The sequence below is a fragment of the Vicugna pacos genome, chromosome X, assembly GCF_048564905.1.
Source record: "Vicugna pacos chromosome X, VicPac4, whole genome shotgun sequence".
Classification (NCBI taxonomy): Eukaryota; Metazoa; Chordata; class Mammalia; order Artiodactyla; family Camelidae; genus Vicugna; species Vicugna pacos.
Genome location: NC_133023.1, coordinates 96,102,318 through 96,174,406, shown reverse-complemented (window position 1 = coordinate 96,174,406; position 72,089 = coordinate 96,102,318). Strand labels below are relative to the sequence as shown.

Genomic DNA, 72,089 nt, shown 5'->3' with positions numbered 1-72,089 from the left:
TCTAGGATTAATTTCATTCCAGTTATCTTAGCTCACCCTTCTTAGACAATGTTTAACCAGTGAATTCATCAAGAAATATTGATGGAAGGTCTACTCTGTGATCAGTGCTGCCCATGATCAATGTGGGGGCAAAATAACCTTGAAAAAGTAAATCAGAGCTTTTCTAATGACCATTTTACTAACTAGCATTTCTATTGGCAATATGCAACTTGAAAAAACAAGTCACTCTGCAGTTACAAGTGATATTCTGGATCAAGTAACATAGTTCTTGATGAGAAAAAAATCTTTTAAAAATAATATATAAATTAGACAAAAACTTCAGTAGATGTAAAACAAAGTTAGATGTGGGGCTGAACATCAGGAATCAGGGAAAAGGTGAAATAACATGTAAAATAAACAAGGTATAGTTATGTTTCAAGCACTAAATTAAGAGTCAGTTACAGTCCTGATCCTGCCGTAATTTCACTTTTTGGCCTTAAGCAGAAGCCTCTTTGTTTTCTGGACCATAGTTTCTCCAATGACAAGATGAGGGGGTTGGATTAAATGATCTCTTAAGATTTTGTTTGACTCCAACACTGTGAGTCTAGATTAGAAAAAGTCTAACTGGGAGTTTCAAGGCTACTGGTTAGGTTACTATATAACAAGCTTTTCCTAAGACAATAAGGAGATGAAATACGCTAAACATAAAATGATTTCTCAAAATTATATATTGTCAAGGCACAAAAGAGTTAGAAACATGGAAATTAAAAGTTGTAGAGTCAACATGTAATCCAGAAAAAAGAAATGTCTAGCAGAAGAGAATAAAAATTTCTCAGTGTTTCTACACCTTAATCAGAGTTGTCTGTTCTAGGCAGCAATTTTAGTTGTTTAGGCAGAAATGTACCAAGAATGAAGAACATGGAGTCTTTAGGACCCCAGAGCTTGATGGAAACATCCTAGAAACCCAATTTTGCTTTCCTTGTACTGTGATTCTCTGCCTTGGAAAGTTCTGAGTGGTGAATGACTTTACTAAGTGGGGTGCCTCTCAGACAACTGGTCTCATTTATCAGCCTAGGGGCCACTCTCATAGTAAACTAATTAACCAACTCTCTGATTTACATTTAGTCCCTTGTGAGTTTTTCTTTTAAGAGTGAATTCATTCACTGGAACCAGAACACCCCTTGGTAAAAAGGATGAAATGTGTTTCTGCGCCCACAAGGATGAAAACCAGTTCCTAGAACCAAAGTGGTCTCAAAAGTATGGGAACCATAAAGCCCCAAAGGGGAAGTAAATGCACCGCATGTGTCTGCGTTGTTATCTTCTGGTTGAATGCTGCGTGTTATGGTGTTGATTGCTCTTGTAGCTACATATGCTGACCCACTTTGGTTTCTCCAGTTTCCAGGTGCTCAGGAACAGCAAACCAAGATCTGACGAAGGCTGGTCTCAGCCTGTTTTTTTCTCCCCACTTTAGTCTACACATTCCTATGGCACTGAGTTTCCATAACCCTTCAAATTGTGAGAAAAGCACAGTATATAATAGTAAAAGTCAACAGGCAATCTTATCCTCTAACTGGAAGAAGCACTTGGCAGACATCATTAATTCATCCTCACCACATTCCTACGAGGTGAGCATCATCGTCATTTTCTAGATGATAAACCAGAGCTTGTCTTACAAGAGTAGGAAAGTCTTAATGCATTAAATTGATCTCAAATAGAGCCTTCTTTCTTACTTAAATATCACACCTCTTATTAGAAAGCACCTAAACTCTCAGAAGTCTTTCCACATTTACAAGTAGTTTCCATGTTGTAAAGTGATTTCCCCCATTTGTCATATATGCAGAGTGATCATTAAACGATGCAAATAGGAGGAGCACTTTGGTGTGCAGCCTCCGTAAGTTAAAAATTCTAAAAATATTTGGAATGCAACATTGGGAATTATTCTATATTATCAATAACCTGACTGTGAAAATATTAGAAAGGGAATTCAGGAATATAGCTTCAGTATGTCTTTTGGTGAGGGGCTTCAAACTTACATCTTAACACAATGTTTTATTATCAGCAAGGAGTTAGTTCAGTCACAGCAAAAAGTGACAAAAAGAAAACCAATTAAATAATGTGGGGGAGGGGCTGTCTGGAAACATCTTGTTTAAATTGTGCAGTAAACATGTGGTTTCTAATTCTCTTGGTTACTGTGTTTCCTCTAAAAGGATGGAGAAGCCCTTGTTCTCCAGTTCCCTTGTCCTGTACACGGTTTTTGTTCCATTGCTGGAGTCAGCTGGAGCCTGGATTCCTTTACAGAAAGAAAAAAATAGAAACAAAGAAATGTCAAATTCTTTAGATTGGTTTGCTTTTCCTTTTTTAAAAGTTGAATGCAGAAAATTACACACAAAGGAAAATAAACTATATGATAACTTGATGTCTGAGCTCTGGGACCAAGAGTTTTAAATTGGGTAAGCTTGCCTGAAAGTCCACGAGCTAATGAAAGGTGGCCAATCCCAGCAAAAGCCAAGCCAGAAGTTGAGCCCTGGGGAGTCATTAAACTGGGAAAAGACTGAAACTACTTCTCCTAGAAAGAAACAGAAACACAAAAGTATAATCTCTCGCCAAACAGACTGATCAATACTCTTGACTAGTGACTGCCCTGCATGATAATTCAGTTTCTCAATCTTTGCACTTTTCCTCAGTTCATTTTAAAGGAAAAGTTCAAAGTCTACATTCTGTTGCTGTCAGACATACTTTTCACACCTTGAAGGAAGGGAATTCAAAATTGGTTTTGAAGTGTCTTGCAGACCAAGGCCTTTTTTTTTTTTAACCATTTTAGTCCATTCCTTTTAACAATTAGCTACTTATTTAGGAGTGTGTTGGGGAAAGGAGAACAGTACCCCCACAGAAAATAAAATTGTGTTTTCACTTTTCAGGCTTTTACGCTACATTGGACTCTACTTCAAAACGCATGTCAAAAGACCTATTTGAAAGAATAGATTTTCTGTGTCCCAGGCCAAATCCATAACAAAATACAATTGATGCGTCTTCAGGAACTGTTCTAAATCTACTAAAAGAAAAGCCTACAGCTACTCTAGCAATTAAATAAACTCTGGATTGTAAATACATAATTATAAATACATGTAAAATTATCAGATTATATAGTTCTTAATGATTTCCTACAAAGAATCAGTTTCATCAAAATGTGTTTCCAGACAATGAAATAAAGGAGACAAGGTAGAATAGTTTCAGACTTAGGCATTAGCCTCAGAATTTCAGTAGAACCCTGGAAGTCGTCACACAAACAGAACGGCTTTGTGTGTCTGGTAGGTGTCTCTTCCGCCTCCACCTTCACACTTCTCCATTTACACTAACTGAAGCAATGATGTCTGTGCCTTATGAGTGTCCCAGATCACATGATACATGTGTGCAGAAAGACACTAAAGGCAGAATGGATTCTTAAATATCTAGACATACCTAGGGAAAGCCTGATTGAAAATACACACTTCATTCTGAAATGTTTTTTTTTTTAAACATTTCCATTTCCTTAAACCAAGAGTCTCTTGAATTTAACCCTTAGAGGGGCGACTGTCAAGTTAAGAATTGTAAAAGTTTCAAACATTCGTCTTTAATTCCTTCAACACTTGCTCTTAGAGAAAAAATAAAATGTCATAATCCTTCTCTTTAGTCATCACAAAATTACCTAGCTAATTAAAAACTCACTGATGGTTCCCCAAATCATGAATGGAGAAACAAACTTCGGTATATCCACAAAAGGGAATACTACTTACCAATAAAAGGAAAGCAATATAGATGAGCCTCACTCAAAGCATTATGCTAAGTGAAAGAATTCAGATTCAAATGGCAAAGCAATACTTCAGGGTGAAAAACAGATCAGTAGTCGCCTGGGGTTGGTGAAGACCAAATGCCTGACTATATAGGTATATCGGGCAGATCTGGGGCGGGAGGTGATGAAAGTGGTTTGTATCTTGATTTGAAAGGTAATTAGGCATTTGTCAAAACTCTTAGAACTATACACTAAATAGGGTGAGTTTTACAGTATACAGATTGTGTCAATAAACCTGATCTTAAAAAAAACTTACTTTTTTCCCTTCCTCTAGAAAAACTCACACTAGTGGTAATTTAGGTTTAGTATAAAAGTTCTCAGTATAGCCATACAACAAATCACCCATAACATCATTGTATAAAACAAACCCATAGACAGGAATTATTCCAATACAAGGGGCTCTGAAACAACACTTCATTATAATAATCTTTATAATAATGTTACTCATCAAAACATGCTTCAAATTCCCAGTGTAAACACTGTAACACTAAAAGTTTCACTTATACACATCAAGTAAAAATGATCCAAGTTTATCTCCAAATGACCCATAAAAAGGTAGTTCTCTTATAATATGGTATTTATATATCTCTCCAAATCTAGATTAAGTTTTCCTACTTATGGTATACTGAGCCATCAATAAAGAGACTTTTAGAAACTTTTTACAATCTGATTATGATATACTTCTGATAAAATAATGTCTTCTGCTTTTTATGAGTATTCTGATTATTATACTGAGAATTTTTTTTAATTACACTAATTACAGAGAGTTAACATAAAAGAGACAGCTACTTATATTACATCCACTATCTTTCAGGCACTGTACTAGCTCTTTGTTATCACCTTTAGTTTAAAAAACAACTTTGTGAAGTACATGTGACTATCTTTGTTTTATAGATAAGGAAAGAAAGGTTGAGAGAGATTAAGTGACTTGTCTCAAGCCGCCCAGCCAGTTTATTGTACAACCTGGAGTCCAATCCAAGTCTGGAGGCTCAAAAGCTGAAAGGCTGCCACTTTAAGGTGACTGAGCAATGATTAGGCTTTTGGAGGATCCACTGGGTGATGACATAGGCCTGGGACTATTAAAAGTTTACACTATAAAGCTGGAACACCAGTATTTGATTCAAAATATGGCCAAAGTGCTTTTCATTAGCTCAAGACATCGTATTTAAGGATTTTTCTTGGGTTTGACTGTCCTAACTTCATCCATTTTTTCCCCTCCATCTCAAATTGATTTCCTACATTTCACACGGTCTTAGAAAAGATCTTTAATCTTCCAAGCCTACAGACACAGTCAGGCATTTGAATGTTACTTAACGATGTGTTTGTAAGGGAAAAAGCCAGGACACTGATTGAAAGACACCCTTATAGTGCTCAGTGTTATACGTAGTGTCACACTTCAAGCAGAGAACTAACAAAGATAAATGGGGAGAAGGCAGCATTGGCACAAAGTCCCAAACGTACATGTTCTTAAACAAAGTGGCCAAACAGCAAACATGCATTACGGTATGAAAAAGTCCACACTATCTCAAATTGTTTCCCTTCTTTTCCACAGATGATTAAAGGATTAAAGAGAACATCACTGCCTTTTTCCTGTGCTAAGAACTCTACTTGTGCAGAGAAGCGTAGCTCAGCTAACTTTTTCAATTATCCAGTGGTCTTAAATGATAAAATCCCTCCAGGGTGAAGGATTTTTTTTATCTCATCTGTGTATTCCTAGAATCTTAGGGTATTTTATTTCAGGGTAGTAACGAAAATCCCCAGCATTTTAAAATCAACTCAAATTCCCAAACTTTGTCGTTAAATAATTTAAATACCTCTCCAAACAAAATTCTATATTTTATCTGACAAACGTCAGTTTGAAACATGCCAGAGGACAACCCACAAGAACCTATTTACCTAAAGCCTATCACATATGAAACCCAAAGTTGCTAAACAAAATGTTTATGTAAGACTGATCAGAACTAATTACTCTTCTCTGGATGAAATGCTGAGGCCAAGGTGAACGAAAAATCCAGAATGAATTTCTTGGAAGTAAAACAGAAGCATCATGTATGGTTACATACACTCTTTGATTTTTCACACAAGGATATGTAGGAGCAGTATTTCAGCTTCATAATTATATTCAGCATGTAGATCTATTTCAAAGCAACCGCATTTTCAGCTCTGCAACCCAGTCTACGTGGCAGTTTGCATATTATTTTTTTAACAGCTAAAACTCTGAGATGAGAAAACAGCCAAGTTCACACTATGTTTTGAAACTTCCTGACTTTTAAGTGTTTTGAATCCTCATTTAACACTGTTTTGAACCCATTTTTAGTTCATTTGCCCTCACAGGTGTTTTGTTTTTTTCAATTTGAAAAGAAAAATTTAAAAGCCAGTTAGCTGTGAAGTCCCTCCCACAGGCAGCTTTAATTACCTGCCAAATGTTTCCCATACTTATCACACTGCTTAAAGAGCAAGGGCTCCTTGAGAAGGGTGACTAAGTCCATTTCTGTGAGTGTGTGTGCTGCTGGGGATTAAAGTCAAGGGAAAACCACTTCCTTGGGTGTAGACAACCAATGTAATGTACACAACGAGAAATCTGTTTAGCTTGGTCAGATACTAAATTCCTATTATTGGTGTTTTTGGCACTTTGTATTTTAAAGGATCTAAGTCAAATGCTCATTTTTTTCAGAATATTTTTGTAGGCCAAAGCTCTCTCTGGTAACCAGATGTCATATTCCATTCTTTTAAAATCTCATTAGGTGGCGTGTCCTCATCTCCACTGCACTGTCTTCCTTGGATATTTAGGAGACGGCCAGATGCTCACAGAAGATCCAGCAGATGAGGTAATGAGACTTGTTTCTTACAAAACAGTATTGGGCAGTTAGCTTACTAAAAATGTGGTTTAAAAAACTCTAGTGATCACATAAAGCACATTCAGTAGAAAAATAGACAAATACACACATACTAAACTAGAATAGATAGCAAAATGCTAAGATTGGGAATTGAAAGATGAATATTTTTCTCTTTCACCTTTCCTTTTCTTCTTTTCTTTAATGAGTATGCATTTTCTTTAAATGGAGAGTGAAATTCTAAAAAGACTGTTTCTTTCAATCATGGAGAAAACAGCTCTGTATTTACAGCTAGGTCACTTTTTTGACAAACAGTTGCTACAAGTGCCTCCATGTACACCCTTTGGTTTTGCTGACAGGTACTAATGATTTCCAGTTTCAAGTCTCTTTAAAGATTCAGAGCCTATTTATTCCAAAACTATAATTCCTTGCTCACAGCAATTTGGAGCTTATACATTTATTTTATTAATAGAGATAAAATTACTTCCATTATCAAAAACACATTTTCACAGGGGGCCTCCAAGGTAGAGATCAGTAGCCTCTCCCTCCTTTGCATTTCTATGGAACTTATTGTCTGTAAAGCTTATTTGGCATTTAGCATTATTACTGATTTATATTTTATTATTTTTTAATGTACATGTTTAATCTACCAATGAAATAATAAACTCCTTGAGAGGGCAATGATGTTTCTCATCCAAACCTGCACAATATGGTGCCTTTGAAATGAGGTTCACTCAATGTTTGTATCAGCCTTATGAATATACCTAGACCAGTTGATGGAGAGGGGGATGGAATGACCATGATAGGTTAGAACTGGTCACCAGTCACCCACTTATGGCTGAGAAAGGGGTCGTTCTTCCTGAGCATATGGGAGAGAGAACACCAAAACAAAACAGGGGACCCACCAACAAGGAGAAAGGGCCTGCGCTTGTCAGAAATGGCTGTGCCTGCAGCAGTGATAGGAGTAATTGATTAGCTCTACGATCTAATGCCTGGAGGAAAAAATTGGACAAATATGATTAGGAAGAGATCATTCAGTATAATTTCTAGCACTATATATAGATAACATAGAATATATGAACATATATTGGTATCTACAATAAACACCCACAATACAGGAAATATAGAGTCAGTTATGTGCCCTGAATGGTTTAATTATGCTGTGCTATTAAAAGTGCCTATGCGAGAAACTTGCTTGTTCTGGACAATTCTTTTATTATTTCTCACGTGTAGAATACATAAGCAACAGATACAGTAAGGAAGACTCTTGCTGTTAAGTTTGACAATTATGATTTGATAAGCCCAAAAATATAAATTGATTTATAATATAGATTCGTTCGGTGTGTTGCAGTACATTTGAGTCTATTTAAAAATATGGATTGTTAGTTTTTTGTCTTGTGTATTTTTGCATCTTCCTTAGAGCCTTCACAGGCCCTTGCACATAATAAATACTAAACAAAGACCTGATGAATGAATGGGTGAATGAATGAGTGAATAAATTAACAATTTGTGGAAAGCAGAGAACATAATTCTCATTCTATCTTAGCCTTAGCATTATGCTCCTGATGACACAATATTATTTTGCCATTGTTTCAATCTATGAAAAGTGCACCAGATTCAGGGAAGATGTTAGACTGCACAGTTATATGGGAGCCAAACCAAAGTCTAGTCAGCATATTTCTTTCCTTTTCCAAATAAAAGGCAGAATAATTGAAAAGCATTTACTTCTGAAAACTATTTTTGAATGTAGGGAGGCTTTTTCCAACTGGCTTTAAGTAATCTAAAAAGAGAGATCATTTTTCATTTACTGTGTTGGATAAACAAAACAGCAGCATGATAGCAACATCCAGGTTAAGTAACTAATCAGTGAACAGCTCATTCACAGAAAACACACACATGCACATGTGCACACACACACACACACACACACACAAAGTAAAGCTATTTCAGATAAACATTTATCTTACTCCTCTGTACATTGGCAGGACAAGGGAGAGGATGGGAAAAAGGATTAAGGAAATTTCAGTGGGACAGATACACACAAAGATAATTATTCTAGTAATTTTACTGAAAAATATCAATTACTCAGGAGGGAAAGACCTGGCATCTCCAGAACTGTACAGGACTATTCAATAAAAAACAGAAAAGTAATTGAAAATGCACATGCAGCTATGTGAATTCTCAAAAGAGTAAGTAATGAAACATTTTTCTCTGGAACAACTAGGGAATAGCATGTTTCCTTGAAATTGACACTGAACAGAAACAAGATTTCTGACAACAATGTGTAGATGAGAATGCTTTCATTCAGCAAGTAGCATCATGTCAGAGATAGTAATGCTCTGTGTGATATGGAAAATGACAACAGATATGATATGACCAGCAGGTAACGACACTACCTCCCTTAAGCTACGTTTATAGATGCATCTTGGGACTTTATGGTTATAACCCATCTAGTCAAGTCTTAAGGGAATTCACAACTGGGCTTTTGGAAAGCAACAGCGGAAGAGGGTGTCAGGAATGTTATCAATTAGCCATGGAGGCCATTCATCTAACAAACTCTTGGCAAACTTTTCCTAAGCATGAAATGAAAATGAAGAAATATCTCAATGGAAAAGATGGGAATCAATGAAATAATAAAAATGAAAGGCGTAAGCCTTTAAGATATATGAACAGTAGAAACAGAGGACAGGAGTGTGCTGTCATAAAGAAGCAGGATTCCAGAGGCAGATGCCCAGGTTCAAATGATGTCTCTACCATTTCCTACCTGGGCAAGTTCCTTGAACTCTGAGACTCAGTCTCTTCACCTCTAAAATGAGAGATAAAGGAAACACTTCAGAGAGTTGTGAGAATTAAATGAAAACACCGAGCCCAGTGCATGGCACATAGTAGTACTCAATAAATATTAAGTTCTTCTTTCTACTACCACATTCATGAGTATAAAAATATTGTTGAAGGACTGCTGTATTATATGCTGTATAAGTACATAGCCCTCCTTCCCACATATTAAAATCAACCTCTTTCAGATGTGAATAAACTCATCCAAATTATTCCATATGTTTCAGCAGAATAAAGGAAATGGCTTCTCGTGAAGTAGCATTTCAATTGAATTTGGTAATCACTCTACAACAAATTAATCTCTATGGCTCAGTGAGTTGTTTCATATGGAATTCCCTTTGTATCAATGACAACATACCAATATTTCCATTTTAAAATATTTTATTGGCCCATGTTCTTTAATCAAAAACCATAGATTGTGTGCTATAGCAACAGAAGCTGATTCTGACTTTGAAGGTGACCTGAACAGAATTCACAGAAGCGAACAGAATGGTATCAACATCCAGAGCTTTTGTTCAGGCCCTCCATGAGACTCTAACAATAACACTATTTAAGAGAAGAGACAAAGAAGAGCAATAGAAAAACCAGATGTAAGGACATGAGGAGAAGGAGAAATAATAACGAGTAAAAATAAATTTCTTGCATGGGGCTATTTGTCAAATACTGTTCTTCCCCGACCCTGCAATATACATGCGCAAGCACTCACACACATACCCGGGTGCACACACACGTTCACCACTCATCTCCAAACTCAGATGATAGACAAATCTTTTGTGAGATATAGCTACGTCCACCCAACATTCTTTCATTTCATTTATGTCAAATCTTGTGCCCAAGATAAAAAACAATTAGATAATTGTTCCTGGAAATGAGAAAGGGTAGTCAGAAAAAAGTGCCATCTGTTAGTTATCTCATTCCCCTCGACATTGTGATCTTTTTTGTAGATGACTTGAGTCAGAAAATCTTCAGTAAGATAAAAATAGAGCAAATGAAGAGATAATAAGGCACAGTGGTTAATGTGGAGATAATAAAGCATAGCGTTTAAATTAGATACAGCCAGTGCTGTGCCAGTATATGGTGGGGGACAAGCAGGAGTCCCAGTTTATATCATTTGTGAATTTCCATGGTGTAAATACACCTACCATGCCAATTTCAAGTTCCAAAAATATATCAACCATCTCACAAAATTCTTGAAAATTTAACAATTGGCTCTCACAAGCTAGTACAAACTGTCTCTACTGACTGTACTTACATAACCATATGCCAAGTCACTTAATCTCCCCAAGCTTCACTTTCCTTTTCTGTAAATCAAATCACCATACTTATTAGTGTAGTATAGTATAATATGTTTATTACAATCATGGTCATGATGATGATCATCGTCATCACTATTATTTCTATTATTTCAATCCCACTTACAGCCATAGCTTCTATTCTTATGCCAATGGCATCCTGAATCACATACAAAAGTCTAAGAAGTGCTATGGCTTTCCACCTCATGATTAGCAAAGTTAGCATGGTCCAATGTCAAAATCCAAGACTATAGTGCCTATAGCAGAGCATCTCCCAAAATGCCCCTCATTACTATGGTTTATCGCTAACCAAAGAGAAGGGAGGAATAGGGAAGAAAGAAGGAAAAGAGACACATAGATCAATGGAATGAAATAGAGAGCCCAGAAATGAATCCACACTTATATGGGCAATTAATTTACAACAAAGGGAGCAAGAATATACGTGGGGAAAAGGCAGTTTCTTCAACACGTAATGTTGGAAACACTGGACAGTTACGTGCAAAACAATCACACTAGACTAATTTCTCACACCATATACAAAAATAAACTCAATGTATTTAAGACTTAAATGTAAAACTTGAAACCATAAAACTTCTGGAAGAAAACATGGTGGTACGCTTTTTGACATTGGTCTTAGCAAAATTTTTTAGATCCGTTAGTTTGGATCTGTTATAATTTTCTTGGTTAATCCTGTTAGATTCACCCCTTGTCTTGTATTGGCATAATTGAAATCTAGTTGCTCTAGAGTACACACGTGCTTGGTGATTGGGAGTATGGTGTGATTTTATAACCCAAAGTTTCCTTCTCCATTCTCCCAGCTTGTCAGGGTAGCGGCTCCAGCCATATGCTACTCTGGCCATAATAACGCCTCCAGTCAGTTCAGACCACTCCAGTGCTAGAGGAGAGGTGAAAAAAAAGTAATTTAAGACCTTCTGTTCTAGAACTTTTGAAAACAACTCTTTTACACTGTTACATTCACAATGTACTACAGTATTTTTAAAAGTACAATGAGAAAAGAAAAACATTTTCTATATATACCTTTAGAGGCAAAAAAACCTGGAAATACTACACTGCAGGAATAAGTCACATACCAAAGTATTCAATCAGCTCAGTTTATTTTGTGTTAGGGCTATTCATCCATATTCTGAATTACAGTGAAGTCCTTCAAAGGACAGAACTTGTTTGGGATGTATACACATCTTTGTAGGATAAAATTAATAGCTGGCTTTGACCTATATATGCAGAAATTAAAACTGTGCTGATAAAAAGTGCCATGTTTAGCTTCTGAATAAAAGTCAAATATACCATTGAGGATAGGCTTTTAAATCACTTTATTAAGAAGCATGAAGCTAGTCAAAAATGATAAACATAAACACAACATTGGGAATGAATTTCTTCTTCAATAGTGCAACCACCATGGTCTCTAATTTAACTCTTTCTCTTCCTCTATACTGAGTCTTGCCCAGGCACCTTCAGAAATGATTCCTTTACAATTCCCTCTCTTTCTTTCAACTCTCTCCATCCTCCCCAGCCTTGTCTATGTCTTTTCACCTTAGCCTGTGTTACTGAAATAGTCTTTTAGCAGGCATTTATTTCCTCTGGGCAGCCCTTTCTTCCCATCTATGATTTTTTTTAAGACCAGGTTAACCTTCCAAAACACTCTGTTCCTGGTGTTACCCTACTTATTGGTCCATACATGCATTCATTCTTATAATCAACATTTATTGAACTTTTACTATACACAGGTAGTGTGATAAACTCTAGAGACAGAGAGATTAAAAAGCCAAAGTCTCCAATTCAACACATTCACAACATGGTTGGGGTAAATCCTGTGGCTACAATCTCAACATCATAATAAAAGTACTTGGTCAAAAAAATCAACATGACTGAGGAATGATCTAACCACCAACCACTATGTTTCTAAATAAATGAGCTATAACTGAACTATGAGGAGTGAAAGAAGTTCAAGATTACAAAGATAGACCTAGAGATTATTAAATTAAATGAAGTAAGTCAGACAGAGAAAGACAAATATCATATGATATCATTTATATATGGAATCTAAAAAATGATACAAATGAACTGATTTACCGAACAGAAACAGACTAACAGACATAGAGAACAAATTTATGGTTACCAAAGGGGAAACGGCAGTGGAGGAGAAAATTAGGAGTTTGGGATTAACAGATACACATTACTCTATATAAAATAGATAAACAACAAGGACCTACTGTATAGCACTGGGAACTAACCACATTCAATTTCTTGCAATAACATATAATGGAAAAGAATCTGAAAAAATATATGTATGTATACGTATAACTGAATTGCTCTGCTGTACACCTAAAACTATCATTGTAAATCAACTACACATCTATGAGAAACAAAATTTAAAAAAAAGAAAGATTACAGAACTAGAGAATTTCCCCTGGTATACATTTTAAAACTATCTATGTCTAAGATCTAGCTTAAGTATAAAAAAGTTTTGGATATTTCTCCGTGAACATTGGCTAGTGGCGGATAGGCTATGGGAACATTAAGAAATCCCTTCTGGAACTTCATGATACTGAAACTCCTTAAACAAAGCAAAGACAAATCAAAGGCTGATTTGGACAGCTATTAGTGTTTCATTAAATAACCTTGAAGCTTTCTAGATTGCAGAAAGGGGAACCAGGCTGTATTTCTGAACAAACTATTAAAATCCCCATAAAAACGTAAAGTAATCCATTTCTGAATAAAATGTTTCCAAGCATTGTCCCAAGGCATTAAGTAGTGTTACTCTTAAAGAAACCACTATGACAAAAGTAATATTGTAAAACTAATATCCAAAGAATTATGGTGGTCATCTAGGTTCTTCTAGGTCAACATTTCCGTCCAAGGAATTAATGGCCTGACCTGCTTCGTGTTGTAAGTATTTAGTTTCACATTTATTTTCTGGTTGCCTGCTTATGTGTTCTAAAGACACGTGATCAAATTCTAATCCTAATAGAAGCAGAGCTTATATCTTCCTGACACATCTCCATAAAATCATTACATGGCTAACTTAATTGGATATTCAAGCAGTGCACAGTTTGGGTGTATGGATAAAATGGGAATGGTTATCTCTTGCAATGAAACTAGAATTTTGAGAGTAGGATGTGAAAACCCTTTGACACAAAAGAAAAAGCCAAGTGTGTGAGCTAAACCAGAATTTTGCTGCCTCAAATATTTCCAGAAATAAGTGGATTGATCATTGGCTGGGACCTGGATGTTTTTTAAAGTACTATTATACAAAGAATTCTGTTGGAAAGACATTTTTTGTAATGAGATTTAATGACAAGACTAAAATTGATATATGCTCAGTCAAATATTTAAAGCTAACATATTTCTCACTATATTTGTTACCTGAGTCATTCAATAAGATAATATAAGAACATCTTTGGTTCCATATGCCTGAATTATGTTAGAATTTTGCACTTTAAGAGCACTTCAAATATATAGTAGCTGCCCAAACTTAATTATAGTGGTGTTTCTTAAACCCAGTGAGGAATTCTATACAGCCTGTTTTCCAGGGTTAAAATTTAGATATACACTCTGAAACTTTTCATATGAAATCTAAGCTTGTAAAGATTTTTGTGTATATGTGAGTATTAAATTTCTTTAAAATTGCTATCTATAATTTTAGATTAGAGAGCCCTAAAAGTTAAAATTCTTTTTTTAACTACTCCAATTCATGTCAGGATGGGGAAAGAGAGAATTTACATTGACATAAAATAGTCCGTATTGAAAGTATGTTTTTCATCAATATTTATTGATTTGATTTTTACTCTTCATTACAATATAATATAAACTTGGAAACTTTTGCCTGGCAACAATTTTAATCATTAGAAAAATTTGAAGAATGTTTTTAAAAACTTATGGCAAAATTACAGGTTCGTATATGCAATTTAGGAAGATAATAGAGAACAATATGTTGTTACTAGAGCATGCCTCATGGTGTGAGCATCAGTCAGTCATCCACAGCACAACCCAAAGTATTTCCCAAAGAAACACAATAATCAAGCAAGTCACAGGTTCTGAATTTGTAACTGAAGATTTTCTCATACATCAATTCTGAGGTTTGTTTTTCTTATTCAATAATCACTTATAACAACGATATTAAAGCTGTCTTCCCAGTTCCTGCCATGAGGGAGAACTTGCACAGGTTGAGAGTTCTTTCTCCTGAGCCTAACCCTGGGGATGATCCAGAAGTGTGTCTGAGTTGGGGGAGGGGGGGTTGTAAGACCCCAGAATCCAAAATGAATATTGTGAGGAATTCCTAGGGGCAGAGAAAGTGGTTGGATCCTACTTACTTACAAGGATGGAGGGGGTGAGGGTTGAGTCTAGAGCCACCTACCACAGAGAGAGGAATGGATGGATGTAGCTTTCCAGTTATACTTTTCAGTCTCACCAACATTTTGCTGGGAAGCTCTTTTTTGCTGCTGGCATCATTGCAGGACAAGAAACGATAGGAAAAGCACCAGTCAGAGGATGCAGGGTAACATCTGTAGCATTCAAGCACAGCTGTCAACAAGAGCAGATAACCATAACTTTGGGAATAGGCATTCCATTCCACTTCACCCTCATGGGTTAATTGTTCAAAACCCAGGGAAAAGAGCAATTCCCAGGATATAGGTATAGATTGAGAGGTTTCTTGAGAGTCAAGGTCAGTTGAGAGGGGTAGGCACAGCTAACAGAGATAGTTCAGATTATAACCCAGAGGTTATTATTTATAAACTCAAAGGTTCCTCCAAGCTCTCTCTCTCTCTCTCTCTCTCTCTCTCTCTCTCTCTCTCTCTCTCTCTCTCTCTCTCCTTCTCTCTCTCTCTCACACACACACACAGATACACACACTCACACATTAATGGATAGTGGATGGTGGGGGTCAAGTGGTGAGGGAAGTCACAGATAAGCAAAAAAAGGCAGCTGCAACTATCCAGGTGGTAATGGATTAGAATTGGAGACATCAGTGTAAACTCATGTTTACCTTAATAGTTACAGATAGAAATATTTAGAGATACGTTGGTTAGTATCCATAAATATATTTCCTTGCCCTATCAGCTGAGAGGCTCTAGAAGCAATGACACCCCAATAGCAACGAGTATACCTAGACTCCAGCCCTTGGTTTCTAGTATCATTCTCCAGTAAAAGGAACCAGAACTCCTTGGAAAACTGGCTCATCTGAGGGCTGGGGCAGGGACTATAAAAGATAAGCCTGGAGCATCTTGTAGTAACAAAAAGTAAGGAAGTGGGCAAAAAGTAACTTAGCACTGTCTACGTAGAATCGATATTTTACCACCTTAAGTGAAATGTAGAAATGTTACCACTATATGAGTTCCTTTACCCTCCTTGCTTCCTGTTGTACCTGTCTTACACATTTTATTTACATACTTAAAGAACATAAGAGAAGAATCATTTATTATATTTATCCATATATTTATCACTTCTGTTGCTTGTCTTCCACTCCTAGTATTCCAAATTTTCCTCTGGTATCATTTTCCTTCCGTTTGAACATTTTCCTTTAGCATTTCTTTTGGAGCAGGTATTCTGGTGATGGATTCTCTCAGTTTTCCTTCATCTGAGAATATCTTTATGTTAACTTCATTCCAAAAGAATATTTTCATTGGATATAAAATTCTGTGTTAACAATTCATCTGTGTAGGCATTTTTCAAATGTTATGACGTGTTTTTCTTGCCTCCATGTTTTATGAGGAGAAATCCACTGTCATTGCATCATGATAGGTAAGGTGGTGTTTTTCTGGCTGCTTTCAATATTTTTCCTCATACTTAGTTTCAAGTAGTGTGATTATGATGTGTCTATATCTGAATTTCCTTGAGTTTATCCTGGGTAGTGTTCCCTGAGCTTCTTGAACATGTAAAATCATGTCCTTTACTAAATTTGGAAAGTTCTCATCCATTATTTCTTCAAGTATTCTTTCTGTGCCACACTCTTTTTCTCCCTTCTGGGACTCTGATGAAACAAATGTTAAACTTGTTTATATTGTTTTGTAGATCCCTGAGTCTCTATTCATTCTTTTTCAATCATTTTTCTCTATTTTGCCATTTTGTTTATTTTAGATAATTTTTACTGATCTACGTTCAAGTACTCTGAATTCTTCCTCTTAAAACTCCATTCTATTATTGACCACATCCAATGAATTTTTGTCTCAACTATTGTATTTTTCAGTTCTAAAATTTCCACTTAGTTCCTTATATTTGGGGGGGGGTAATTAGGTTTACTTACTTATTTTTAGAGGAGGTACTGGGGATTGAACCCAGGACCTTGTGTATGCTAAGCATGCACTCTGCCACTGCGCTATACCCTTCCCCACCCAGTTCCTTATATTTTCTATTTCTTTGCTGAAACTTTCTATCTTTCCATTTGTTTCAAGAGTATTGAACTTTATCAGGCAAACAAAAATTGAGGGAATTTGTCACCAGTAGCACATATTACAAGAAATTATAAAAGAAGTTCTTCAGAGAAAAGGAAAATTATATAGGTCAGAATGCAGATCTACATAAAGAAAGGAAGAGTGTTAAAGAAGGAATAAATAAAGGTAAAAATTCTTTTATTTTTCCCATTATTAATTGATGTAACAGGTTGTTAAAATAAGTGTAGCAACAACGCGTTTGATGATTATAGCTTATTACAGATAAGTGAAATGAATGACAACAATGTTATAAGGGTCAGGAAGGAGGAATTGGGAATATTTTATAAGGTGCCAGCACTACCTATGAAGTGGTATAGCGTTATGTGAAACTGATGTAGTCATAAATATACATTGCAAACTCTAGGGCAACCACTGGAAAAAAAGGTTTTAAAAAAAGAAGTATAATTAATATGTTAAGAGAGAAGAAAAAAATGGAATCACATAAAATGCTTAAAATAAAATGCTTAATTAAAACCAGGGAAGGCAGAAAAAGAGGAAGACAAAGAGTATTTGCCCTTATTTATTGAACCATGATTCTAATAGATGCTTCAAAGTATTGTCATAATTCCAACATCTGTGTCATCTTAGAGTTGGAATCCGATGAGCATTTTCTTTTTTCCCTTGCACATTGAGGTTCCTGATTTTTCATATGCTGAGTAATTTTGGATTGCATCCTGCACATTTTGAATATTATATTATGAGACTCTGGGTCTTGTATGATTTCTAAGGAAAATGTTATGGTTTTGTGGGGTTTCTTTTGTTTTGTGTTGTTTTGTTTTTGCTTTAGAAGGTACTAGGTTAGATTCAGGCTGCAAGTTCCAACCCAAGTTCTCTGGGGTGTGATTCCAGTGTCATTTCAGTTTTCAGAGCATTTGCAGTGTTACTTGGACCTGTCTTGCATATACACCACTCAGAGGCCACTCTGAGACGAGGCAGCAGTCTACTGGTGTTTGGTATACAACTCAGAGGTGTGCCCACACCACTTTAGAGGCTCTCTCTTCCTTGACATGTTTCCGCCTTTCTGGGGCCCTCCTTCATAGTTCTCTGGCCAGAAAGCTGGCTCAGAAATACAGACAGAGCACAACAGACATGACTGATCTCTGCTCCACAATGTCAGGGACCTCAGCTGGGAAGTCTTGAATGGCTGGGGTGATTCAGTGGCTAGGGGCAAGAAATGTCCAGGGGTGTCTTCACTCACCAGAAATTTCACTCACATCTGGCATCTGGGTGGGTTGACTGAAAAATTCCACTCAACTGGGCTGTTGACAGAAGTACCTGTACATGTTCTCCCCATGTGACCTTGGCTTCCCACAGCATGGTAGCCTTGAGGTTCCAAAAGCCAGTGTGTTGGCAAAAAAAGTCCTACCCATTCTGGAAAGTGCCTTTCAAATGCATCTCCCCCATATGAATGAAGCCTTTCCTTATTTCCCTTTTAACTAGATGTGTTTGCTCTCTTTTGAATTTTCATAGTAGTTTCTTTGTGCCTTTTCTTAAGCACTTTTTTTTCATTCTGCGTTGGTTTTAGAGCCATTTTAATACTTACTTGTATTTTTTGATGGGGGAGGTAATTAGGCTTATTTATTTATTTAATGGTAGTCCTGGGGATTGAACCCAGGACCTCTGTATAGTAAGCACATGCTCTATCACTGAGTTATACCCTACCCCGCTTAATATTTATTTTTATATTCACCCTAAGTGCCTGCCTGTTTCCTATGAAACGGGGCAAGAACCGGGGTTTACTCATCTATGTATTCTCTAGAGCAATTAATAAGGTGCCTTCTTGGCGTATTGTACCCGCTGAACAAGTATCTGTTCAATCAAAAAGGAAAGAAAAGCTAGTTTCCTAATCCTCCATTGAGTATGTCAATTTCTTCAACGTCCACTTTTAAAAAAACCCACGCTTTTACCTGACATACGTATCTATGTTTGGGAGTACCATGAGTTAGGTAGAACTGCAGTAATCAAATAGGAACACCATTTGGCAGTTGGCAAAGAGGAATCGGGTAACCACTGTGAAGTGGTTATTTCCAATCAACCATGCATCCATGGATGGTTTGTGAACCATGGTTAATTTAATATCCACACATGCTTATTAGAAGTATTCAGCCTCTTGCTATAATCAACTTGTTTATATATTTACAAGTAATGACTTTCTGGTTATTTTAATTAAGAAACCCTTCATTCATTAGGATTCTGTTGACTAATAAAATCCCTTCCAATGGGGTAAACTAGTATTTATTGCAGTTGTAGGAAGAGTAGGTTGACAAATTGCCACAGACATCCAAGAAGAGGTCTTGATTAACCTGTTAATGAAAAGAATTAAAATCAGATAAATGTTCTGAAGAGCAATTTTGCAATATGTATCAACTGATGTAAAATTGTGCAAATCCTTGGCCCCGGTCATTTCTCTTCTGGAAGTTTATCCTCAACACTTGCCCAAGTATATGCACATGATATTAATTGAAGCATTGGTTATAAGAATCTGTATTTGGAAGCAACACAAAAGTGGATCCATGGAGCATTGGTGAAATAAATGATGGTGCAGCCATACAGTGAGCTGTTATGTAGCTGTTAGAATGACTGAGGAAAACCTGTATGCAATAACACTGGAAGATATTCATGATGTATTGTTACTCAAAGCAAGTTGCGGGACAGTATGTCTATCATGCTACTGTTTGTGTTAAAAAGAAAAAACAACACCAATATGTGTTTATAAATTGTAGAAATTTAACCAGGACCACAGTCTTGGTGTTAAGCGGGGAGGGGGAGAAAAAGGAAGGTGGAAGAAAAGGCTGGCCTCTATTTAGGAGTTCCAAGAACCAAAATATGTGTTGTCCATCTTACTCAAAAAGATGATTCTAATGTCAAGGAGCTCGTCCCTTTTTCTGTCACTCTGTCTGCCAGCTGGTCAGGCCCAAATCTCCACTTTCTGAGCTCTCCGTTGGGGGCCAGTCCAGAGCCAGTTCCCAGGCTGCCAGCTCCCAGTCCTGTCAACTCTATCTCCCCATCTCTCTTGAGTTTCTCTTCCTTTCTTTTCCTTTCCACTTCCTCTACCTGGTAGTCTAGGCCTTTATCACCTCACCCCTCAATGACTGCAGTTCCTCCCAGCCTGTAGTCTCTCTTCCCAGCCCACAAACCTTCCCTCTGTCCTCTACAGGGTCCTCCTAATCCCCAGCAGTGTGGCAGTATGCCAGCCCACAGCCTTCAGTGCTTTCCATGTTCTATGTTCAACTCCAGAGGAAGGCTGGGCAGTGGGCACCTCCCGCAGCCTGGCCTGGCCTACAGGTCCACGCGGAACTCCCAGGACCCCACACGATACTGGGCTGACCTCCTCTGGTCACAAGGATCTTCCTACCTTTCCAGCTCTCTGAATATCTTGTATTCTTCAGTACCCACCTGTACCACTATGAGAGCCCGCATATTTTGGGGGCCCCCAGCAATGTCTTCCCCATCATTTTTTATATTTCTTTTATTGCCATGTGTGTAAGTAACTCCCTAAGGTCTGTGTGGAGGCTCCTTAAGAGTGGAAAATTACACTGATGGATTGATGATGCAACATGAATTTCCTTAGGCTTTGCCAGCCTTTGGGTACAATAGGGTCACAAGAATCTATCCTTCCCCAACTTTTATCCCTATCTGCTCATGCAGGACCCTGTCCTCCTGCAAAGTACCCTTCAGGTATTTCTGGGAGTCTCCAAGCAGCACCTCACCTTTGCTCACGATCGAGCCCCCATCAGCTGTCCAGGTCTGCTTCCTCGTGGCACATGCCATTCCTTCCCTCATTTCCTGCTCTCGACCCCTACCAGGCACTGATGCTCCCCACTGGGCACCACTGCTGCTTCCGCTGGATACCACCGTGTTCACTAGGCACCAGCCTCCTGCAGACACTACTACAATTATATTTTTCTGTGCCTGCCACACTGCTGTGAACCTAACAGTCTCTCACAAACATTAGCTGTGGGATGAAGGATGATATTCAGGAGGACGTGCTTTGATTTGCTTTTCCAGCAGTGGAGATAGGTTGCGCTGATCTATCCTCACGCTCTCTCCAGTCACCACTGGGACCGGTCCTCAGACATTTGCGAGGTGGTATTCCAGGCCTCAGGGTACATCGTTCTGAGCTGCCAAGCAAAGTAATTCTACCTGCTAAGGTTGCCAGCCCAAATCAATGGGTCCCGCTCTGATGTGTTTTGATCCTTATTTGGAAACTTCCTATCTCTGGGTCTTCAAAGTTCAAATCCAAGTAGGAGTTGATCTCAAATTTCAAGAAAGGTCAACTCACACCTCAAACAAAGTTTCTTTGTGCCCATCTGCTAGGCCAAAGAGAGTTTCCTACTGCAGTTCTCACTAGGGGAGAATAGGGGAAGTAAAACAATCAAAGAAATGCTTTCTCCACAAGGAGTGGCACCGGGCAGGGCAGCAAGGAATGAATGGACAAATGCGCTGCATGCAAGTGTGGTGGAAGGATGCTCAGAAGACACTTTATGAGTGTTTGTTGCTTAGTGGTTAACGGTATTACCATTCAAATGGTCCTCCGAGGCTTTGAAGTTAAAGCTCCTGGGAAAGGGAAGTGTTCACACTTAGGGTTTCAATGCACTAGACCCAAGGTCAAGTAAACCTGGTGGTGTGAAAGGCACACAATAGAGGCTCAAATGGTAGGAAATCTATCTGCGGTTTCCTTTAAAATACCTGAAAGAATATGGAAATACTCCATCCTTATAGAAGGCGAAAGGGGACGCTGCATATTCTTCAGTAGTCTTGGTAAAAGAAACACTTTCAAGTCATACAATAAGGGTAATGATTTCCTATGACATCGAGTCATGGGTAAGATGTGACATGCGTAAAGAAAAAAGAAAAAGCTAGTGGTCTGAAAGGCATGGTGCTTTAGTGGCAAATATAACATTAGAAGTTTTCAAACTTTCTGTAGTAGGTGTCAAATTTTCTCAGACTCCTTTCATATAAACATTTTTGGAATTTCTAGGACATTCTCTGTTATATGGGTCTCACTCGAGGAAAATACCATAAATAACTCTGTACCTATACAAAAGAGAAACAAAGAATAATTATTTGCCCAACAAAAGGGTCTTCATCCCCTCTGGAGTAATATGAGATTTAATTTACACAAATATACGTTCTCTGAACTCTTCTTTTTGCTGGTTTTAATTTTTAAAAATCCTACTTTCATAGATTCTTTTTGGATTAAAAAAAAAGTAATGCTCTCCCAGACACAGAAAACAAACTTATGGTTACCAAAGGAGAAAATGAGGGGAGGGATATATCAGCAATTCAGGATTAACAGACACACACTACTGTATATAAAATAGATAAACAACAAGGACCTACTACATAGCACAGGGAACTATATTCAATATCTTATAATAAACTATAATGGAAAAGAATCTGGAAAAGGAATATATGTGTGTGTGTGTGTGTAACTGAATCACTTTGCTGTACACGTGAATACACAACGTTGCAAATCAACTATATTTCAATTTTTTTAAAAAAAGTAATGCTCATCACTTAAGAGCACTTGAGATTTCTTTGACAGTTTGTGCTGTTCAAGTGTTGCCCCTCTCCCATCCACTCCTCATTTGGCCCTATGAAGGAGGTAGTAGAGCAGAATTTCCCACCTCCATTTTGTTTCATCTTTACTCTGTGTGTGTGTGTGTGTGTGTGTGTAATACACCATGAACATGTTCTTGTTGTAAAATATCAAAATGACTCCAAGTCTAACTTATAAAAGTCTCCTTATCCTGCACATCACTTTCATAACTTCTCTCCATCAACTTAAAAGTATTCTAACACTTCACAGAAAAATACTCACTAAGGAGCAGTAGTAATATTTTCAGCCTAGTGAAGTGGATCCCAAACCTGACAGTGCATCAGAATCACCTGAGTTTGCTAAAACTACAGACCCCAGAACCCCACCCCAAATGTACTGAGTCAGGATCTCTGGCAGTAAGAAATCTTGGGAAAGCCTGTGTCAGATGGCACCCCTACTCCTACCCCAAGGAGGGAGTCTGCTCTCCCTAATTCCTTCAGTCCAGACTGTAATTTTTAACAGAACTTTACTGAATGCTTGGAGGGTGGCGTAGACATAATTGAGGTAATAGCTTATAACTACTAGCTTATAATTTACAATCCACATTCAATTTCTAGCCTACTGCCTGGCAGTATCCTCAGAGCAGGTGCCGGCTTAAAATCCACACCAACAGAAACCTTTAGGAATGCCCATGCCTAAGATTCCAGATCCAGTCCCCTTTGGCTTCAGGAAAAGGAGAAACTCCCCCTTCCCGGCCATCTAAGATCACTGGCCCACTTTCCCACCTCAGACTGATTGACTCTGAGAGTCTCCCTTTCCTCTTGGGGCAATCCCAGTCCTCAGCTCCAGATAGCATGACCCAGATAGATAATCCAGAGCCCACAGTCCATTTCCCAAAGGCTGGCATAAACATGTCTCAGATGGCACCAAGTGAGGCCATAGTTCATCTCTTCCAGCCCAGGCTCAGCTCCTTGTCACAGCCTTTCCTCCAATTTAAGGCTAAAGGAAAATCAAAGCTGCACACCTCCCTTGCTTCAAAGTAATCTCAAATCTATTGTGAGAAAAAAATCCCAGGGCAAAAAGCCACACCCATCTCCAGGGGAAAAATAATCCAAGCTTAATCCATCTTTAGAAAAAGGGAAATTCTCGAACTCTATTGGCGAGTAGTTTGTTTAAACCCAATTTACATCACCAAATAGATTGATTAGCATCTCACTCTGAAGGTTCCTCCTAAACAAAGACTGAAGGCTTTTATGACAAAAGGAGCTCATCGAGGGAGGCGGAGCTCCCCCAAACAAAGCCAGGTCCTGCTACTCTTGGAGAGGGTCCTTCTACCTGCCTCGCACTTTTCCTCCCATCCAGCTAAAACCTATCCAGCTCAAATCCCTCTTCCTCCTGGAAGCCTTCCATGAGCATCCTGGACCACCAGGATGACTCTTCCCAGTGAATCACAAGGGTTGCTCTCTAGCTCGTTCACCTGGCAATTGCTCATAAATGGTCTTGAGACTATTCCTGTATTATTGCCCTGAACTTTTGAATTATTTTATTATTTAACTTCACGTATAAATATCTGTCCCCACCACCACCACCACCAACCCCCATTTGATTCTGAGCTACTTAAGGAGTGCCAGTGAGAGCACTGCTCAGGCTGCTTTAGATGACCTCAGAGCCGGCTCCGTGTTTCCCTTCAGGACTAGCTCTATCTGGACGTAACACACAAGTAACCATTGAGTGGCTGATAGAAATAATCTAAAATATCCCGCTGCTCCCCCAAACGTCTGAAGTTTGTATCATTTGTTCAGTCCTCACAACAAGCCTATATGGCAGGTCTTGGTATCTTCCCCATAACATCAACGAGGACACTGAGATTCAGAAAGGTAAGCAGATGCACTGAAGTCACCAAGCTGGGTTGCACAGAAGCAATTCTGATCTGACTCCCAAAGAATGTTCTCCTATCTATTATTTTAAACTACTTCCCAAGGAGTCTATTTTGATTGGACCATAGGATATGTGGAAAGGTATCCTGCAAAATAAGGTCGGGCCTAAGTGAGAAGAGCCTTATGTATCAAGCTAGGAAATTTGTACTTAATTTGACAAGCAATGGGGTGCTATTGAAGGCTCTTGAGCACAGAAATGACAGGATCGGTGTTAGGTGTTAGGAAGACTAATCTGACAGTAGGGTGTAAACAAAGAGTGGTGAGAGCCTGGAGGGGCAGGGGAGGAGGGAGTTCAGTCAGCACAGGCAACAGTCCAGGGGAAACGGTCCTTAGAACTTGAAGGGAGGGGGTGGATGTGCGAGAAAGAAGAGGGGACTGATTCTTCAAAAAACCTTCAGAAGGAAGGTCAACACAAGCCTCCCAAGTCAATGTCTGGAGCCAAAGAAGTGAAGAAAAGGGTAATCTCTTGATACTGTACGAAATGAACATAGCTTTAATTGGCCTCCTTTTTCTCTTGTCTCCCTTCTCCCCTTGTGACTGAGCTGCACTTACCTTACACGGGACTCCTCTGTGAGGTGTTTCATTTTTCCCTAAAGAACACAAACATTTAAAAGGTTGAATTGTGATTATTCCAACTTGGAGGAGAGCCAGAGTAGTATATCTTCAGGGCTGAAATATAGTAAAACATGCCCAGTGTTCCTGCCTGGTGCAGACACCAGTTTGAATAATGCCTAAGACAAAGATTTTGAAATTAAAGATGACGGAGTGTGAATCGGGAACCTCTTTTGAAACCAGTGTGGTACAAAACAGAAGACATATTTACCTTGTGTTCAAGTCAGGAATTTGGACCAAACCTAGAAGTTTAAACAAAAAGAAGGAGAATTGCATATGTGGTTTTTTTCTTAATGAGGACCTAATCACTAATTTTAAAGATATCTAAACACCCAAATTAAAACTTTTTGAAACATGATGCAAACGTGAGTATTTTCTCTCCTATTCATTCTCTAGCCTTTCCTATCAGCCCTCCTCCAACTGGATTTTTCTAGATCTCTTTTGGTTAGTTTTATTTTTATATCTCTGCAGAAAAAGTGCATGGTTAGATGCTACTCAGACAAATATTTTCCTATGACCCCCAGTGAGGAAGACCCACTATGTACCATGTTTTACACATCAAATGCATTTCCACAGCTTCAAATACTCGGAATTACTGATGTTCCAATAATGCGGTAGGCACACTGTGGCGGTACTGAAGCCACAAGAAAGGAATATTACTTTATTAATACAGGGCTGAAGATGGGTTCTTTCATTGAGGGAAGGAAACACCGCAGTGCAAAGCACACATGCTCCGCTTCTCAGATACCGAGGACCCCAGAGGCAACCTCCTCACACAAAATTAGCATAGAGCCTGCTCCACAGGGCCCGCTTCTGACTCTTCCCTCCATCCTTTTCCGTTTCAGTAGTGGAAGAGTTAGTACCAAAAAGATTTGCACCGAAATGGGAACTTCCCCTATTTACTGCCTTCTGAGAGCCTCACTGTAACCGTGCCTCTATTTGGTGTGCATCGTATAATAAAACCCATGTGTAAACGCTGATATTTTAAAGATGTTGTGCTCCAATATGTTCTGAGTTAGGGCTTTGGAGAACACTGCAGAGATTCAACACAATGCTAACTGAAAGGCTAATCTTCCCATTGTTACACTTTAATTAGTGAGACCTGTCATTACAACTTTTTATGATGAAAAGTATCAGGCCTTTTATCTTACTTTTAAGCCCTATTCTGAAAACAGCAGAAAAGGAACTGAAAAGACAAAGGAAACTGCGTTTTATGGAACAATAAGGAGAGTCTTTAAAAATCCAGGGAAGTTCACAAACTGCCAACGAAAACTATTTGGAGGCAGCACCACTAAGAAGGGGGCCGTCTACTGAGTATACAATATTAGCAGTCAGCTAGCTACCTCCCTAATCCTCTCCAGAATCCAAGGGACAAGAAAGAATAAGAAGGACATTTCATAACAGCAGCCTGTAAGGGGGGCCTTTCAGTTGCCTCTCTCAATATGTAGGAATTTAGAGATGAGTTCTAAAGCTATTAGAAAGGTCCTGGGTTGTCATACCTGGGGTCTGATTAACATCAGGTTGGAGTCAAATGACAAACATTTATTGCAACTTACTGCAAATTTATTATAGCGATTTCATTATTTGTTTCACTTTATTGTGAACACCCTTAGTAGAAAAATTTGACATTGAAAACCACACAAATCAGTACTAAAAAAAGTATAAGAAATTGGAAGGTTTACAGAATTAGCTTAAAATTAGGAAGTTCACAACTAAAAATGTTACAGGTTGAGCTACTTTTATGAGATGAGCTGGATTTGGCAAACTTGACATTTAAGTAAATAATGCCCTCAAAAAAAGTTCTCCGGAAATGGTAGCTTAGGAAAAAAAACACTTAAGCCAGAAGCCACTGACAAAAATAGAGCTTTCTTTCTGATTTTGTGCGATTCTTTTCTGCAAACACTATTTATGTAAACATTATTGTAGTTCGTCCTCAAGATAGTAGAGGCTTGATATGAATTAACGTGCTGTTTTAAGGAAATGTTCATGTTTTGAAGGCACATGGGACAAAACTATAAAATTGAGAATGCACTTTTTGTGTTTTGGAATGAAACATACTTGGTTACTGCTAAAAAAATACGAAAATTAAATCAAGGATACAGTTCCTTTTGTGAAGTGAAAAATAACTGATTACTACTGAAATACTTTTCCTTCACTCTTCCATTATTATTGACTCTGGGGTTGATTCAGTTGGTTTACTTTGTATCTGACTTGGAAACCAAAGCTTTAAACTGAGATAAGGGAGAGGTTTTCAAAGCAGAATAGGAGAAACAGCAGTGGGGTGGTTCTGAAAAGAGGGAAGATGGTGCCTTACAAACTCCAACACTCATGCCAGTTTATTCCCTTTATCCGCTCCTACCTGCTGTTAAAAGCTGGATCCTACTTCGGAAACCCAGTTCAACACACACTCCAATTCTAGATCTCTCAGGCCCCACCCAAACCCCAAGGGGATGAGAAAAGAGGGTGATGCACAAGAGGAGGTGGTCTCCTCTTTTCCTGCCTCCACCATTACTGCCCCTATTTGGTCTGGGCAGCTGGGGAAGGAGAGCCAAGGTGTGCCCATGGCATCTGTACTTGGTTCACCAAACACTATTATGGTCTCATCACCTGACTACACTGTGAATTCAAATAGAAGAATTACAAAAAAAAAACCAACAACAAAAAAGCAACTTTCTGTGAGGTAATCTAAGGATTCTCACTGATCCTGCAGAGAAATAAATTGTGAATTTGAAATAACCTAACACTTCAAAAGTAAATTTTGGGACGTACTTATTTCTAACTCATTTGTTGCAACTGCCTGTATTGAAGTCTCCACAGAGAGAACTTGATGACTTAGAAAATGCAGATAAACGAAATGTCTCTGCTTGTTGCATTCAAGCAGGAATTTTCTGTAAAACAATCATAATGCTAAAAGTTAACTTTAGAGTTGGTTTTTCCTTCCAACTAAAGCTTTGTAATGTCTGTCTAATAGAAGTAGAAGGAAGGTGAAAGAATTATTGTTCTTACTCATTACAGAAAAAAGCAAGGGCATTATTTTCCGATTCAGGAAGTGCTAAATTCTTCAGACAGCACCGTATTTATAATGTTACCATTTTTAATATGTCATGATCAGTGACACAGAAAGCTGCAGAAACCTGGAGGAGGACTTCTGGCATAATGAATGGGAAATGATAGGAAATACAAAAAGGCTTGGGTTTTGCATTTAAGTTCAGTGTGAAAGCAAACAAACACACGCTGAGGAATCTACCCCCTGCTTGTAGATACCAATTTGTCCTCAGATCTACGTCTACGTGTCTCTTAATGGTTGGCAGTTCAACGTTGGCAAAATGAAGTAGAGAGAATTGAGACAATTGTCCGCACTGGGGAAAAAAAACTGGCCTCAAACAACAGTCAGTGTGGAGTTTATTAATTGAGCAGGTCATTCTGATGTACTCAGTCTTAAAAGACCACTGGTAAACAAGCAGATAAATTGGTAGGAAACAGCTTCAAGAGTTTGGATTTTTGCCATTCTCTATAAAACAGCAGTCCTAAAACATTCATATATATAAAACGTCCAGATTCTGCTGGAACCCCTTGTTTAAAAGACACATCCCCAGGCCCTGACATGAGAACTTTGATTTTGTTTATCTGAGCTGGGTCCAAGAAATTTTGATCCAGGTGACCTACAAGCTACATAGCAGGCAGCCCCTTGACCCACATAATTCTGTGGAAATATCTAAATAAGCAAAAATAAAATGTCAGTTAAGTTACAAAGTCTATTCTATGCAAAACAACTTTGAGTTATTCATCCACTTATTCAACACTCATTTATTGGTGGACATTGTGCCAAGCCAGGCACATAGTAGGTGCAAAACTCAGTTTCTTTAACCTCCAGCTATCTGTTTCATTTCCTGATTCCCCACTTCAATTGTCCCTATAAACACAGCTGTTCCTGCGCAATACCGGAACATCCAATTCATTTAATGAATTAACCAGTTTAAATATACACAATAACTTCACCAGTAGTATTGAATGTTTTCTGAAATGACTGAAGTTTTGGCTTCAATTAGATATAGCCACTCTTTGAGTTTTAGAAGGTCTAATGAAATCAGGGAGGAATGTGGTGAAAGTGTTGCCCGAGAACATTCTTCAAAGAAGTAGAACGGAAGAAACCGTGACTGTCTTTTGAGAGGGAAACGGGGACTGAGAGTTGTAGGTGGGCAAAGAACGTTCTTTTCACTGGGTACACTTTTGAATTGCTAATCGTGTACATGTATTACCTAGTCAAAAATAAACAGAATTTTTACATTAAAAAAGTTTAAAATAGAGAAGTTTCTGGAATGGTCCTTAGATTGTGCCCTGAATTTAATCATTTAAGCGGCAGAGGAAAAGCCCATGACACACCACACGTGCTGGAGGGTAATGCTCAGCCTGAGGATCAATGAGGTTCCCCACTTCCTCCATTCTAAATGATATGCTTAAAAATCAAACATAATTATTTGAGCCATTCAATTTACACTTAGCACGGCAACCGTAAAGGTTTTCTAGCACTGAAGAAATGGGTTTTGTCACCTATTTTAGCTAAAGATGCTCTCTCCTGATTCTACCAAGAACTTTGAACAACACACTACGGTAAACACATAATTTTAACATTCATTTTAATCTAAATGAATGTTATACGTGTGCGCGCACAAGCCACAATTCCTTTATTGAACAACACATATGCACCAAATAAGTTTCAATTAGAGCAGGTTATGGAATCAATCCTCCCCCAGCCCAATAAAAAATGCCCCTGGCCATACGTTTAAAGAAATGAATGCAAATTGAAAACAAATGCACAATTACCTTTTCAAAATGATTTAATTTTAATTAACATATTTATATTGCATGTGGATGCTCAATTTAAAACACTTAAAAGAAGCAAGTGTAGAAGATGTGATAAAATATTGTGTACGAAGATTTTCCATTTATCAATTACTGAATCATTTTCTGATTTAATATTTGCCCAATAGAAAACCATACTGGTTAATTTATAAATTCAAAGTTGTTTCTAGATTTTTCTTCTTTTAAAATAGGGAAGTGGTTATTGTCCTGCGCTCTGATTTTCAAGTACTATATTCCAACTATTCACTTATCCAAAGTGATTACAGTGTTAATAGAAGCATTTGGGTTTAAATTCAGTGTTCAAATAGCTGTATTATGCAATTAGTCAATACGCAATTACAGGGACTCTAATGGAGCCAGATGCATGCAATCCAGACACATGCAAACTAAAGATTAAGACTTCCTCAGTTTTATGCATATAAGGAAATTATGCAGTTAAACAGGGCTCACTAAAGAAGGAACTGCATCCATGAATTTTCATTTCACCAGTTCAGAGAGATGCCTTAAAGCTCTGAAGCTTTTCAACACTGTAATAGTGGCGTGAAGTTTCAAGAACCCATAGCAAAGACAACAAAAAAAGATGTCCTTAATGTTTTTCCTAAAGTAGGGCTTCTTTCCCCTCCCCCACTCAATTTATTTCACAACAATGTCTTATCAGAAAGTCTGTGAGAACGCTTCCTGCCGTCTCTTTCACAAGATTAAATCTAGTGCCTTGAACATAAACACTGTGTTTCAGTATTAAACAACATAGCATTCAATGGAAGAAGCTTCATTTCACATCCTTCACATACCCGCAAATCAGGCTCAAAAATCATGGAAGACGCCTAAATGATCAAGGAATAGATGCCTGATGGAACAGATGCACAGATGCCGTGCTGGAAGAAAAGACAAATGCTGAAGTGCATAATGATTTTGAAAAGATTTCTTTATCAAACATGTCATTTGTTTGAAAGACCAGAGTTGTTGGCATCAGATGTGGGATATCAGCTTGTTAGCAAAGTGAAACATGATGGCTGCTAGATACTGGCGATTGATGAATCAATTGAAATCACTGATGCTGCTCCACTGAACATCTTCATTTAATATGTCAATGGTCAAAAGCTAACGGAACACCTTCTGTATTGGGTTATCACCACAACCAATAGGATGTCACATTTCAGTGGATACCCTGGCTAAATATTTTTTGTAAAGAATAGTGAAGTCTCCAAAGAAATGTTATCAGCTCGCCAACCAATTATAAACTCTGTTGGTGATTAGCTGCAAAAATAGACTATGAGTGTAGCTTTTCCATGTCAGTTCTGCATGGGTAAAATTAGTGAATCATTTGTAAGCAATTTCTATGAGCTGGATTTATATCAAGATGGGAAAATGCACTTATTTATCTGTACTACAAATAGCCTGTTATTGACTCTGGGACATTTACAGAGGGAATCACTGGCAATAACAATTTTCTCATTTCATCAATGAAGTTTCTGATGACCCAATTTTTAAAAAATGGACTCCCCCCCAACCCCCGCCAAAAGTGCAATAAAAAAAAACAGGAGCAGGAATTGAGATTCTTCACTAATAATCTAAGCGGGTGTTCTCCTGCCCCCACACCCACCCGTCCCTGTTCTATAGGAAAAATCTGTGCCGACTGACTTGATCTTTTGGATTCTGATCACACCTACGGGAGGGTCCGGCCACATGAGGCACTACAGCACTGCACTAGACAGTTTTCAATTGGTCATTTAATATAAACTTGCTCTTACTCGGTAACAAACGACCAACACTCAAAATAAGTTTAACAAGGCGGACCCCGGCTTCTAATAGGGCAGAGTCAGGAAGAAAGGGATAGACAAAGGTGACAAACCAGTGAAGAAAGGAATCATGAAAAGCCTCTATACAAAAGCCATTATCATTCGGCAGTACCACCTCTCTGGGAAGCTCCAAGCCCTCAAAATCAGTGAGAAGGAAAGAAATACTTCCCACTCAGACAGTTCATCTGGGGAGAGCTTAGTGTGTTAGTATTTTTGTTTTGCTTTACTGCATAAAGAGACCTATAACAGAAAACATACATTTCATAACACGATAATACAGCATTCCTACACTTTCGAGCCTCAATTTCATCAACATAAAATAATCAGGGTATTCTTTCAAAACATAATACAAACCAAAAGTATGGCTTTAAAGTAGTAAGACTGGTGGCTGATGTTTGTTTTTTATCTGAAGTGAGGCCATCACCCTAGGGAGTCCATAAACTTATTCTAAGGATGCTGACATTGGTCAAAACATTTCGGGGACTCCTCTTTGGGAACTGCCTTCAGAGCTAGCTTTCAAGCCCCACAAGAAACTCAGTCTCATTACTCTGTAGTCACACCCGCATAATACTAACATAAATTTAGTAGGGGGAAACTGAATAATTTAAGACATCATAAGATTTAATCTTTTCGTTAAATGTGAATGACAATTTTCACATCGTAAAATTGTCATTTAATTTAAATATAGCAAGAAATTAAGCTGTTGACTAAAGTAAAAATTCGGTCAAATTAAAACCATTAAATGACTATGTTTACAGATTTTAAGTACACAACTTATTTTTATCTAAGAATAAGTGTATTCATTGGAAGATAATGAACAACAGGCATTTAATAACATTTTAATTTTATCTGTTTAAATATTCATAGCTACATTCATAAACCCATATGCCTGATCTAGTGATTATGCTTATGAAATGCAGTATTTCTTAAGATGCCCTAAGTCTCCATCTATTTTCTGAAAACTGCATTAATTTGCACCCCAGTACAAATCACTGTATGTTTTTAGTAAAATATCTCATAATATTAAAAATAGGAAACTACCCAAAAGCAATGAAACAATAGCTACCTGCAAGAGGAAAAGGAGGGAATTACCATTTGTTCAGGGCCTACTCTGTGCCAGGCTCTTTATGGACATTTTCTTGGTTAATCCTTAGGCTAACCCGAGGAGGTATTATCACAGTGCAGCTGGCTCATGCACAACTTGGTAGTTTACCTTTCCAAGGGCTTTTTAAAATAATCCCATTATAACACTCCACTGCCTGTCTGAAAGAACACAGTTCTTATTCTTAAAAACAAAAGCAAACCAAAAAATTCTACCAACATCTTTCTAGGGGGATATAAGAATGTCAAGTTCTAGGGAATTAAGAATCAAAGAATCATAGTTTTTCTAGACTGGCAGGTACTCCTACTCTCAATGTAAATGAACAACAAAAATCAGACAGAGATGAGCTGTCTTTCCTCCTACTTAAAAAATTATAGTAGCATCAGTCTACTTAGCAGAAATTTTAATAAAACTGATCTAAAGAACCAATAGCCAAATACTCTATCACGCTGCAATTTTACAATACCTCATCATGGCATAATCATGTCAAATAAATAGAATGATGGCCACTCACAGATTACATTAGATTACAGATGTTAAATTTAAAATGAGAAATCAAGTATCTGGAGTTCGAAGAATTTCTCTGAAGTGTCTTCATCTTCTCTAACACTAGTTAATTAACAACAACTTGGGCTTTAATAACACCTATATTCCATGATTCTATAAGTGTTCTAATCAATGGCTGACAAGTTGTCTGCCCCAAGAACCACTTTGAGGTTCCTGAATAATATACATGTAATGTGCTATGCTGCAGCGTCCCCTCTCCAGAGACCCTCCTTTCTCCTTTAAGGTTATTTTCAGCTTTGTCTTTCCCTCTCCTTCTCACCCAAAAGTGGTGTTCAAATGCTTTTTTCTCCAAACTCTCCTACCTCCATTCCTTCCTTCTAACCAACCCAATCAATCCTTGCCTCTGAATTCTTCCCCTGACCTCCCCAGCACCTGGCCCTGAGTCCCTCCTGGAACACAATGTTAGCTCAAAACAGTTGGCTGGGGCTTGTTCAGTCGGTTGTTTTTTTTTCCCAAGTTTATTGCTCAGTGAAAGCCAAGCTATATCATGAAACATGTGAACAGAATATAAACTGTCCCAATTCAACAGGTTAATCAAGGTTATTTAAGGGCTATAGTTGCCACTGTAATAAAACAATAATCACAAAAAAATAATTTAAATGGTTTTATTTAAGTCAAGCAACAATTGCAGAGATCCTGGGAATCGCTTTTTGAACACAAACATATGAAATTAACAAAACAAGTATTTATAGTTCTAGTTTTAAACACTTGAGTTCTACATGTGGAATGCACATATTTGAAAAAGATTTTCAACAAGGTCAACACAATGCATGAGATAATACACTCTGGGTTATGAATTAGGCCAGTCTTCACCTCCATCTTCCCATTTACGATCCTAAATTGGTAGGGAGGGGGACGTGGGGGGTGCTTTGTTGCTTTTTCATTTCACAAATGATTGCTCAACACAGAATGAAATACACCAAAAGAAGAAAATAGTCTTTTTATACCTAGGGAAGAAGCTACTACTCTTAAAATGATCACTTCAAGGTAACAGACATCCAAATTGATGTGGTTTTCTTTGAAACCTCATCAGTAAATCATTTCTTGCACAGTAGGTTCGGCATTAACCCTGCATTTTGGATAGGTAGTGTTATGGAGGGCTGGCTGCTGCATACCAACGTCAGTATCAAGTTCTTCGTCAGGAATTAGAGACTGTCCCGGATACCAAGCAGGACAACACTGGCAAAAAAACAAAAAATGAACTGCAGATAGGTCAAAGCAGGCTACATCGACTCTCATAAAAATTTCATAAAATGTTACTGGATATGTTATTTTAAATGCTAGTTTATAATAAAACACGATGAAATCTTTTATTTTTAACACCTTATGTTCAAATGGCCTTTTACATGGGTTGTCTTTTAATAAAACACATTAGACAACACACATCCCAGTAGAGAACAAACACTATAAACTTGCCATCTGGTGAAGGCTATTATTATAGTTACTATAGAGCTCACATTTCTCTACTCCTCAGATTAGTAAACAGTTTGAACTGTTATCACATTAAAAATACACAAAATTGTTTGCTGTTAACGATTTTTAAAGAAACATATTTTCTTTAGCTTTAGCAGATTTTTTGAAACAGAAATCTTATTCAAAGAAGTTTTGCTCCTCTGTTAGTTCCTATTAGTCCAAGTCCTCTGAACACCCCCCTTTTAAATGCTTCTTGCAAACTTAGTGTTTTTCAAGCTGTAAATTTCAATAGTTATGGTAGAAACCAAACCTCAGTGGGAAAAGAAGTGCTCTTTAGAGTTGTCATTCAAACAAATATAAGAGTTCTACCAATTTTTCATTCGTCCAGTTTTACAGAAATTCCATTCACATAACTCCAATGAAAATCAACCACAGTCTTGACATATCAAATGACCCAAAGAACACCGCAGGTATCCAGGGGACATAGTTCACCAGTGCATCTTTAGCTTGATTTTAAAGTCTACTTAGAGACAACGTGGGCTCTGCAGTTCTCAAAGAGATAAACTGCCTACCCATTGGCTAAAGATTTTTCAAGTTAATGAACTTTTCATTTTCCACACTTTTGCTACCAAGAGATTTAACCAGGGAAAAGTTCAAACCCCAGGGTTCAAACAACAGCATGAAAAAATAAAGTATACAGCAAGCACCATCTACTTCCTTTGATCTCTCAAAGATGTCAATACTCTATTCCAGTGAGGGGGTGGAGTGAAGTGGCTGAGCCCTGGAAGGAAACTTCACCCAAGGGGGGTAAAAATCTGTTTGGTGGTAATTTCAAAACAAGTTTTCAAACTGCAGAAGAGACTCCAGCCCCTTTGACTTGCAGGAACCACACATAAGAAAAGGACAGAAAATACTACAAGGCATTTATTTTAATTGCCCAGGGGTTTCCAATGCAAAGCACGACAACTTAAATGCATATTCCAAATTCTTGCTCCAAAGCCGTCTTCTTTGTGCACTGAAAAGGAGGAAAGACAACCCCATCAATTGTTCTCTGCAGATAAAGGCACTGTTTTGCAGAGTTCCCCCCAGATCTGGGCTGGCTTTGCTAATGACCTGCCCACCCACCTGGGGCCCTTCCCAAGGTGGCCCACGGGAACTGCCCCACACCTTCGGGAGCCTGAATGTTCGACAGTGGGCTTCCCCAGAAGGCTCTTTTCGTTCAGCCGTTGGCTTCCACGAAGAAGAAACCTGAAAGAATTCTTGCCGCTTATTCTCCTAGAGGAGGGTCAATAACTACACATTAAAACAAAACAAAAAAAAACCTACATTGTTTTTTCCTAACGAAAGACATCTAAAGGCGAATCTGCAGCATTTTTCTGCAGAGAAAACACGTACTCGAGATCCCAGAGCTACCAGGGGGTTCTTTCACACACCAGCATTAAGGCAGTTAAGCAAAAGCTGAAAGTTTTCGGGATTGTGGCCTTTTTTTTTCTTTTCCCATAAGACCACCAGCTGTTAGAGCACACACAAAAGCGCACAGACTGCCATTTTTCATAGGCCCACGTTTAAATGAGATATACAGAAAACGGGGCCTAAGAACGTGTAGGGTCCGACTCGCAATGGCATATCCGTGTTGCTAAGCCAGTGCATTTTATTTGGAAACGGTGCCTATGTGATCCGCTCGTGGGCCCAGCCATTGTCCTGGAAGACAAGTGTCCACTCCTTGGCATTTTTCGAGACTCGAAGGTGCTGTGGCATCCCGACCCGGGCACGAAGCTCAAAATGGTATCCCCACCCCAAAGGGCGCAGGGGAAACGATTTAAGTCGGGACTAGGGGGCGGGGCGGCCTCTGGTGGGTTTCAGGTCCAAGCCCCCGCCCGGGACCCCCACCCCTCAGAAAGCTCGCCAACTTCCCACGCCCGGGATGCCCTGGAAGAACTTCTTCGCTCCCGTCTTTTTTTTTTTTTTAACGATTTTGCGCTCGGCCCCCACGACCTACATTCCCCCGCGAGGCGCTCGGAGCTGAGGAATAACAAGGGAGTTGAAACCACACAACAGTTCGGCAGCCCGCAGTCAGCGCTTTGCTGCGCTCTGCGGGGGTTCGCATCCGGCCGCCATGTTCCCGACCTGAGAGCCGCCCCAAAACCAGCCCCCCTTCCCCACAGTCCTCCCCTCCGCCCCGCTCCCGCTCGGCCGAGGCCGCCGCGCCGCAAAACCGCTTTCAACTCTCCCCCGCTGCCCCCTCGCCGCAAAATCCGACTCGACGGCTGCGGGCTGTGCGCCTGCGCGCGGCGCGGGCGTGGGGGCGGAGGGGGAGGCCGGCAAGGCCCCGGCCGCGGCTTGAAAAGGCCGGAGCGACGGGGAGCGGGGGAGGGGTTGGGGCCCGGGCCGGAGCTTACTCTTTCCTCCCAGCGGGTCCCCGCTCGGCCCGGCGCGGCTCTCACACGTGCGCGCTAAAAACCCACTTCAAAGTCTGTTCTTGGCTCAGAGGCGGCCCCCTCTGGACCGGCCCCTGGGCCCTCGCGCGGACCGCCAACCAGGCCCTGGGCCTCGCCACCCCCTCCAAACCCTGGCGCGGCGAAGAGATAGGGAGTGCTGAGCGCGAGGATGCTCGCTTAAAGAGCTCCGGGGGCCGGGATCGGCCTTCGGGCGTTCGAGTACCTCCCTCCTTCCCCCACCCCCACCGCCGCCACCGCCTTAAGAAAATGAATGGAACACAAAGTTTGCGGCCAGCGCTGCGCTGTGGCCTTCGGAGCTCACCATTGTTTGGGCTCGTATTGACCCCAGGTCCGGATTAGGCAGCGGCTGATTCCTGCTTTACAGCCCCGCGGGCCTAATGAGGCCGAGAGGCGATGGGGCGCGAAGCGTCCTCGGAGCCCGGGCGACCGCCGGCTTACGGCCGCCAAGGGCCCTGTAGGTGGAGGTCAAAGGGTCAGCGGGCCGAGACCGCGAGAGAATTGACCCTAGGAAATCAGGTCCCCTCCCCCCCCGGCCCCAGCTTCGATCGTGCCTTTCAAGAACTTGGTGTGTGGACAGGTACCCTGGACACCCCGATGAGGGGCCTGAGAACCCCGAGCCCGAGCCCTGACTTCCGGCAACGCCTGGCCTCGTCCTGGGGCAAAGCCCAGCTAGTGGTCTCGAGGGTCAGACAGCCCGAGAGAAAACCAGCCTAGCTGCCAGGCGGAGATCCCGCGCTTCAGAGGATGGACAAGCCGGTGGAGAGTCTTTCAGAAACTTAAGGGCTAGACTTCCTTCGTTTGGAGGGGTGGAGATGGTTATAGGGGGAGGAGAGGGAGCCCGGGGCGACGAGGCAAGGAGACAGCCGGCGGCGAGAAGGGGGGAGGGGCGAGGAAGTCCTGAACACAACTTTCCTGGGAGGCTTTGTGAGCGGAGGCGGTCCCTGCTAGCTCTCCAACCTTTGCAGTAGCTAAGACCGACTGCCCTGCTTTAGCCCGGACGCTGATCTTTAACCTTCCAAACTGGATGAAGTCCAGACTTCTGTCTGCGTTGAAACAGACATCTCCCCTTTTCCCACCCAACAGTGGAAATCTTTAAACTACCCATTTTGGAAAAGATAATGGACTTTTAACAAAAGTCTTACCAGGTGCAAGAAGTGAATAACAGGTAGATCACTAAGAATCCAGCTGACATTCATGGTTTCCAGCTGATCTATCTTTAAGGTTGCAAAGTTTTTTGTTGGGAGAGGGAGAGCCTTATTCTTTAAGGTATTTACTGAAAATTCAGGAATGTAAGTGTGCGTTCCCAGAGTCAGACTATGGGGAAAAAAATGTGAGAAAAGTTTTCTACTAAAACTTTTCTTTGCAACAAACGACAAGGGCAGAGGGCATAGACTGAGAAATATGATACTACACCCAGATTAGAGGAAATCATGTAGAGGGGCAAAAAGCTTTTACATTATCTTAATGTTGGTATTCTTTGTTAATGGGCATCTTCCACTCTTAGGACACAATACTGTAAAATTTTATGGTAGAATAATTTCAAGCCTACTAAGGAAAGATCAAACTCTATGTCTCCAAAAATATTTAATCTATTTAATTGGGAGGTGATGAGAGAAGCAAGTTTTCTGAAATAATCTTGCAATCAACCCATCCCTCTACTCCCATTTAAGGTTAAATTGGGAGTGGAAAGGGAATTCATGGAGAAAACAGTAAACTGGAAGTTCAATGCATATTTCAGAAGAAAAACATTATTTAGATTTTGGTTGGAACACATTTAGAGCCAATCTTATGAATACACAGTTTCTGAAAACTTGCTGAACATTTTAAATGGTCTCTGGTTTGAAGTGAAGGAAAAATCCTGAAATACGAATCTGGTCCAGCACCCTCAACGTCAAGGTCAAGACTGGAATGTCTGGGGTAGGAATGGTAGACTGGCCAGGTTACCTGCTCATCACTTGTGAAGTCATCCCAACTGGTTCATGGCATTCAGGCCCCTTGCCTTGTCTATCGGTAGAAGAAAGTGCAATAACCCCCATTCTCCACAAACAATAAAAAAAAAATCGCATCCAAAGCAATTTGCAGTTAGAAACTGTCAATAATTAATTGTCTGTTGACAAAGATCAGTAGGTAACTTAGACTGCTTCAACTGTATCCAAGAAATCAAAGTTTCTTTTAATCATCAGAAGTTCTCTGAGCATTTCAATTTAAGGTTGATTTATTTGAACATGGAAAAAATCAGGCACCAAATACAAAAATGTTATAACATAAATAGATGTGCCAAGACTTTATTTCTTCAAAAAGAACATAAACAAAATTCTAGAATTCAAAATGATTATGTATAATACCAAACTGACTGCCACCAAAAAACCTAGAGCATTACCCCTTCTAAAGAAGGAATACTTAAGCCTATTTCATTACATTTCTAAATTCTTTACAATTCCTTATCTCCACCATTCTATTTGCTGATTTGCAAGTTGGTTATTCATGCAGAGATTGGGCTCTCAATATTAAACAGCACCCTAAATTAGTAAAAAAAAAGAAAGTCTCAATACTCTACCCACTCCAACCCCCCAAAATAGTAATCAGTTTCTTTTTCATATAACAACTGTAAAAGAACTGTTTGTCCAAATGAGTTGCTTCGCTGAAGATTAAATGGATTGTTAATATTTTATCACAAAGCAAACAACCATTTTTCATTGTTATTGATTTTAATGGAAACAATGCTCTTAACATCTTTGCCTACAAACCATGAACTTTAAAAATACATATTTTGCAAATGTTTTTCTTTCCATATCATTTCAGAACCGCTGCAGTTATTACACCACTATAAAAATGTTATGAATAATTGTGATAATTACGAATTGAACTATATACAGCAAAACAAATCAGCCTTTGCCTTCCAAAATTGTAAATGGACTATGGTTCTTTTAAGAAGCACTTTAATCATAAGTAAGCATGGCTCAACTGGCCTTACTCATCACCACTCTTTCAGACATATGCTTACTTTTGAAAATATATAGATAGCTAGATAGATTTGATAGGCAGATTAGATAAGTCATAGATACAAACATATATAGGTATATGGGTGATCTTTCGATAGAATAGACAGACATGCATCCTGCCGCAATGTTCATTTTTATGTAAGGTAATAAAAAAAAAAACTAAGGGACATAAAACTCATTAGGTTACCTTATGTTTATATATGTAGGGCAGGGATGATTAAATCCAGCTTCTCAGTCTTTGAAGTACAAGATTGAGATGTCATGGCCACTAACTGAATTGGTCAGTAATATCTGATTTGCATGCTGAAAATCCAGGACAAACACATTTAAACTCGCAGTTAAACAACCATCTGAGCTAGAGATAAAGAAAGGAGAGTCTTCCCAGATGGAAACTGACACTGTAAGGAATCTATACTGCAATAGAAAAATAATTTAACAATTAAAAAAGGGATCTGAGTGAGTTATAAATACCAACAAACAAGATTCATTTGCTCACGTCTCCTCTTTGTAGGAGGCTGTTACAAAACAAGAGAAAGGAGTCAGTGGTTCAAAAATTGTAAATTGTGTTCTTTCAAAACAATAAAATTTAATGCTAAAGCGGTTATAATCAAAAGCTGTACAGAATTTTGTTAGAAAACATTTATCCATAAATATTGTTCAGTTCCCGGCACTTGTAGCAATAATTAAATTACAAACGATAAATATGGCATCAATGGATATGTATTTACAAAAAAAAGTTATTACAAAAGGCAACTGTATACTAAACGTCACAATCTTGTGTAGAGTAACATCACATCCTCAGCCTGAAAAAATACTGAACAACAGTTTCAACCCCATTAGACAAAAATACATTCACAAGTGTAATGCTTTGAGGAAAAGTTCAAGACATAACAGGACTTTGGCACGGTTTAAGACTGTGAGAGTTTAAACAATCACCACTAAGGCGAAGATTTTCCATCAGTTTTAACATCACCACCACCACCAAGCCTTCTATAACTTCCTCTAAAGAAACAGGATGAGTTAAAATGAGCTGAAGGCGTTTAGGGATGGGGTGAGCAGAGAGCAAGAGAAAGGGGAGGAAAAAGCAGTGAAAAGATTTTTTTTTAATCCTTCAAACGCCAAAACATATTTTCTAATCCTGAGAAAAGGGCATGTCTACTTTTGGATCTTGCCCCAAAAAAAACCTTCCTGGACAATTGCAATTAACAGGATGTAGCCCTATATATGGCCTCTTGCCTTAAAACTCCATTTCCATCTGATTGGTCTCAGTTTTCTTTTTAAAATGCATTTGGTCCATTCTATGGTTTACAGGGTTTGTGTTTGTGTTTGTCCTCAGACGTACCATTCGTTAAAATTGGGAGGAAGTCCAGGGTTGTGGCTGGTGCTAGTTTGAACTGCAGAAGGGGTTTTAGTGGTATCTTTACTGTTTGCAGAAGCTATAGCGGGTGGAGTGGAAGATTCATAGCCTGAACTGGCAGCAGGGGAGGAATCTGACCCTTGAGATTCATGAACCTAAAATTAACATGTATATATTATAATGAATATAATTCCAACTGGCATTGTGCAAGCAAAAACAAGAGCAGAATTCAAGCACTTTAAGAGCAAGACCGCCCAGTGACCCACTTAAAAGAGAAATGCTGCTGATTCTGGTTTTGTGTTTTTAATTTCCACATTACCGAGGTCTAGAAAACCCGAAGATGTTCGCCAAAACAGTTTGAGTCCTAAGATTGGCATTACGGAAAAGGAATAAAGCACTCTGGTTTATTAATGCCCCTTCAAAAAGGCTTTCTCCGCGGATGGAGCAGGGTAAGCACTTAGTCTTTGGGGCCCTATAAAATACTCGCCGGGCCCAGGTTTCGCCAAGCCCGCTTTGGCTTGGGAAAGCAGGTACAGAGAAAGGTGGCACGGGCGCCCTAGACGCTGCGAGGGCTCAGACAAATGCGTGGGAATCGCACCGCGCTCCTCGGCCCTATTGTTTTATCGGAAGCCGAAGAGCCAATGAACCACCCACCCCCGGGTACGGCGCGGGCGCTCTCGGCTCTCACCGCGGGCTGAGCCGGCAAGAGGCGGCCACTGCAACCTCCAAGCCCTGGCGAGCTCGGTTAGAGCTTCCCAGTAAACAACCGACTGTTCCCTCTGCTCCCTCCTCCTCCCCACTGAGCTCTCCCCCGCCCCCCCTCTGGGTCCCCGAAATGGGTTCAAGGTGTCACCGCTGGAGCAAATCGGATTTAACGTGGAGGATACGGGGTTGGCAGCGCGGGCGCTTCCGTTCCGCAGCCCGCTGTCGGGCCGAGTGTTTATAAACCGCCGACCGCTAATAAAGAGGTAATTACCTTCATGTGCTTGCGCAGGGAGCTCGGGTGCGTGTAGGACTTGTCGCACACTTTGCAGATATAGGGCTTGTCCGAGGTGTGCACATGCATGTGCTTCTTGCGGTCGCTGCTGTTGGCAAAACGTCTGTCACAGCCTTCAAATTCACATTTGAATGGTTTCTCACCTGCAAAAGGCAGAAACGCAAAGGGGGGGAAATATGGTCAGAACCCGGGAGCTTCCTCGGGCCGAGCAGCGGGAGGCAGAGCGCCCGGCGGTCTTCCCGGAGAGGGAGCGCCGACTGGGGGCGGCTGCGGCATCTCTTTTCCCCTGGAGGAAAAATGGAGAGGGCTGGTTGAGCCTGCTGGGGTGGGGAGTGGTGGTCGGGGGCGGGGGTAGGGCAGGGCCGGCCCAGAACTTGCCAGTCCCTTTGTTCTCGCGCAGAATGCGTAAGCCCATGGCTCCTCCAAAGTTTCCCGTAAGTTGTGGTACCAACCTACCCGGCCCAGGGCTTCCAACGCGCGGCCACGTTCCGCGGATACATCGGCGTTGTAACCAAGGCCGGGCGGGACAATGGACTGGGAACGGGACAATCCCTTTTAGTTCCTCCTTTGTACCTTTTAATTTGCCTCTTTCAAATGCAGCGGTTTTTGCTAAGCCCCGTGTTAAAACGCTTGGGTCTGCGTACTTAGCGTTCGAAAAGAGAAAACTATATAAATCCAGGGGCTCCAGACAGTTTTACAAGATGTTCTGAACAAGCCACGAAACTGTGGTGCCTTTCCTACTTTAGCTTTCCTCCCGGAGGACTGAATTGAACCTGGAACTCCAAATAAAAATAGTTTGACAAAAGTATCAGTCATTTAATTAGGAGATGTGCCAATCAAGGGTAAAAAAGAGCGGAAGTAACCGAAAGTTATTTTCATTAGCATTTCTATGGTTGCCTCCCCGAATGTGTGCCGAGAGCGAAGTCGCTTGTAAGCAATTCCTCTCCACACGTTCGGAGTCCCTTCACAGTAACCCAGAAAGAGACAAAAAGAGGCGGCGCCAGTTGGTTCCTGGGCGCGAGAAGATTCCAATTAGTTTCTGAGACCGCAGAGCCGTCTGCCCGGGAAGTTAGAACTGGGCAAAAGCGCCGCGGGGCGGGGAGGGCGAGAGGTGGAGGGACACTGACAGCGCTACTTTTTCGAACAGCCCTGGAGGGGCGCCGCCCCTCTCTTTGGCCGCCAACACTCTCTGCCTCGCGCTGAAAAAGTCGACTTCGTGGCGCGGTGCCGCGGCGAATCCCGCGCCCGCCCGCCTTCCCCCTTACCTGTGTGGGTCCTCTTGTGGATCTTGAGGTTCTCGGAGCGGGCAAAGATCTTCCCGCAGCCCGGGAAGGGGCACGGGAAGGGCTTCTCGCCCGTGTGCACCCGAATGTGATTGACCAGTTTGTACTTCGCCTTGAAGGACTTGCCCTCGCGGGGGCACTCCTCCCAGTAGCAGACGTGGTTGTTCTGCTCCGGGCCCCCCACATGCTCCATGGTGACATGTGTCACCAACTCGTGCATGGTGCTGAAGGTCCGGTCGCAGCTTTTCTTGGGCCGGCTCAGCTGAGCCTCGTCGATCCACTTGCACGACAGCTCCTGTTTGATGGGCTGACGCATATAACGGAAGAAGGCGCCAGGCCCGTGGTGGGCCGCCACGTTCACGCCCATGTTCATGTTCATGGGGCTGTAGTTGGGGAACTGCGCGCCGGCCGTGTAGGGGTCCGTGCGCGGACTGGCCACTGGGCGATACGGGTCGGCGCGGCCGAACAGCTCTCCGCGCAGCCCCAAGTGGACCTGGTTGTTGTCCACGTGCCCTGTGGGCGACGGGTGTCCGGCACCTTGCTCGTGCAGCCCGGGGAAAAGCAGGTAGCCGGGGGGCTCAGGAATACCAGCTGGAGCGTGCAGGCTGCTCGCCGAGCTGGCGAAGAGCCCGTGCTGCCCGCCACCCGAGGCCGCCTCGCCGAGCCCGGAGCCACGCTGGCGGAACAGAAAGTCGCGCGTGGAGTTGAAGGCGGCAGAGGCGGCACCGCCGTAGCTGGGCACCTGGCCGGCGTGGTGATGGTGGTGGTGGTGGTGGTGATGATGGCCCAGGGCGTTGGCGTAACCCGAACCCTGTGGCGTGAACGCCGAGCTCTGGCCCGAAGATAGATCGTGCGCCGCGGCGGGACTCAGCTTGAAGGCGGCGGCGGCGGCGGCGGCGTGGGGCGAGTCCCCGAAGGGATTCAGCCCCATGCCTGCCGGCTCGCGGTTGGGCATCTCGTGGTGGCGCGGCGCGCCGAAGCTACCCACTCCCAGCCCAGGGAACTGCGGGCCTCCGTCCAGGAGCATCGTCATGGGTGGGGTGTTCTGGGCACCAGCGATCCGGCTGAAATGAGCGAGAGTGCGGGCGAAGGAGATCTCCGAAGTGTCGTAGTCGGAGAGGGGTGGCGGCGGTTGGACACTGTCGGGAGACCCCCAAGGCGGTACCAGGGGCTGCAACTTTCCGTCGCTGCGAGAGTCTCCTGCAGAGGGATAGGAAGGAGGAGGGGAAGTAGAAGGACCTGGAAGGGGGAGGAGGGGGGAGAAGGAGGGGGGAGAAGGGAGGAGAAAAGACTCTGGGACTAGATCTGGTTTAACAAACTAACAGGCGCGCACAAAGAAAAATAAGCAAAATAATAAGTGGAGGGCGGAGTTTGCCAATCCTGTCCCGGGCACCCCTCCTCTCCCCGAGAGCGCAGAACCGCGGGGCCAGGAGGCTCCCTCGGCACGGGCCTCCCGGCTAGACTGCGCTGAGGAGCAGAGCCGGCTCGCGGCCGGCGGGCAGGAGGCAGGCTCGGTCCTCGCCGCTCGCCACGCCAGTCCCAGCCTCCTCGCCTCCAGAGTAATGTCCTTGGACTGATAAAGTCAATCACTCACTCCTCTCACATAAACCAAGCGGGAGGCCGCGCGGCGCGCGCCAATGGGGAGCCAGCTGGCCCGCGGTCACCTGACCCCCGGCCCCGCAGCCCATTGGCCGTTGCCGCACTGATTGGCAGCGCGGAGCGGAGAACATGGCAGCCGCGGCCGAGCGACCGCCGCTGATTGGGCCGTGGCCGGGCCCCTGGCAGGTGAGGCGGCGGCGGCCGGGCGTCCGCGAGTGGGCTCCGCGGGGCTGGCGCTGCGCTCGGGAACTGGAGCCAGGCTCGAGCCGGCGACCGGCGGGGCGGAGCCGGGCGTCTCCCCGGCTTCCCTCCGGCCCGAAGCGTGCAAGCACCCCTCGCGACGCGCGCGCTTTACCCGCTTTGGCCAAATGAACTCTGCCCCGCAAGAATCGTTCCCACCGTCGGCGCGGCGCTGGACATCCAGCCCCGCTTGGGCCCCCACCGCCTCATCACCCCGAGAATGCCCGTCCTCGGCGGCCGCAAGGCTCTGATCCTGGGGCGAGAGCAGCAGTTCCGTTCTCACGGCCCATTAGCCGCGTCCTCCCCACGCGCCACTGTGGGCCCTGATGGCCAGGAGAGCCCGGACCCAGGCTGGCCAAGTTGCCGTCTGTTACCCGAGTTGCTGCTGGCCGGCCGAGGCCCAAACGAGGAGAAACGATTACGATTAGAGCCATCTCCCTTACTTCCGTCTGAGCCAAGCACTGACTCTTTAGTTTGTAAGTAGTGGCTACATTCGCCACTGTCCCCGCCACCCCCTTCCCCCACATGACACACCAGACACAACACAGCAAACACAGGTAACACAGTAAACTCGCGCACACCACACTAAACACGCACACAACTAAACACAATCGTTAAGTTCACACAACCCAGTAACACAACAAACTGCACACAAAACAGTAAACATACGCACACAACAAATTAAACAGACAATAGTGTAAATACACGCACAAAACACAGCAAACACGCAGAAGCACAAATACTAAACATGCACCGAGTACACTTAGCCTGTGTACACAACACAAGCACACAACACACTACATAGCAAACTCACTAGACACACAGGATCGGTTTTCAAAACCCCGGAGCTAATCAGCTTCTAATTCTCAACATTTTCAAATGCAAAAGTGGGGGGCGGGATTGGGGATCCTGCGGTGGAATTTTCTTCCCTCTGAACTACCAAGGTTTTGCCCTATTCTACTCCTACCCGGAGACGCACGTAGTGACTTCTTAGTCCTTAAGGATTGACTTTCCGGGGTTGTGTGTGGGATCACCGCTCCCTCTCCTGTCTGGTACAAGGTCTTTCTGGGCGTAATGACCAGGCTCAGACAGGGCTATAAATCCACTCAGTTTTTGTCCGGCAGGACATTTGTGAAGAATGCAGGAGAGTAAAAGTGGAAAGAAAAGGCAGAGAGAGATGGCTGTGATTGTCACATACCGAAGAGAGCCGAGCCCCAAAGTCTGAGCCTTGAGGCAGCCTCAGAGCCTGGCCGCCATCTCTCTGTAGGAAACAGAACATCTGATCAAGTTCAGAGACGCTTGGAGAGACCGCCTCAAGCAGCGCTTTATAACTACAGCCTTTCACTTCCTGCCCCCCAATCCGCCTGGCCTGGTCAGGACTTCACCTTTCTCTGCCAGTTTGCTGAGGGGAAACCCTGCCGGTAGCACACTTACCATAGTCACCCCCTCCTTTCAAACTCGCCCCAATTCTCCCTCTACATCAGAGCTCTCTCCCCAGGTTGGAAGGTGAGTTCGCTGCTGACTTAAATTATTACATCTACTGAAAATAGGCTCTCCAAGACTGGTTTCAGTGTCGCTCAGCAGAGGGTTTCTTTGCGGGGAGGGTAGAGGTGGGGGGAGCGTTCAGAGAAGAACAAATACGGCTAAATCATGCAAATGAATTCCCTGGAGTCAGGTTTACCAAAAGGGAGGACTGCTTTTCTTTCTTTTTCCCCTTTCTTCTCCCTTCCCCCATTATATTCTTCCTTCCTTCTACCTCTCTTCACCTCCCACCAACCCCCACGGACCCTGGGTGCGTAGTTGGTTTAAAAAGTTTGGATTTCCTCCCGGCGCAGGTCCAGAGGACAGCGGGGCTCAGGGCTCGGGGGCGGGGAAGAGGTGGCTGTCGAGCCCTAGCCCGGCCAGCGCGGATGCGAGGGTTTCCGGGGAGCCCCGCCAGGTACCCGGAGAAGATGGGGCCTTGCGCGTTTGGAAGTCCGGGCCAGCAGCCGGGCGAGGAGCCGAGGCAGGAGGGCGGCGGAGGGAGCCTCGGCTGTCCCTTTGTGGGGAGGGGTCCCGAGCGCGGGGCAGGGGATGTTGCCGCCGCTGACCTACCCGGTGCCCAGTGTCCGTTTTGATATGGCCACATTCCGATAATTAATTGCCTCCAGCACGTGCTCTGTAGTCCCTGGAACAAAAAGGCATAATTCAATTAGATCATCAACCGAGAAGTGGGGAGGGGTGATGCTTGTTAAGGGGCCGACCTGAGGCGGTTTAGCCAGGCCAAAACTCCGGGCGGTGGAGCCCTTCCTGGGGCAGCCCGGCCCAGCGCGAGCGTGCGACTCTGAGGGGGTGTCGTTGCCCAGTGGGGCGCAGGGACCCCGGATGCCCCTAAGAGGACGACGCTGGGGACTTTGTGAGCAGCAGGGCAGAGGCAGGCAATTTCCAATTCTATTTCGGTTGTTTTGGGTGGAGGTTTCCTTTTCGGGGAGGGGGAACCCTGCCCCTGGAAACACGATAGAAAGCGACCTATCTCCAGTTACAGCAAGTCAGCGCAGAAGAGACCCCCCCAAGCAAACTACTCCCGTTGGGCAATAGTAATAAGCGAAGTTCTCCTGCTTACCTGCAGCCCCCACCCTCAACTCACGTTTTGGAGGAGACCCTGGGAACAACTTCGGGGGACAGGGGGCTTTAGGGAGCTGAGTCTGAGAGCAGAGTGGTGGCCGAAAGAGGAAAGCAAAGAAAAAAAAAAGTTTTTTTCTGCACACAGGCTGGGGCAAGGCAGAAGGGAGCTCTCGTTTCTCCGCTTCTCAGGTGGAGAAAGGAGTCACTGGACTGGGCAGGGCAGGGCGACTGGAACCGAGGGGTCGTGGTTCTTATTTTACGCCAGAACCAAGGCTCCCTCGGCAGCTTTGGCTTACTAGGGTTTACATGTGTATTAGACGATGTCAATTAACCAATAAATCTCTTTTATGCGTCCCCCAGTTGTATGTGGTCTGGTCTAAATATCCACATGTCCGTATGGATAGGAAATATAATGGGATCCTTTCCCTCACACTGAGTTCAAACAGTAAATAGGAAAAAGATTTATTTTCATGCTCAAATCTGAAACAATAAATAAAATTAGAGAACCTGATCACTGCCAAAGGAGCTAAGCTTTTGAGCCAGAATTTTAGGATCCATCTAGGAGAAGGAAGAGGGAAACAGAACGTCCAGAGGGGCAGTAGGGACGAACTAGTTTCTCCATCCAACCCAGAGCCCCACTCTGCAGCACTTTTCTCTCCCGCTGCCTAAAAAACAAAACATGTACAACAGTTGTGCTATCGGGCAGAATTTCTTCCTAAACACATTTTCTGTGGTGGACATGAAATTAGCCTAAGTTGGAGAACTAGCAATTTTCTTTAAGTCCAAGGAAAACACTGCGGTCTTTTCTTCTGTTTTGTATTTAGAAAAGACTTGCAATCTAACACTCGCAACATTTTAAAGACCCTTTAAACCCAGCAAGCGGATTTCCGTTCTGCCAATGCTTCCTGATTTATTTCAATAAATGAATCTTTGAATCCAGGAAGGGAATTATTCCAAGACACTGAATTTCATGCCCTTGCCTCTTCCTAGTGAAGCACAAAGTGTTTCTCGTTGAAACGTGTCCTTGAAACTCACCATTATTCACATTTTCCCCCCTGGTAAACGACACTTTCTTTATACAAATCCCCACCCTCTCTTCAGAGTCCCAGATCTTTTTAAAAGAAAAACTGCAAATCACAATAAAAAATAAAGGGGGAAGAAAGCTGAGAAAGGAATGCGTTTTTAACTCTTTATTTTTATGCTAAGATAAAGCTCTTAACTGGCTTTGGAGGCCGAGCTAAAGTATCGATCTCCTGAGCTCCGGGACCTACGGACACTCTTGCTGACCGCTCACTTGGGCTTCAGATTTTATTGGCTACATCAGAGTACTCACTACACTCTCATCATATGACAAAAATTTTATAAGCCCTAGAAACCTTTAAAATTCAATATAGAATGACCAAATGGATATTGTTAACCAACCCTTTAAAAAAATCTGTTTTGCCTTTGTCCTCTGCGGTCCAAAGCATATCACTACTCAATGTAATGAAATGCAAACCAGACAGGAATGAGACATTTTCATCCATCGTACGTGTCAATCAAGGCTGTGCAGATAGATAAATAGATAGATAGATAGTTATTTGAACTTCAGAGACACAAGCTGAAGTAAATAGGATTGAACTTGGCGGAAGGCAAGGAGTTGAACGAGAGCTATCAGATTCCAGTTTGAGATTCTGAAGCGAGCCCTGGAAATACAGGAAATGTAGTGAAACCCTCTGCCACCAGCCAAGTCTGGTGCAAGGCTCATGGTGAGCTGTGGTCCTGACCCACCAGGTCCTGACGCCAATGAATACCTTTCTTGCCCTGGGGGTGCATAGACGCTGGCCTCCAGGCTCTAAGGTACCCTGGCAGTGGCTCTGGGTGCCAGAGGACAAACCACATGGGAAGGCTTCCCCTCCCCTTGGGATCAGAACCCCTTGTAGGTGGGAAGTGCTCAGGCAAGGGGAAAGGGAGACCCAGGCAGGGGCAGAGATATACAGTGATGCCCTTGATTTATGTTTACAAGTCCTTCCCTAAAGACCTGAAGAGATGGAGAAAGGAGACTGGATTTGGGGTGCAAAGCTTGCGTGACACTTTGGAGCTCTCATTTATCCAGGACCTCAAGTTCCTTCTAGCTGCTAAATGCTCCTCTAGTTCTAATGTAAATGATCTCAGCTCCAAAACAAGTGGAAAGAAGCCTTCGAGTATCCTGAGGTATTTACTTATTTCTCTGCCTGGAGACAGGACCCTGCACCCAAGGTGACAGGAAGGGTACCTCTGGTCCGCATCGTGGTTTCTGGCAGTGAGTCTCATCCCTGGTGCCTGGGTCTGGGGCCCCCACCGTCCCAGCTGCATTTACCTGGTCCAGGCCTGTTCCAACATTCCCCTCCACTTCTCCAGGGGGGCAGATGCTGCATTACGTGAATTCTCTTCCCTTTTGCCCAAACTGAGAGCAGGCATTCCTGCCACCTGAAAGAATGCTGTCCCCAGCTCATTCAGCTACCAAGAAACTTTATATAGTTCAGGAACGGCATTTTGTAAAATCAGATTGCCTGTGGTTTTTGTATTTGATTTGGAGTCACACATCTAGTCCTTTCCTAGCGAGGGGATGGGAGGAAAGGGCTTTGATATTAAAACAAAGCATGGGGGTCTCCCTTCTCCCCTTTTCCTCCCCCACCCCACCCCTAAACAAGGCAGAGTAGGGATGAATTAGACTAACTTCTAACTTAAATGTGATTTGGCGACTTGGAAGCAAAATCTGGCCCAAAGCCCGTTGTGTTTGTATGGCCCCAGGAGCCAAGAATTTTTTTTTTCAATCTTTGAAGGGTTAGAAGTAGGAAAAGGAGGAGGAGGAGAAGGAAGGGGGTGGGGAAATTATGCTACAGAGCCTGAATGTGACTTGCAAAGCCTAAAATACTTTCTATATTGCCCTTTACAGAAAACACTTGCTGACCCCTGGACTGGAGGTTGGACGGCAGCCTCAGGGGAAGCTAGCTATCTTAACTGGTCGGTTTGATCCACCATCACTTTCCTACTTTTCAAGCTTCATTTTGCATGACACGATTTTTTTTCAGACTCACACCTCAGTTATTTCCAGGATAACTTTGGCTTTGGAGAAAGGCGAAAAGTAAAGAGTCAAGGGAGGACGGACGAGGCCGAGGGAGAAAGAGGGGACAAGAAGAGAGGGGAGAGGAAAAAGAGTTGTGAATATCTCAATCCGTGACTGGGCGACCTCTTTGACCCTGAGGGTGGTTTTATTGTCTTTCTTCTTTGGCTAAAGATACATAGTTTATTGACCCTTTCTGCATGACTGAGCCCTGAGGGACAACTGCAGCCACCAGACCCAGGGAGGCATGTGAGTCCAGGCTAAGGCCGATGAGCAGCCTGCCTTCAGGAGGCCCGAGGGAAGCGACCCCAGTTCCCCAGGCCTGAGGGGTTCCGAGGAAGAGAGCCCTACTCTTCCCCAGTTTAAACCCCTGCCCACTCAGGGAGGGCTTGGACTCCATCCACCTCTTCTTTCTCTCTGAGAAACACTCCCTCCCTTTCTCCCACAGACAAATGCCATTAGCCAGTACACTTGGGCAAGGATTTCAGGCCCCGCCCCTGAATGTCTCTCCTTTAAACTATAAAGGTAGGTTAATATAAAGATTCTAGGATGTTCCCAACAACCCAGTTGGCCAGCTCGTGCCTTAGCTGGTCCTCTTAGGTATGTCTCCCGCCTCCTTCCCTCCCAAACCCTGACCCCATCAGGAACTTGTCATTTGTCTACAAGGTTGCAGTTCCTCTTCTTCCCTTAACCTTTGTCCCCTCAGACTCAGTTTTGGTAGATTACACTTCACCTTTTGAACCTGGCCCAGGCTGGCAAATAGAGACAGTTCCTCCAGGCACAAGTAGTCACTCCACTCTGGTAGGGCCACCAGATTTAGCGTATAAATCTGGGCCGCTCAGTTAAATTTGAATTTCAAATAAATAACAATTTTTTTTAAAAAGTAGAAGTATATCCCAAATACGGCATGGGAGATACTTATACTAAAAGATTACCCCATCTTTATCAGAGGTTTGAATTTAACTGGATGACCTGTATCTTATCTGGTAACATCCAATTCAAGTGTCTGGCCTAGATGGGCCTAGATGAACTAAATTGTTTCCGCACTGAGATGTGGCCTGATCAGGTAACATGTGTTTAGGGGAGTGGGGAAGGAGGGACTTCCTGCGCCCAGGGTTTTCCATAGGCACCATTTGTGGCAAATGAGCTTGGGGACGCTGTGACCCCAGCAAGCCCAAAAAAGAAAAGCAAGCCCACGGAAGGCCAGAGTAGCACTCTGATTCCAGTTCAGTGAGAGTGCCGTTTCTCTTCAGGAGGGCCAGGAGCCATCTTGGTGAGACTGTGTGGGGGACAGGATATTTTAAGCGAACCCCCTCATGGCCCTGCCAAGAGAAACCCTGAGCTCTCATAAGGCGGGCGCACCTTCCCAAGCTGTCTGTCCCAGACCGCGCCCCCCTAGGGCTCAGGCCTCTCTCTGCTCAGAGTGCGTCCTTAACCCCTTAAGGGAAACCCCGTGTGCTACTGAGTACAAGGCCTGATTCACTGCGGATGCTACCGAAGGACCTGTGCACTGCAGGCCTCGTGGTCCCATGCACTGACCTCTTGCCGCCCCTGCGGGACTGGAGGCTGCCGTCGTGCCCTGCTTGTCCCTTCCTAACTGGCTCCGCTCGTGTGCACCTGGGGCCCCCTCCCCAGGGTCTAAGTTCTACACGAACCCGGCCCGCAAAGACCGCTGTGCCTTGCCTTCTTTCCCTCCTCACTGTCGGTTTGAGCAAGAACATCCGATGGGCTCTTGAGGGGGTCAACAGGAGTGCTTCCCAGAGCCTGTGGTTCCTCTGCGCAGCCCTGTCCTTCCTCCAACCTCCACACACCCTTTAGTCAACACCGATCGCGAAGAAGCCCATCTGTAGCCTTCCAGGGCTAAAGGTCAAGTTTTCCTCAGGACCAAGGCCTTTTAGAATTATGTTTTATCAGCAGACATCCGTTTCCTCCTCTCCTGCTTCTCCACCCCATCCCACATTTCTCTACCTATAAAATGAAAGGGAAAAAACACGGCCTAGAACATTCTTTTCCTCACTCCATCAGTACTAGCTCCACAGGCCAAATCTGTCCTCAGCTCAGTGGCCTCGAGAACACTCCAGAAGACCCCTCTACCCTCATCACCTAAATACTCACTTTCCACTTTACAAAAAATTCAGTAATTCTTATTTCTCACCTTTTCCTTCTTCCTGAAGTGGTTTGGGCCTCTAAGCCCAAGGGCGCATCTACTGCCTACTGATGCAAACTAGCCTTCTTGGTGGTTTATATAGCACTTTACCACTGTGAACATTGATACAAACTTGCCTGACCTCTCCAGTGTCTCATACATCCCCTAGGAGTGGAGGGGGACCCATTCCCTTTATGCACACACTTAAAAGCTCCAGCCTGATCTGTTATTTTTGTGGTTCTCAAAGAGTTAAACTGCAACATCCAGTTTTCTTTTCAGACATCATACCTCCTCAAATTTGGAAGAGGGAGGAGTTGCCTACCTTCTGCCCCAGAAGCAGTAGAACGGAGCCAGGTTCCCAGGGTTAGAAACCCTGGCCCACTTTGGAATCTCCTGGGGATCTTTGAAATATTCAGATGCCCAGACCCACCCCAGAACTTCTGAATCTCTTGGTCTAGGGAGGGGTGCCATAGTACTCTGTTTTAAAGCTCCCCAGGTGATTCTAATGAGGGGACCACTGAGCTAGAGTAGGTCAATATCTGGAGCCTCTTTACTCCCAGGCGCATTCTTGGCCCTGGCGTCACTACCCAGGTCTAAGATACGCAAGCTTGGTGTGCTCTGAGAGTAAACTTGGAGTCCCCACTCCAGACTGCTATCCCTACCTGTTGCCACAAAGAAGAACCTCACCTTCACTCTGCTTTCCAGAAATGCACCCTCGCTGTGCCCTGGTCTGAGGTGGGAGAAACCAAGAGTTTCTGGTCAAGAAATGGTTTGCTCTTGAGCCTGGTCCCACTGATTATATTTCAATTAAAGAATTACACTTCTGATGTTACAGAACAAAATTCCCACGGGAAGACAGTGAGGGATGGAACTATTTGAACAAAAGGGCTGTTTTGATGCCACTTCCCTCCATCTTACCCAGTCCAGTCTTGACCTCCATCCAGAAGAAAGAAGTGGATGAGAATGGGGAGGCATTTCCTCTCACTTGGAATTGTTCTTCAGGAATACTTTCTTTGCTTCAACCCCCAACCCTGCTTTAGGTGGACTCCCCACAAATGGTGAGGAGAGCCTTACGCCTCTCAGGTTCTAGATAATTGTAAGGAACAGAGCTGTCTAGGGACTGTGCAGTTTGGTTTGGGCTCCAGGGGTCTCTCCCTGCAGCTGTGGAAGGCAGAGAGAGATGGAGGCAAGTGCTTGCAGTTCAAGTTGTAGAGCGATTTGAAACTTACCTTCTTTTTCTTAGAAAACTTTTTAAAAAAATTCACATGAGCAATACATCAGCTGGCTTCACTCTATTCAAAAAATGTTTATAGCTTGCCTGCTAGATGCAAAACACTGTCCTAGGTGTTGCAGGGGAGATAAGAGTAAATGATGTCATGACTCAGTCTTGCACATAGACCAGCAAAGCATTTTAATACCCTAAAAACAAATGCTGGGCTTTGAGGTTTTAGAATAAGTGTATCTAGAATACTATATTGATTACTTGAAAGTTTGGGGCAACTATTAGAGATTCTTTATCATCTTTTAAAACATGCCTCTCTTAGTTATGTCTCTTCTAACCCAAATATGTTACTGGAGCTTGCTGGGATAAATGCCCAAATGGAACTTTTATAGAAGGGTTTATCTTTTTGTGAGAAAAAAAGAAACCAGTTTGAGCTTATTAATTTTCTCATTTGGGGAGTGGCTTCTCCCATTATATTCTTTTGTCCTCTTTTGCAATATAAAGTCTTCAAGTTCAAGGACTCCATTTATTACTGTTTACATTTTGGCCCCTTTAAAAAATTTTAAAGATCACTTGGTGCCAATTGGGGTTTATTTATTTTTATTATTATTAATTTTCTAATTCCGTAACTCCCTGAAATACAGAGAAGGAGAGAGAGAGAGCAAGGAAGACTAGCTACAGAGAATGCTTTACAGCTCAGTTCTATACATGAGCTTCCTTTCTTGAGCTATGTTGTTATCCTACAGCTCTGGTAGGTTCAAATCATTATTTTGAGTATAATGCTCAGAAAAGTTGGGAGGCAGACTGCTTTGAAAGTGACCTTGGCACTATTTCGTCATCACACATGTCAGTTAATTTTAGTTGATTATTTTTATATTGTCAATCCATCACAAATAATTTAATTAAAGAAGAGCCTTTAGAAGGCAATATAATGGAGGGAGCATATTGTGCAGATGCTCTGTAATATCAAATTTTCTGATTCATAGAAACTACATATTAGGTGAATTATTTTGATTATTATCAAATGGTCTTTGAAGTTGTTTTAAAACTTCCATCCGACCATAACATATGTTGCTTATGTGTGCTATTACATAGAGAGTGTACATGATTTTAAAAGGAGTCCTTGATATTGAAGATTATAAATTTCAGATATTTACACAAAGCCCAATATTTAAACTCCAATACTTGAAAAAAAATTTGGTGGGAGAAGCAATGAGTCTTCCCCTTTCCCAAAGAGAAGCAACACTGCAGACCTACTTGCATAGTTAAACAGGCTACAGAGGTATCTAGCAGCTCATCCTGCTTCCTGTCTCATTTCCTTGAGTTGAAAGATGTTAGAAGGAAATCTTCCTCTGAACGAAAGGCGGAAAAGAGGCATCCCAGCCCTGTGGTAGCTCTCCTCACTCTCATCCCTGCTCCCAGGCTGAAAACCTTGACTTCCATTCCCAGTTTCAGTAGAAGGAACACATTTGGACAGGAGAGGAGGTCTTAACATCAATTTGCGAGGTTATGTTTTGAGTTTGTCTAGAAGGTCATATCTGCACCTCTTAACCCCTCCTTCCCTCACACCACAGGTTTATATTTTGAGTTTTCTGGTCTCACCAGCAGAATGAACAAACAATGCCCTCTGAGTTTAAGGCTACAACATGCCCACCATCACTAGCTACCGCCCTGAGTGGCAAATACAGTTGAGAGCGTGCTGCCTGCGCCTGCTCTGTGTTAGGCTCAAGGGCTGGGCTGAGACTGAAGCCAGGCCACTGCGTGTGTGGGAGGGAGACGGTGGTTATTGGTGATCTCAAGTCTGCAGAGCTTCCCAAGAAGTAAGCTTATTGTGTGTGTGTGTCTCTGTGTGTTTGTGTGTGTGTAAGAATTCGCCTTGCTTAGGCTCCCAACACATCCTACCAACAGCTTCTCCCTGCCTTTCTCGAGTCGCCGCTTGTAACAGCGCCTGCGGCGCCCGCGCTTTCAGTGAGCGGATGCTTGCGAAGTCTCCTCTTCCTGTTGGTCGGGACGGAGGATCCGCTACTTTGGGACCCAAAGAAGGTGAAGTAGCCGGAAGTCCGAGTGGGTAGAGACTCCTGAGCTTATCCTGGCCTATCGCTCCCCGCCACCCGCCCAAACCTGAAGACTGGAGAGCTCCTGGGGAGGAGGGACGATGGCTGCTGGTGGGGGCGCGGGGGGCACTCTGGGATGGGGGGGACTCCGGGAGTTAGGAGGGAGGGGTCGGAGGTTGGCTCAGAGCCCGAACTACTCCGACGGCCTTCGTTCCATTCTGTTCCCTGGAGAGGGAAACCTCCTCCCCTTCCTCTCCTCTTCTTCCCCTCCCTCTCCTCTGCCTCCGTGCGGTGCTCAGGTCCCGCCGCTTCCCGAAGCCCCAAAGCCTCAGCCTGCTGATCCAGGCCCAGAGGGCACAAGGGCCTGCGAGCCTAGCTCTGGGGCCGGCCAGCCCTTCCGTTTTTTCTAAAGGGAACGAAGGGGCGCAGCGCCTCGCTTCCCTTCCTTGCCCGCCACCGCTTGAGAGGGGCTGTTTAATTAAAGGGGAACCCGCAATGTATACGTCAGATAAAAGCAACGCGCAGAATAAACTAATTAAAACATTGTGTTTGCAACACATTTTATTTCTCTCTCTCCCTTTTTTGATCTTCACTGTGTTTTAAAGAAATGTCATCGCACCATAAAGCGAGCCGTGAAACGCTATTTCCTTATAGTGTGCGGCGCTTTTCAAAGGCTAGTGTGATATATTTTAGAAAAGGGATCCCGCTGTGAAAGCTTGCGTGTCTTCCCTTTACCAAACTAAGCTCTTGTCAATCACACCGAGCCCGGTCCAATCACTGAGATCCTTTTTGGAAAGCAGCTCATCCCGCTGTGCTTTTATACCGCGCTCCGCAGCCTGTTTTGATGCATTTTTACCAGCACGTCCAGGGAAATGAATGATGAGGCCACGGACAGTGCAGGCCTGGCTCCCTGAGCGCCCGCCCGGCTCTAACGAGGCGCCGGCGCATTGTGCGCAGCTCAGGCTTTCTCACGTGGCGGTCACTTCGTGGGGGTATCCCGACGTCAACTCGGATCAATGCTGGGGACCCGGCTTGTCATGGCCGCGCGACAGCTTCCACCCGGCAGCCACTGGCTTGAATCGGCGAGGCTCAGTTGCCTCCCTCCTGGCCCGTCTGCCCCGGGAAAGCAAGACCCAGCGCAGCCTGACGCTATATCTCGACTACGGGGAGTCGTGGGGCCCTCCTCTCCAGAGCCGTGGGACTCGCGAGTGTAGGGCAGGAGTCAGGGCCGGCCGTCCCCAAGACAGAGATCTCTCTGTCTCTCTTTTCCCAGGCTTTGGCTAGGGCATTGGGTTCCAGCAAGCCTCAGCTTTCTCCTCTCTGTCGCCCTCTCCCTGCCCAATCATACCCAGATTTTCGGGGGACTTCCCCAGCCTTCTGGGAAAGGCCATTCCCGCCCTGAAGGGGCCACAAAATTACCTAGGCCCCAGCAGCGCTTGCGGAACCCTGTCCCTAGAGATACCACCGCTAGGACCAACTGGTGGCCTCGGATTGGGCAGAGCCTATAGTTCCCCAGTCGGGACGCTTACTGGCCTGATGGACTTAACGGAGCCTCGGGTCAGGCCCGGGTGGCCCTGAAAGGCCAAATATAAACTCGTAAACCGCTGCCCAGAACCCGCAAGGGGAAGGGCTTACGCCAGCGCCTTCTCTGGATGGGAGGAAGGGTTGGCAGGAGCCGCCCAGCTCCAGAGTCCCACAGATTCCCCCCCCCCGCTCCCCCCCACCCCGTCCCCTCAGTCCGCTTGTGTCAGGCCTGGGGGCGCGCCCTGCCAGGGTGATGTGGAAGCTTTTGATCTTCACATTGGCTTCCCGGCTCCGGGAGGGGAGACGCGGGAGGAGGCTTTGTGGTCCTCCTTTCCGGCAGCGCCGGAATCGTTGCCTGCTTTTGTTTCCAGTTCCACTTCGAACTTGAACCAAGAGAATACGGTTTGGCTAGGTCTCAGGGGATGAACAAGTGAAAACTGTGTGACATTTATGCATTTATGGAATAGACCAAACTCGGCATTTCGAAATAGTCCAGTGTGATCCATCTGTCCATTCTGCCTCTCTGTCTCTTATTTCTCTGTCTCAGTCTCACACTCACACACACTGATGCATACATGCCCTCCGAATCCTATTCTCCGATTACCTGCGCCCTCCGTGCACATGTTCGATTTCCTCGGGACTAGGACATTCTTCCCTCCAGAGCCCTGGCGCAACTCTTTCCCCCACCAGCCAGTATCTTTCTTTAGCAAAGGACTTAGTTGGTAGTGGTCTGGATCCACCCAGGAGCCGAGGGAGAGGAGAGGGAAGTGCCCAGCTTCCTCGAATTTTTGCCCACCCCCCCATCCCTGGGTCTCTCTCGTTGGGGGCAAATTGCTACCCACTTCAGTCCCTTCCCAGTGGTCTCCTCTGTAACGACCAGATCCTCAGGCTAACTCTAAAACAAGGGAAGAAAAGGCCCTCAACGCCCCCTCCCCTTTTTAGCCTGGCCTCCATTTCCACGCGGTGGCTGGGATGCTGATCAGCTGAAACCCTTGCCCAACACTGCTCGGTGCTCCGCGGTTCCCAGTGGCTCCCTCTCATTTTCTGCCCCCCAGCACTGCCCCGTGGAGAGCAGGCCCTGCCGGTTAGTAGCTTCTTTAGAGTCCCCTTCCTGGACTCCCACACCTGGCGCCGCGGGACAGAAGAGGAACTCCCCCGCCCTCTCCCCCCACCACAAGGAAGAAAATTGCTGCTGCCTAGAGCCCCTAGAGAGGCCTTTGGAGCTTGCTGGGAAGTTGCGTAGGGGCAGTGCTCCCCTTCCGAGCTTTGTAAGACAAAGGGTGGGGTATTGCCACAGCCTTTCGCAAAGTTTGCAAGTGCGAAAGTGGCCCCAATGCAAGTGCCGGGGATCGCCAAAGCCTGTGGACAGGGAGGGATGCAGGCGCGAGAATTTCACCTGCCTCGGTTTAGCAAGTTGACAGGGGCTGGGATTTTGCTGTGACTCCCGGGCCACACCAGTGTCTGTCTCTGAGCGGAAGATCACATAGAAATTTCTGAAATGCTGGATGCAAAGGGTATGCATGTATGTATAAAAAAAAAAACCCTGAAAATAATGGGTCCTTTTGATGTGGGGACTTCCTTGTCTCCAGCGGACACGTAATGATCCTTCTTTTATGTTGCATCATGGCGCCAGGGATCCAGAGTGAGTGTTTAGATTTCTACTTCCAGGCCTAAAGCAGTTCAAGCGTGAACTCGACGGCTGCAAGAGGCAGTTTGCCAACAGCCGCGACAGGCAGACGGGCACTCCCGCGGACCCGGACGACAAGCCGCGGTCTGCTCGGAAGCCCGTGGCTCCCGGATCCCTGGCGGAGAAGCCTGAAGCAAAGCCAGCGCCGGGTCTGACCCGAGCCACTGCCGCCCGCCATCCTGGGCCGTGACCGAGCGCCCCGCGCACGTTCCTCCCAGGCTCTCTCCATGGCTTGGGTACTCGACCAGTCCTTGCGGAGGGTCCCAGGACCAAGTCAAGAAGCCCAGACCAAACCCAGGACTGTGCCTTTAGTGTGTTGTGTACCTCCGGCAGCCGCGCTCTCCCCGGCTCGCAGAGCCCGCCTGCGCCCCCTTCTCCGGGGAGCCGGCTGCCGTCTTAGGCCACACCCGGAGAAGCGGCTGGCAATCAAGGCCGGAAGCCAAGGAGCTCCGAAGATTTACTGTCGCCCAGTCAAGCGAGGTGGCTTCCGCCCTTTGGTATAGGTCTTCGCTTGGAGGGTGGGGAAGACGTGGGTGTGACAGAGTGTGTGATGTCTACCTTTGAGAGAAGGGACAGGGTCACACGTCATTCAAATTGGAATTAGGAGCTGGTTTCCAGTCTCAGCTAGGCTCCTACAAGTTCACTGACATTGGGCCAATCCTGGCTCCTGTCCAGGCCTTGGTGTCTTCCCTGTAAAAGGAAGGGTCCTTCTAGGGCATCCGGCACAGGGCCTGGTATCTTGCGGTAGACATGGGCTCACCATACGGTTGTTGGGCAAATAGATGGACTCCAGCCTCTTCCCTTTACCCTCTTCTCACAAAATCTTCTAAAAACTTCCTTTGGGCCCATCTGTCCTCTGAACGGACTTAATCTTCTACCAGCTTCTCTGTCCCCAGAGCCCTGCCCACGGGAAGTTTTTCAGTATAGCAGCCAGAGGTTCCTGGGATCTCGGCGGTGCAGTGCCCCTCACCCCCGTCCCTGAGGCAGACGATCCCAAGGACACGGACAGCCATTAGCAGCAGCAGCAGAGGTGGGGTGGGGGCTCATCGGGCCATCTGCCCTGCCTTCCTTGGACTTCCACCTAAAGGGGCTGACCGTGCCCCTTTTCTGGGGGACAGAGGGCCACTTTGCTCCTGGGCTGCCTCTTCAAAAGTCGAGGCTTTAAATGTTTAAGGATCATAAAAATAAGGCTATCTAAGCTCCTACTTAGAAGCCAAGGCCAATCCCAGGCTGGGCCCACCCAGCTCCGGCCCGTCCCAGAGCGTGCAGACGCCGCCCTCGGGCTTGCGCTCCAGTGCCGGGCTAAGATTGCTGTCTGGTTGTAAAACCTCACAGGTCGAGAACACCAGACACATTTATAGCTCCTTTCCCGAGCCGTGTGACCATTTTCTCGGTGGGACCTTTTCTGCCTCACAGGCCGAAGAGAGGCGATAGGCGAAGATTCCAGCCTTTGGCTGAGCCCCCGCCCGGCGGGATGCTTGTCCGCAGGGCGATGCTCCCTCCCACTACTCAGCTGTTGGCCGCTGCCCAGGCCGCCGCTTTCCAGCCCGCGTCGTCTTCTCGTCTGGCTTTCCCCTGCCTCTGTGCTGCGCACTACATCCCCCGCCAAGAGGGAGGAACGCATCCCTTGCTCTCCCGGAGTTGAGGATTGGGAACCAGCACGCATGGGGCAAACACTTAGTGCTCTGCACAAGAGGCCTGACGACCCTTAAAGTTCCTGACGCGATCATCCCTCTTCCCACCGCCTCCAATCTGGCTCCTTTCTGCCCAAGTCTGGCCACAAAAAAGCTATCCGCTGGCTCTGTCCTGTTTGCCCAGTGTACCGACTGGCCCTTCTGCTCTTTGCGCTGATTTTTTTTTGACTTTTATTCATGTCAGCTGCTTGTCCCCCAGTAACATCTGCTTCCAGCCAGATCAAAGTTGCCTCCTCTCTCCGCTTCCCCACCTCACCTTGGATTTTCCAGTCATATAGAAAATGACTTCACAATTTTGCAAGACTTTAGATGTTCAGAGCGCTCCAGGAGAGCAAGGAAAAAGCGATTTACACAGCACCGACGAAATATAAGGCGCTGAATGTAAATCGTGTTAAGAAATCCCGTCAGCAACCCTCTGAGGTTGGTCCTATTATCCCCCATTTTACATATGAGGAAACTGAGGCACAGGGTTGAAGTGACTTGCTTCCAAGTGTTTAGGATCTAGCAGGCTCTTCCCCCACCAAACTTGACCCAACTGTGAAGCCTCCTTTCTTAGCCGGTGTTACTGGCCCCTAACCTTTTCTTTTCCTCCTGAGACTGGAAGGGAAGTGCCAAAATTAAAGGGGCTTTGGGCGGGAGACGCAGTTGCCTGAGAGTCTGGCCTTAGCGACTGCCTGGCATAGGGTACAAGATCTAGAGTCCTGTCTAGACTGCTGCCGACCAGTCGTGATCCTTGGGGGAGTCATGTCTCCTCCGTTTCTTCTTCATCTTTAAATTGGGAATAAGATAATCGCCTACCCTTTCATTGGGTCGATGTCAGAATCCGATGTCAAAATATCCGTGATACTGTCAAGTACGGTACACTGTTGAAATAAGCTGATCCTGGGCGCTAAGGCAGAAATCGAGAGTCCTTGTCCGCCCACGATGTCGGGCAGGAGGCAGGAAGCCCGCGTCGCGGGGGACGGACTTGCAGGCCCCGCGGCCGGGAAGTCCCCGACCTCCCCTGGAGGCGCCTCTGGAGCAGGCTCTGTCCCACTGCCCGGGAGCCCGCTGTGGCGGGGCCGGCCCGCACAGCGTCGGGGGGAGAGTTCCGGGGCGCACCCGGCAGCCGGAGAATCGCTGCTCCGGGTGACCGAGGCTGTTGGGAAAAGGCTTTGCGTGCGGGAGGGCCCGGCTACTCTGCTGGGTATTTCAAACTCACCTGGGGCCACGCCCAGCTTGGGTGTGCAAAGTGCGGGGTCAAGTGTAAACAGAAGTGCTTACACTCGGTTCCGCCAGACATTCCACGAGACGGGTGCCCAAGGCGGAAATTGGAGGGTGCAGGCGGGCACCACCCCGCAGAGTCTCTGGGCGGAAGCAAAGGACATTCAACCTGGCCTTGAGGGCCCCAGCTCTGGCGGGGAGGAGGGGAGTGGGGTGGGCACAGCATTTTTGCTTTGGAAAACAAAATGGTTGGTTTCCTATTTCGGTTAACATAGGAAAAATGGTGGCGCTTTTTTGCTCACTGCAGTGTCTGGGGAAAGGGTGCGGGGGACCTAGTGATGGAGTGAATATGTACTGCTCTAGTGTTGACAAACATGCCGGGCACAGGTCCTGACCCGCTTTGAGACAAAACCACGAGGGCACCCTGGGGGAAGCAATGGCTTCTGCCCTTAGTCTACCTGTCATAGGGGAGAGCAGCCCAGCCTGCCGCACTTCAAATTGTCCCATTCCTTATAAACTTTTAACTGGTTCCCACCCTCTGGGTAAGCTGAGATTATGGGGAACCCAGTCTAACCTCTCCACCCCATAACACAGCTCTCTCTCCTCCTCTCCAGGTCTGTCTCTCTCCCTCTCTGTCTCTGTCTCTCTCTTTCACTGTCTCTCTCACACACACACTTCATTCATTCATTCACTCATTCAGTCTCTCAAAAGTCCTCTGGTCAGTGCACAGGCTTTAGTTAAACAGTTTTCAGAAGCTTTGGATCTCTACATCTTGCCACCAAACTAGCTTCTTGACCTGGGACAAGTGACTTGAGAACTCTGAACTTTAGTTTCCACATCTGTGAACAAAGGTTAATAATGGTGCTTATCTTTACAGTTTTCGGGTAAATTAAATGAAATAAAGTGAGTGGCACGTAAGAGTGGCCTCTCAATGATATCTACTAACATGAATAAAGTAACCTTTGATAAAGTAGCTCCCTCTGGAATGTGTCAAAGCAGGCAAAGTGGCTAGAAGGGGTTAATGTGCTTCACTGTATTTGTGGGGTCTTGGGGAAAAATGTGTCAGATCAAGTTACTTTAAAAACCTCTTCCAAACATGTGTCTACGACCACAGTCCCTTATCCTACCTGCCATTGTACCAAATTATAACAGATGCTTTTGTCCCTCAGATCTTGGAGGAGCAGTTCCATTGCCACCTGGAGATGTCCTAACTGAGCTTCCATCAGTTCAGACCTAGCCAGGGCCAAGTTGGCAACCTCCCTCCCTCCCTGATCCAGTGGCCCACCTCTAACCAGGGCAGCCAAAGAGCCTGCCCCAAGGGGATGTGGGCCAACAGAAAGACTCTGCCCTTCCCTTCATTTCCATTTGAATGTGTTCCCAGGTGAAGTGAAGATAAGAGGATTACCAGCAGCAGTCCAGAATGTGTGGGAGGAGTCACGAAATTCATCCTAAGGAACTGGAAGTTCCAGATGGGAATGGAGGACCCATTGGGCTGGCCTCGAGCTGCACACATGGTGGGGCTGGGAAAATGTATGGAACTCCTGCAACCCCATCAGCTTTCTCGTCCTTAATCACTGCCCAATTCTCAACAGCTCAACTCAGCTCTCATCTCTGACAAGGTGCTGAGAAGAATGCCAGTGATTCACAATGCCTAGAGCCAGTCCTGGACCTGAGCTCTGCCAGTAGCAGAGTTCTGGAAATGGGATCTCAAGACAAAGAAGGTGGTGAAGTGGAGACACAATGGGCACCTAAATTGAGTGCCCTCAGCTAGCCAAGTGACCTTGGACAAGTTACTTCAGCTATCTGGGTTTCTGCTGAACTCATGTGCAAATCTGAGGCAGCTGGACCGGATAATCCCTACAAGCCCTTTCATTCCTGAGGATCTGTGACCATAGTCCTGTGTAAAAAGTCAAGAGCAAGTTTGACAGCATTGAGAGAACAACTGGGTGGGGCCAGAACAGGGCTGAGGGAGAATGGACATGGCATTTCTAAGCCCTCTGGATTATTTCTGAGCAGAAGATTTTTCCTTAGAAAAGGGTGAGAAATCTCCATGATCCGTTACTTCAAGAATTCAGATCAAGAGGAGGTACAGCCTAACAGAGAAGGTAGAAGCAGGTTACTGTGGCCTGGGGAGGATGTCCTCACCTGTTTCCTGGGGTCATGATGATCTCAGGTTCCAGCTAAATCTGTCAACCATGGTCAAAGAGACTATACACTTTGACTGCACCTATATTGGACAGCATTTTATGCCTCTGGAAAATTATTCCAAACTACTGTGGTTTTGCTTAGGCTTGTTTAACGTGATTGCAGGGAGTGGTGTTGGTTCCCCAGGGAGTTCACTGATTGAAAAATCAGGTGGGATCTTTTCTCTCCATCCTTTCCAAGGGAGAGCACATCTGTCTTCCAGACCTTTCGGAGCCATCCGACAGTGCCCAGGTTAGCAACCCTAGCCAACTGATATCTGTCAGGATCTCACCCCTTTTAGCTTATGAGCTGTGGGGTAAGTAATTCTGGAGTCCCCAGATGCCTATCCACATAACTGAAATCATCAAACACAAAGGGTATTGTGACAATTAAGGACAACCTCCCAACGTACAGGTAATGAATCATGCAAAATATTTCTCAGTTAAAAAAAGATTTCATTGTACTTCTTGCATTTGGATTTGGTTTGTACCATTTAAGTTCTTATTATATCTTATTTAAAGTAACATTCACTTTAAATAGCTCATTCTGAAATCAATGACTCCCTAACTTTGAGCGACCGTCACTTGAGTCACAGGATATTTTCAGTTGTGTTTTAATAGCTGCTCCATTTCTTTGTGTCAAAAAGTCTGAATATGCATGCGAAGAAAGGAAAGAGAATTCTAAACTGTTTTGGCATTAGATAATTGTAGTTTGGCTTATATTTCTGTTAGACTGAACAGCAGGATATTTAGACAGGCAGCCTCATTGGATTCAGGAAGAATATATCCACACGTGAGTTCTCCTCTGCTTTGGACTTTCTGAGGAGAAGAAACAATGCGGTTAAGGTAAAAAGCTCTAAAAAATACCATGGCTTTGCCCTGGCTACTAAGTAGAATTGTGTGGCTTTGGCCTTGTAAGTTTAGTATCCATGGCTTTGCATGCTGAATGATCAGATAGTGGCTTTGAATATAATTTCAGAGAAGCATAGTTCCCTGTTAAGAGTTTCTGTCTGGCTTGGAGCGGCAGCAGGCTTCTTTAAACTTCCAGAGTCGATATTTACAATCATTGACACCTGGAATGATCTATTGGCTTTGTAAAAAATGAGTCTGTTTTGGTGGGTTTAGGGGTGAGAGACATCTTTCTCATTGTTCAGTGAATTCTGATTTGGCTTTTCTCTGTGATCTAATTTCCTGTTTGTTTTCTATCTCATTTCAACCACACCTGACTACCATCCATAGCTTATTTCCATAGATAAATGCATTTCAAATTCCAATCTGGGGTGTCCTGCCTTAGTCATAGGAAGAGAAATAGTAATTTGTAATTATGTTAACTCAACACTTATGTACATCAGACAGCCTTGTACGTTCCTAAAAACTGGAGAATCCTTCTCGGCCCTGCCACTTACTAGCTGTGTCACTTTGGCAAGTTATTTAAACTCCCGGAGCCTCAGTTTCCCCACTTACAAAAATAATTGTGTTGAGTAAAGGGTTAGTACAGTGTCTGGCACCTAGTTTAGTGCTGATTAGATGTTTTAAGTGCTTTTTAAAAATCTCTTTCTGTGTCTATAAGAGAACTCCTTTGACTTTTAAAATTAGGAACTAAAAACACAGGGGAAGCTTTGGTTTAAATTATTACTGGGTTGGAGTCTATCTGTATTCAATCCCATTTTAAAGAAATAGTGCGGAGTAGATACACAGATCAAAAGAAGTCTGTGGTTTGGGTGTTGTTATTGGCCTGGTTGGGTATCTGAAAATAAATCAACGAGCAGTTTCAAGTATCTACTGTGTGTCCCTCGCTGCACCGTGAATCACAGCAGATCCCAACTCCTTGGCTCTCTTCTTCATTAGCCTGTAAACTCCTCATGGAAGGATCAGAACTGTGTCCTTCTCCTCACTGTATCCTCAGAATATAGCCAGGGGGGTGCCCTGCATTCATGATATAAGAGCTATTCTTATTGAAACAATAGATTATTTCTAGGTGCTAAGTGGTATATAGCAAATCCATGATCTCCAATAACACGGGAATTCTGAGTAGAACGGGGCTCAGGCAGTCCTGAAAGACTCTATGGATAGGGCACATCCAGATGTGAAGCAATTTTCAAACTGCTTTTCCTCCAAAAATGCGAAGGAAATTGGAAAGGGGTGTCTACAGACAAGATGGGGTGGTGCTGTGAGACATAAACGTATACCATTTGTATAATTTCTTGTAAATCCCCCAAAAGGTTTTAGCATTGCTGTCTTGTTGGCATATTTGACAAATTGAAGCCTAGTTTGCCTTTTGTAATTAGAGATACTTAGACTTCTTCTGTGTGAAAGTGGAGCCTTCTCACGTTTGTGTATCTACCTTTGCCATCATATATTTAAAAAATCTCTTTCTTTCCTGGTATTCTGAGTTTTATTGTATTATTTTTCATGTTTTTAAACAGTGTTCTTTGGTCATTCTTTTAAAGCAGTGAATTCTCTTAGATTTCTTCATCTGAAGGTATCTTTATGTCATCTTTATTCCTGAAAGGTATTTTCTCTGGACATAGAATTCTGTGTTTATGGTTCAAACAATATGCTGTTGAGATTACCTATGCCACATTTGGATTTAGTTTTTTTTTTTTTAATGGAAGTACTGGGAATTGAACCCAGGACCTCGTGCATGCTAAGCATGTGTTTTACCACTGAGGTACACCACTAGGAATGAGGCAAGAAAAACAGTAATGCTAAGTATCTGGTTATATAGACTATTCTTCACCTATGGAGTTCTTTAAAATGTTTTGATGCTTGAAAGGAAAAATTATAAATTATCTCATGTAGTTTTCAATGTATGTAGATAAATGTAAAAAAAAAAAGTCTTTCAAAGTGAGAGCCTGAGTACCCAGCCCACTTCAGATATTCATGCTTAGAAAGGAAGTCTGTCAGGACCCCAAATGATGCAGGTCAACTTGTGTTACAAGAAATACCATCACACACATACAGAAACTCCATATGGCAGGAAGTCCCACTGATGGCTGGATTTCAAGCACCATTTATTATAGCTGAGTTCCTCTACAGCAAAGGAATTTGGCACCAGACCGCACAGTTTGTTCTAGCAGGATTTAACCTGTCATTGGAGCTAAATTCTGGGTCCGTGTGAGGCCTGCCTGGACAGTGGATGGAGTATAGGATCAGCCATGGAGAATGGATGCCACGCAGGGCTGCTTGCAGGCACAGCTGACAGTCCTATGTGACCAGCAGCAGCCGGTTTGGGTAACTCTTCCCCTGCTAAACCACACATCCGTGCATTTGCTGGGACTTGTGAAGAGCCATCCCTAGCACATATTCCAGGATGGAGTGACTCATTGCTCCTGATGATAAGGCATTTTCTAGGATGAATAGCAATCCTGCAATGATATTTTAAAAGAAAGTCAGGAGATCTCAATATAGAACTCAGAAAGCAGGGACAATTATGCAAAATGGAGTCAAGTCACCAGACTGTTTTTAACCTAAACTCCCCAATCTGAAAATAGTTTGAGGATGTGAACTAGCCAGTAAACTCAAAAACGTTTTCTCAGGGCTTGCAGCAGGAGGAGACTGCGGGGGAGGGAGAGAGCAGCAGCAAAATACAATGTTATCATTCTAAACAAAAGAGATGCTCTGTGAGTATCTTCCCTCCAGATCCCAGGGTGCAAACGTCCATGAGCTTTCTCTCTTCTACATTCCTTATTTTTTTCTCTTCCCCTTTGTCAGTTATTTTAATGTCCTTCATTGGGAAAATTCTTGGATTTTTATTATTTTCCCTGTTGTACCTCTTCAATTTGTTACCATCTGCTATGTCCTTCCCTCTAACACCCTGAAAACCTGGGCAGTGTCCTATTTATTGGTATAAGGTATATTATTGGTATAACTTCATGACAAGCAGAAGATCATTTAAACATACCTAAAGGATGTTAAGTGAGGAGTGTTCTACTGTGTCCCACTTAGGAAAAGAAAAGCCCAAACCTAACATTGACCAATAAGGTTCATTCATTCACTCCAGAGTGTTGACTGAGTGCCTACTCTATGCCAAGCACTGTGCCAGGACTGCCCCCTCCCCAACGTAAAAATTCTTTAATATAGTTAAATGTGAACCTGTGATCCAATTCTGTTCTGCTTCTTTCCTGCATTATACATGAACTGAGCACCCACTAGTCTGTGTCAGGCACTGCTCCAGATGCGAGGACACAAAGATGAACGAAGGACGGGTTCTTGTGTCCAGGTGCTCAGAGTCTAAAGGAGGGAGGCAAACAAGTAAATAGGCAAATGCCATGTAACTTTCTACATCGCTACATTCTAATTAGGAAGTGTGAACAGGGGAAACCATTCCTAGTTCAAAATAATCACAAGACCTCCCAAGTCTTGAGAATCGCTCTAGGAGAAGTTCCAGGTAGATGGGCTTGGCCACACAAGCAGTTCTTATCGTCTCCTTCCTCAGTTCTCCTCCCTCCCCTTTGGAGTTTCCTCACTTGGTTTCCCAGTGCACCCAGTTCCCGACTAGTTCATTTTTTCTTTCAATAAACACGTATTGATTTTTTACTCTATACCGAGTACTATACAACATGCTGCAGGTACTGAGATAAGACACTTTCAGCCCTCAGGGAGCTCCCAATCTAGTGGGGAGACAAACAGAAAAGAGCCCGTTACAAGTGGCGATGACAGTGTGGTGAAAGCAGGTAATCTGCAACTTACCAGCCAGTCATGTGTTAGGCCTGTGTTAGGTGTTGGGTATACTAATTATAATACAAATCATTATATTTATTAAAGTTATTAATTTTCTACATTAAATATCATTTTGTTTTAATTATTACAATGAATGTTGTTACTGTAACTAAGATGTTTTGAATGCTTCTGATTCCAGGCACTTTACATGTATCACTTCATTGAAAATGATCTCCAATTCCCAGTACCTCCTCTAACAAACAAACAAACAAACCTAATTATCTCCCCCCAAGAAAAATAAATAAAGTAAAATAAATTTTTTAAAAAAGAAAGAAAATGATCTCCAGTTTGCAGGTGAGAAAGCACAGTCACAGAGAGATTTAAGAACTTGCTTAAGGCCCCCTAGCTAGTTAGTGGAAGATTTGGAGTTGGACTCTAAGGCTTATCTGAATCCAAAGCCCACACTCCCATCCAGCCCTCTATCATGAAGAAAAGCCAGCCTCTGCCCTCAAGATGCTCACAGCAGCGGGAAAGATGGAAAAAGAAATAGACAATTATAACACCATGGGATGCTGGGGTGTAAGTAGAGAGGGTATTAATTAGAAAAGGGAATGACAGCAAATGCTTCTGGTTGTTTTTTTAAGCAGGAACTCTCCCAAGTTTATTATTTTTTTCAAATTAAATTATTTTTAAGTTGAATTATAATTGACATATGACATTACATTAGTTTCAAGTCAATTTTTAAAACATTGTGCTAACATATTATTTTAACCATTTAAATTTTTTTATTGAAGTATAGTTGGTTTACAATGTTGTGTTAGTTTCTAGTGTACAGCATAGTGATTCAGTTATACATATATGTATTCCTTTTAATATTCTTTTGCATTATAGGCTATTACAAGGTATTGAATACAGTTCTCTGTCCTATACAGTAGGACCTCATTTTAGCCATTTTTTAAGTGTACGATTTAGTGGCATCAAGTACATTCACATCACTGTGCAACCATCACCACCATCCATCTCCAGAACTTTTTCATCATCCTAAACTGAAACTGTGTACCCATTAAACAATAACTCCCTATTTCCCCTCACCCAAGCTGCTGGTAACCACTATTCTACTTTCTATCTCTATGGATTTGACTCTTCTAGGTACCTCATGTAAATGGAAACATATAACATTTGTCCTTTTGTGTCTTGCTTATTTTACTGAGCATAATGCTTCAAGGTTCATCCATGTTATAGCAAGGTAACAAATTTCATTCCTTTTCATGGCTGAATAATATTCCATGTTTTGTATATACCACATTTTGTTCATCTGTTCATTTGTTGATAAGCACTTGAGTTCTTTCCACCTTTTGGCTATTATGAGCAATGCTGCTATGTACAAGTATCTGTTTGAGCCCCTGCTTTCAAATCTTTTGGAGAAGAATCACTGGGTCATATGGTAGGTCTATATTTAACCTTTTGAGAAACCACTAATCTTTTTTCCACAATGGAGGTACAGTTTAACATTCCTACCAACAATACATAAAGGTTCTGATTTCTTCACATCCTCGCCAACACTTATTTTCTAATTTTTTTAAATTATAGCCATCTTAGCAGGTGTAAAGTGCCAACTTCTTGTGGTTCTGATTTGTATTTCCCTAATGAGAGATGATGTTGAGCATTTTTTCATGTGCTTATTGGCCATTTGCATATCTACTTTGGAGAAATGTCTGTTCAATCCTTTGCCCATTTTTGAATTGGGTTGTTTTTGTTGTTGAATTGTGGGAGTTATTTATATATTCTGGATATGAAGGCCTTATCAGATATATGATTTGCAAATATTTTCCCCTACTCAGTAGGTTGTCTTTTTGCTTTCCTTATAGTATCTTTTAATGCATAAAAGTTCTTAATTTTGATGAAGTCCAATTTATCTATTTTTTTTCTTTTTTTGCCTGCACTTTTGGTGTCATACCCATGAGAATGTTGCCAAGTCAGATGTCATGAAGATTTCCTCCAATGTTTTCTTCTAAGAGGTTGATAGTTTTAAATC

General features: G+C 43.5%; 1 protein-coding gene across 2 annotated transcripts; it reads right to left on the bottom strand.

The window, feature by feature from the left end:
- Positions 1-34,229: 34,229 nt before the first annotated feature.
- Positions 34,230-45,729, bottom strand: ZIC3 (Zic family member 3). Of its 2 annotated transcripts, none has more exons than XM_031671648.2 (3): positions 44,134-45,184; positions 42,848-43,011; positions 34,230-34,819 (listed from the first exon to the last, which is right to left on the bottom strand). In XM_031671648.2, the coding sequence occupies exons 1-3, from the start codon at positions 45,182-45,184 to the stop codon at positions 34,670-34,672; spliced, it is 1,365 nt and encodes a 454-aa protein (XP_031527508.1). In that variant the 3' UTR covers positions 34,230-34,669. The 2 variants fall into 2 exon arrangements, with proteins under 2 accessions (XP_031527508.1, XP_006218225.1); XM_006218163.3 differs by lacking the exon at positions 34,230-34,819 and adding an exon at positions 41,065-42,026 and having other exon boundaries at positions 44,134-45,729.
- Between the last annotated feature and the right edge of the window lie 26,360 nt (positions 45,730-72,089).

Coding starts and splice junctions, on each gene's coding strand:
- ZIC3 (XM_006218163.3), bottom strand. CDS start 45,184: ATGACGATGCTCCTGGACGGAGGCCCGCAGTTCCCTGGGCTGGGAGTG. Junction 43,012..44,133: donor CCACAAGAGGACCCACACAG/GTAAGGGGGAAG, acceptor TGCCTTTTGCAG/GTGAGAAACCATTCAAATGT. Junction 42,027..42,847: donor CCCTGCGCAAGCACATGAAG/GTAATTACCTCT, acceptor TGTTAATTTTAG/GTTCATGAATCTCAAGGGTC.